The sequence below is a fragment of the Strix uralensis genome, unplaced genomic scaffold (assembly GCF_047716275.1).
Source record: "Strix uralensis isolate ZFMK-TIS-50842 unplaced genomic scaffold, bStrUra1 scaffold_45, whole genome shotgun sequence".
NCBI classification, from domain to species: Eukaryota; Metazoa; Chordata; class Aves; order Strigiformes; family Strigidae; genus Strix; species Strix uralensis.
Window position 1 is genome coordinate 1,231,608 of NW_027436714.1, and position 72,089 is coordinate 1,303,696.

The following is a 72,089-nucleotide window of genomic DNA, read 5'->3' on the forward strand; positions in this document are numbered from 1 at the left end:
TAACATGCTGCCCTCTGCGACATGGCCCCGATAGTGACCTGGCCACCACTGACATGCTGCCCTCTGTGACATGGCCCCCATAGTGACATGGCCACCACTGACCTGCTGCCCACTGTGACATGACCTCACAGTGACATGGCCACCACTGACCTGCTGCCCACTGTGACATGGCCCCCATAGTGACATGGCCACCACTGACCTGCTGCACACTGTGACATGACCTCACAGTGACATGGCCACCACTGACCTGCTGCCCACTGTGACATAGCCCCCACAGTGACATGGCAACCAGTGGCCTGTTGCTCACTGTGACATGGCCATCACTGACCTGCTGCTCACTGTGACATGGCCCCCATAGTGACATGGCCACCACTGACCTGCTGCCCACTGTGACATGGCCCCAACAGTGACATGGCCACCACTGACCCGCTGACCACTGTGACATGGCCCCCATAGTGACATGGCCACCACTGACCTGCTCCCCACTGTGACATAGCCCCCACAGTGACATGGCAACCAGTGGCCTGTTGCTCACTGTGACATGGCCATCACTTACCTGCTGCACACTGTGACATGGCCCCACAGTGACGTGGCCACTACTGACCTGCTGCCCACTGTGACATGGCCCCCATAGTGACATGGCCACCACTGACCTGCTCCCCACTGTGACATGGCCCCCATAGTGACATGGCCACCACTGTCCTGCTGCACACTGTGACATGACCTCACAGTGACATGGCCACCACTGACCTGCTGCCCACTGTGACATGGCCGCCATAGTGACATGGCCACCACTGACCGGCTGCCCACTGTGTCATGGGCCCCATAGTGACATTGCCACCACTGACCTGTTGCCCACTGTGACATAGACCCCACAGTGACATGGCAACCACTGGCCTGTTGCTCACTGTGACATGGCCACCACGGAGCTGCTGCACACTGTGACATGGTACCCACAGTGAAATGGCCACCACTGACCTGCTGCCCACTGTGACGTAGCCCCACAGGGACATGGCCACCACTGACCTGCTACCCACTGTGACATGGCCCCCATAGTGACATGGCCACTACTGACCTGCTGCCCACTGTGACATGGCCCCCACAGCGACATGGCCATCACTGACCTGCTGCCCACTGTGACATAGCCCCCACAGTGACATGGCAACAAGTGGCCTGTTGCTCACTGTGACATGGCCATCACTGACCTGCTGCACAATGTGACATGGCCCCACAGTGACGTGGCCACAACTGATCTGCTGCCCACTGTGACATGACCTCACAGTGACATGGCCACCACTGACCCGCTGACCACTGTGACATGGCCGCCACAGTGACATGGCCACCACTGACCTGCTCCCCAATGTGACATGGCCCATACAGTAACATTATCACTACTGACCTGCTGCCCACTGTCACATGGCCCCACAGTTACGTGGCCACCACTGACCTGCTGCCCACTGTGACTGGCCACCACAGTGACATGGCCACCAGTGGACTGTTGCTCATTGTGACATGGCCACAACTGATCCGCTGCCCACTGTGACATGACCTCACAGTGACATGGCCACCACTGACCGGCTGACCACTGTGACATGGTCCCCACAGTGACATGGCCACCACTGACCCGCTGACCACTGTGACATGGACCCCACAGTGACATGGCCACCACTGACATGCTGCTCACTGTGACATGGTCCCCATAGTGACATGGCCACCACTGACCTGCTGCCCACTGTGACATGGTCACCATAGTGACACGGCCAGCACTGACCTGCTGCCCACTGTGACATAGCCCCCACAGTGACATGGCAACCAGTGGCCTGTTGCTCACTGTGACATGGCCATCACTGACCTGCTGCACACTGTGACATGGCCCCACAGTGACGTGGCCACTACTGACCTGCTGCCCACTGTGACATGGCCCCCATAGTGACATGGCCACCACTGATCTGCTGCACACTGTGACATGGCCCACATAGTGACATGGCCACCACTGACCTGCTGCCCACTGTGACATAGCCCCCACAGTGACATGGCAATAAGTGGCCTGTTGCTCACTGTGACATGGCCACCACTGACCTGCTGCACACTGTGACATGACCTCACAGTGACATGGCCACCACTGACCTGCTGCCCAATGTGACATAGACCCCATATTGACATGGCCACCACTGACCTGCTGCCCACTGTGACATGGCCACCATAGTGACACGGCCAGCACTGACCTGCTGCCCACTGTGACATAGCCCCCACAGTGACATGGCAACCAGTGGCCTGTTACTCACTGTGACATGGCCACCACTGACCTGCTGCACACTGTGACATGACCTCACAGTGACATGGCCACCACTGACCTGCTGCCCAATGTGACATAGCCCCCATAGTGACATGGCCACCACTGACCTGCTGCCCACTGTAACATGGCCACCATAGTGACACGGCCAGCACTGACCTGCTGCACACTGTGACATGGCCCCACAGTGACGTGGCCACTACTGACATCCTGCCCACTGTGACATGGCCCCCATAGTGACATTGCCACCACTGACCTGCTGCACACTGTGACATGACCTCACAGTGACATGGCCACCACTGACCTGCTGCACACTGTGACATGGCCCCCATAGTGACATGGCCATCACTGACCTGCTGCACACTGTGACATGGCCCCCATAGTGACATGGCCACCACTGACCTGCTGCACACTGTGATATGGCCTCCATAGTGACATGGACATTACTGACCTGCTGCCCACTGTGACATGGCCCCCATAGTGACATGGCCACCACTGACCTGCTGCAAACTGTGACATAGCCCCCACAGTGAAATGGCAACCTGTGGCCTGTTGCTCACTGTGACATGGCCATCACTGACCTGCTGCCCACTGTGACATGGCCCCCATAGTGACATGGCCACCACTGACCTGCTGCCTACTGTGACATGGCCCCCATAGTGACATGGCCACCACTGACCTGCTGCCCACTGTGACATAGACACCACATTGACATGGCAACCAGTGGCCTATTGCTCACTGTGACATGGCCACCACTGACCTGCTGCCCAATGTCACATAGCCCCCACAGTGAAATGGCCACCACTGACGTCCTGCCCACTGTGACATGGCCCCCATTGTGACATGGCCAGCACTGACCTGCTTCCCACTGTGACATAGCCCCCACAGTGACATGGCAACGAGTGGCCTATTGCTCACTGTGACATGGCCACCACTGACCTGCTGCCCACTGTGACATGGCCCCCATAGTGACATGGCAACCGGTGGCCTGTTGCTCATTGTGACATGGCCATCACTGGCCTGTTGCACACTGTGACATGGCCCCACAGTGACGTGACCACTACTGACCTGCTGCCCACTGTGATATGGCCCACATAGTGACATGGCCACCACTGACCTGCTGCCCACTCTGACATAGACCCCACAGTGACATGGCAACCAGTGGCCTGCTGCACACTGTGACATGACCTCACAGTGACATGGCCACTACTGACCTGCTGCCCACTGTGACATGACCTCACAGTGACATGGCCACCACTGACCTGCTGCCAAATGTGACATAGCCCCCAGAGTGACATGGCCACCCTGACCTGCTGCCCACTGTGTCATGGACTCATAGTGACATGGCCACAACTGACCTGCTGCCCACTGTGACATAGCCCCCACAGTGACATGGCCACCAGTGGACTGTTACTCAGTGTGACATGGCCATCACTGACCTGCTGCACGCTGTGACATGGCCCCACAGTGACGTGGCCACTACTGACCTGCTGCCCACTGTGACATGTCCCCCACAGTGATATGGCCATCACTGACCTGCTGCACACTGTGACATGACCTCACAGTGACATGGCCACCACTGACCTACTCCCCACTGTGACATGTCCCATACAGTAAAATGATCACTACTGACATGCTGCCCACTGTCACATGGCCCCACAGTGACGTGGCCACCACTGACCTGCTGCCCACTGTGACTGGCCACCACAGTGACATGGCCACCTATGGACTGTTGCTCATTGTGACATGGCCACAACTGATCTGCTGCCCAATGTGACATAGCCCCCATTGTGACATGGCCACCATTGAACTGCTGCCCACTGTGACATGGCCCCCATAGTGACACGGCCAGCACTGACCTGCTGCCCACTGTGACATAGCCCCCACAGTGACATGGCAACCAGTGGCCTGTTGCTCACTGTGACATGGCCACCACTGACCTGCTGCACACTGTGACATGACCTCACAGTGACATGGCCACCACTGACCTGCTGCCCAATGTGACATAGCCCCCATAGTGACATGGCCACCACTGACCTGCTGCCCACTGTGACATGGCCCCCATAGTGACATGGCCACCACTGACCTGCTGCTCACTGTGACATGGCCGCCATAGTGACATGGCCACCACTGACCTGCTGCCCACTGTGACATGGCCCCCATAGTGACATGGCCACCACAGACCTGCTGCCCACTGTGACATGGCCCCAACAGTGACATGGCAACCAGTGGCCTGTTGCTCATTGTGACATGGCCATCACTGACCTGCTGCCCACTGTGACATGGCCCCCATAGTGACATGGCCACCACTGACCTGCTGCCCTCTGGGACATGGCACCCATAGTGACATGGCCACCACTGACCTGCTGCACACTGTGACATGACCTCACAGTGACATGGCCACCACTGACCTGCTGCCCAATGTGACATAGCCCCCATAGTGACATGGCCACCACTGACCTGCTGCCCAATGTGACATAGCCCCCACAGTGACATGGCAACCAGTGGCCTGTTACTCACTGTGACATGGCCACAACTGATCTGCTGCCCACTGTGACATGACCTCACAGTGACATGGCCACCACTGACCCGCTTACACCTGTGACATGGCCGCACAGTGACATGGCCACCACTGACCCGCTGACCACTGTGACATGGCCCCCACAGTGACATGGCCCACCACTGACCTACTGCCCACTGTGACATGGCCCACATAGTGACATGGCCCCCACAGTGACATGGCCACCACTGACCCGCTGACCACTGTGACATGGCCCCCACATTGACATGGCCACCACTGACCTGCTGCCCACTGTGACATAGCCCCCACAGTGACATGGCAACCAGTGGCCTCTTGCCCACTGTGACATGGCGACAACTGACCTGCTGCCCACTGTGACATGGCCCCCATAGTGACATGGCCACCACAGACCTGCTGCCCACTGTGACATGGCCCCAACACTGACATGGCAACCAGTGGCCTGTTGCTCATTGTGACATGGCCATCACTGACCTGCTGCCCACTGTGACATGGCCCCCATAGTGACATGGCCACCACTGACCTGCTGCCCTCTGGGACATGGCCCCCATAGTGACATGGCCAGCACTGACCTGCTGCACACTGTAACATAGCCCCCACAGTGACATGGCAACCAGTGGCCTGATGCTCACTGTGACATGGCCATCACTGACCTGCTGCCCACTGTGACATGGCCCCACAGTGACGTGGCCACTACTGACCTGCTGCCCAATGTGACATAGCCCCCATAGTGACAAGGCCACCACTGACCTGCTTCCCACTGTGAAATAGCCGCCACAGTGACATGGCAACCAGTGGCCTGTTGCTCATTGTGACATGGCCATCACTGACCTGCTGCACACTGTGACATGGCCCCACAGTGACGTGACCACTACTGACCTGCTGCCCACTGTGATATGGCCCACATAGTGACATGGCCACCACTGACCTGCTGCCCACTCTGACATAGACCCCACAGTGACATGGCAACCAGTGGCCTGCTGCACACTGTGACATGACCTCACAGTGACATGGCCACTACTGACCTGCTGCCCATTGTGACATTGCCCCCACAGTGACATGGCAACCAGTGGCCTGTTGCTCACTGTGACATGGCCACCACTGACCTGCTGCCCACCCTGACATAGCCCCCACAGTGACATGGCCACCTGTTGCCTGTTGCTTACTGTGACATGCCCATCACTGACCTGCTGCACACTGTGACATGGCCCCACAGTGACGTGACCACTACTGACCTGCTGCACATTGTGACATGGCCCCCATAGTGACATGGCCACTACTGATCTGCTGCCCACTGTGATATGGCCCCCATAGTGACATGGACACCACTGACCTGCTGCCCTCTGCGACATGGCCCCGATAGTGACCTGGCCACCACTGACATGCTGCCCACTCTGACATGGTCCCCACAGTGACATGGCTACCACTGATCCGCTGACCACTGTGACATAGCCCCACAGTGACCTGGCCACCACTGACATGCTGCCCTCTGTGACATGGCCCCCATAGTGACCTGGCCACCACTAACATGCTGCCCTCTGCGACATGGCCCCGATAGTGACCTGGCCACCACTGACATGCTGCCCTCTGTGACATGGCCCCCATAGTGACATGGCCACCACTGACCTGCTGCCCACTGTGACATGACCTCACAGTGACATGGCCACCACTGACCTGCTGCCCACTGTGACATGGCCCCCATAGTGACATGGCCACCACTGACCTGCTGCACACTGTGACATGACCTCACAGTGACATGGCCACCACTGACCTGCTGCCCACTGTGACATAGCCCCCACAGTGACATGGCAACCAGTGGCCTGTTGCTCACTGTGACATGGCCATCACTGACCTGCTGCTCACTGTGACATGGCCCCCATAGTGACATGGCCACCACTGACCTGCTGCCCACTGTGACATGGCCCCAACAGTGACATGGCCACCACTGACCCGCTGACCACTGTGACATGGCCCCCATAGTGACATGGCCACCACTGACCTGCTCCCCACTGTGACATAGCCCCCACAGTGACATGGCAACCAGTGGCCTGTTGCTCACTGTGACATGGCCATCACTTACCTGCTGCACACTGTGACATGGCCCCACAGTGACGTGGCCACTACTGACCTGCTGCCCACTGTGACATGGCCCCCATAGTGACATGGCCACCACTGACCTGCTCCCCACTGTGACATGGCCCCCATAGTGACATGGCCACCACTGTCCTGCTGCACACTGTGACATGACCTCACAGTGACATGGCCACCACTGACCTGCTGCCCACTGTGACACGGCCGCCATAGTGACATGGCCACCACTGACCGGCTGCCCACTGTGTCATGGGCCCCATAGTGACATGGCCATCACTGACCTGCTGCCCACTGTGACATAGCCCCCACAGTGACATGGCAACAAGTGGCCTGTTGCTCACTGTGACATGGCCATCACTGACCTGCTGCACAATGTGACATGGCCCCACAGTGACGTGGCCACAACTGATCTGCTGCCCACTGTGACATGACCTCACAGTGACATGGCCACCACTGACCCGCTGACCACTGTGACATGGCCGCCACAGTGAAATGGCCACCACTGACCTGCTCCCCAATGTGACATGGCCCATACAGTAACATTATCACTACTGACCTGCTGCCCACTGTCACATGGCCCCACAGTTACGTGGCCACCACTGACCTGCTGCCCACTGTGATTGGCCACCACAGTGACATGGCCACCAGTGGACTATTGCTCATTGTGACATGGCCCCAACTGATCTGCTGCCCACTGTGACATGACCTCACAGTGACATGGCCACCACTGACTCGCTGACCACTGTGACATGGTCCCCACAGTGACACGGCCACCACTGACGCACTGACCACTGTGACATGGCCCCCACAGTGACATGGCCACCACTGACATGCTGCCCACTGTGACATGGTCCCCATAGTGACATGGCCACCACTGACCTGCTGCCCACTGTGACATGACCCCATACTGACATGGCCACAAATGACCTGCTGCCCACTGTGACATAGCCCCACAGTGACATGGCAACCAGGGGCCTGTTTCTCACTGTAACATGGCCACCACTGACCTGCTGCCCACTGTCACATGGCCCCACAGTGACGTGGCCACCACTGACCTGCTGCCCACTGTGACTGGCCACCACAGTGACATGGCCACCAGTGGACTGTTGCTCATTGTGACATGGCCACAACTGATCCGCTGCCCACTGTGACATGACCTCACAGTGACATGGCCACCACTGACCCGCTGACCACTGTGACATGGTCCCCACAGTGACATGGCCACCACTGACCCGCTGACCACTGTGACATGGACCCCACAGTGACATGGCCACCACTGACATGCTGCTCACTGTGACATGGTCCCCATAGTGACATGGCCACCACTGACCTGCTGCCCACTGTGACATAGCCCCACAGTGACATGGCAACCAGGGGCCTGTTTCTCACTGTTACATGGCCACCACTGACCTGCTGCTCACTGTGACATGGCCCCCATAGTGACATGGCCACCACTGACCTGCTGCCCACTGTGACATGGTCCCCATAGTGACATGGCCACCACTGACCTGCTTCCCACTGTGACATGGCCCCCATAGTGACATGGCCACAACTGACCTGCTGCCCACTGTGACCTAGCCCCTACAGTGACATGGCAACCAGTGGCCTGTTGCTCACTGTGACATGGCCACCACTGACCTGCTGCACACTGTGACATGTCCCATACAGTAACATGATCACTACTGACATGCTGCCCACTGTCACATGGCCCAATAGTGATGTGGCCACCAGTGACCTGCTGCCCACTGTGACTGGCCAACACAGTGACATGGCCACCAGTGGACTCTTGCTCATTGTGACATGGCCACAACTGATCTGCTGCCCAATGTGACATGACCTCACAGTGACATGGCCACCACTGACCCGCTGACCACTGTGACATGGCCCCCACAGTGACATGGCCACCACTGACTTGCTGCCCACTGTGACATAGCCCCCATAGTGACATGGCCACCACTGACCTGCTCCCCATTGTGACATGGCCCCCATAGTGACATGGCCACCACTGACCTGCTGCCCACTCTGACATGGCCCCCATAGTGACATGGCTTCAACTGACCTGCTGCCCACTGTGACATAGCCCCACAGTGACATGGCAACCAGGGGCCGCTTTCTCACTGTAACATGGCCACCACTGACCTGCTGACCACTGTGACATGACCTCACAGTGACATGGCCAGCACTGACCCGCTGACCACTGTTACATGGCCCCCACAGTGACATGGCCACCACTGACTTGCTGCCCACTGTGACATAGCCCCCATAGTGACATGGCCACCACTGACCTGCTCCCCATTGTGACATGGCCCCCATAGTGACATGGCCACCACTGACCTGCTGCCCACTCTGACATGGCCCCCATAGTGACATGGCTTCAACTGACCTGCTGCCCACTGTGACATAGCCCCACAGTGACATGGCAACCAGGGGCCGCTTTCTCACTGTAACATGGCCACCACTGACCTGCTGACCACTGTGACATGACCTCACAGTGACATGGCCACCACTGACCTGCTCCACACTGTGACATGTCCCATACAGTAACATGATCACTACTGACATGCTGCCCACTGTCACATGGCCCCACTGTCACATGGCCCCACAGTGACGTGGCCACCACTGACCTGCTGCCCACTGTGACTGGCCACCACAGTGACATGGCCACCAGTGGACTGTTGCTCATTGTGACATGGTCACAACTAATCTGCTGCCCACTGTGACATGACCTCACAGTGACATGGCCACCACTGACCCGCTGACCACTGTGACATGGCCGCCACAGTGACATGGCCACCACTGACCTGCTGCCCACTGTGACATGGCCCCCATAGTGACATGGCCACAACTGACCTGCTGCCCACTGTGAGATGACCTCACAGTGACATGGCCAACACTGACCCTCTGACCACTGTGACATGGCCGCCACAGTGACATGGCCCCCATAGTGACATGGCCACCACTGACCTGCTGCCCACTGTGACATGGCCCCCATAGTGACATGGCCACCACTGACATGCTCCCCACTGTGACATGGCCCCCACAATGACATGGCCACCACTGACCTGCTGCCCACTGTGACATGGCCCCCATAGTGACATGGCCACCACTGACCTGCTGTCCACTGTGACATGGCCCCCATAGTGACATGGCCACCACTGACCTGCTGCCCACTGTGACATGACCCCATAGTGACATGGCCACAAATGACCTGCTGCCCACTGTGACATAGCCCCACAGTGACATGGCAACCAGGGGCCTGTGTCTCACTGTAACATGGCCACCACTGACCTGCTGCACACTGTGACAGGACCTCACAGTGACATGGCCACCACTGACCTGCTGCCCACTGTGACTGGCCACCACAGTGACATGGCCACCAGTGGACTGTTGCTCATTGTGACATGGTCACAACTGATCTGCTGCCCACTGTGACATGACCTCACAGTGACATGGCCACCACTGACCTGCTGCCCACTGTGACATAGCCCCCACAGTGACATGGCCACCAGTGGACTGTTGCTCATTGTGACATGGCCACCACTGACCTGCTGCACACTGTGACATGACCTCACAGTGACATGGCCACCACTGACCTTCTGCCCACTGTGACATGGCCCCCATAGTGACATGGCCAGCACTGACCTGCTGCCCACTGTGACATAGCCCCCACAGTGACATGGCAACCAGTGGCCTGTTTCTCACTGTGACATGGCAACCACTGACCTGCTGCCCACTGTGACATGGACTCATAGTGACATGGCCACAACTGACCTTCTGCCCACTGTGACATGGTCCCCACAGTGACATGGCCACCACTGATCCGCTGACCACTGTGACATAGCCCCACATTGACCTGGCCACCACTGACCTGCTACCCACTGTGACATGGCCCCCATAGTGACATGGCCACCACTGACCTGCTGCCCACTGTGACATGGCCCCCATAGTGACATGGCCACCACTGACCTGCGACCCACTGTGACATAGACCCCACAGTGACATGGCAACCAGTGGCCTGTTGCTCACTGTGACATGGCCACCACTGACCTGCTGCACACTGTGACATGACCTCAGAGTGACATGGCCACCACTGACCAGCTGCCCACTGTGACATAGCCCCCATAGTGACATGGCCACCACTGACCTGCTGCACACTGTGACATGGACCCATAGTGACATGGCCACCACTGACCTGCTGCCCACTGTGACATAGCCCCACAGTGATGTGGCCACTACTGACATGCTGCACACTGTGACATTGCCCCCATAGTGACATGGCCACAACCGACCTGCTGCCCACTGTGACATGGCCCCCATAGTGACATGGCCAGCAGTGACCTGCTGCACACTGTGACATAGCTCCCACAGTGACATGGCAACCAGTGGCCTGTTGCTCACTGTGACATGGCCACCACTGACCTGCTGCCCACTGTGACATGACCTCACAGTGACATGGCCACTACTGACCTGCTGCACACTGTGACATGTCCCCCACAGTGACATGGCCAGCACTGACCTGCTGCCCACTGTGACGTAGCCCCCACAGTGACATGGCAACCAGTGGCCTGCTGCTCACTGTGACATTGCCATCACTGACCTGCTGCACACTGTGACATGGCCCCACAGTGACTTGGCCACTACTGACCTGCTGCACATTGTGACATGGCCCCCATAGTGACATGGCCACCACTGACCTGCTGCCCACTGTGATATGGCCCCCATAGTGACATGGCCACCACTGACCTGCTGTCCACTGTGACATGGCCCCCATAGTGACATGGCCACCACTGACCTGCTGCCCACTGTGACATGACCCCATAGTGACATGGCCACAAATGACCTGCTGCCCACTGTGACATAGCCCCACAGTGACATGGCAACCAGGGGCCTGTTTCTCACTGTAACATGGCCACCACTGACCTGCTGCACACTGTGACAGGACCTCACAGTGACATGGCCACCACTGACCTGCTGCCCACTGTGACTGGCCACCACAGTGACATGGCCACCAGTGGACTGTTGCTCATTGTGACATGGTCACAACTGATCTGCTGCCCACTGTGACATGACCTCACAGTGACATGGCCACCACTGACCTGCTGCCCACTGTGACATAGCCCCCACAGTGACATGGCCACCAGTGGACTGTTGCTCATTGTGACATGGCCACCACTGACCTGCTGCACACTGTGACATGACCTCACAGTGACATGGCCACCACTGACCTTCTGCCCACTGTGACATGGCCCCCATAGTGACATGGCCAGCACTGACCTGCTGCCCACTGTGACATAGCCCCCACAGTGACATGGCAACCAGTGGCCTGTTGCTCACTGTGACATGGCAACCACTGACCTGCTGCCCACTGTGACATGGACTCATAGTGACATGGCCACAACTGACCTTCTGCCCACTGTGACATGGTCCCCACAGTGACATGGCCACCACTGATCCGCTGACCACTGTGACATAGCCCCACATTGACCTGGCCACCACTGACCTGCTACCCACTGTGACATGGCCCCCATAGTGACATGGCCACCACTGACCTGCTGCCCACTGTGACATGGCCCCCATAGTGACATGGCCACCACTGACCTGCGACCCACTGTGACATAGACCCCACAGTGACATGGCAACCAGTGGCCTGTTGCTCACTGTGACATGGCCACCACTGACCTGCTGCACACTGTGACATGACCTCAGAGTGACATGGCCACCACTGACCAGCTGCCCACTGTGACATAGCCCCCATAGTGACATGGCCACCACTGACCTGCTGCCCACTGTGACATGGACCCATAGTGACATGGCCACCACTGACCTGCTACCCACTGTGACATAGACCCCACAGTGACATGGCAACCAGTGTCCTGTTACTCACTGTGACATGGCCATCACTGACCTGCTGCACACTGTGACATGGCCCCACAGTGATGTGGCCACTACTGACCTGCTGCCCACTGTGACATTGCCCCCATAGTGACATGGCCACAACCGACCTGCTGCCCACTGTGACATGGCCCCCATAGTGACATGGCCAGCAGTGACCTGCTGCACACTGTGACATAGCTCCCACAGTGACATGGCAACCAGTGGCCTGTTGCTCACTGTGACATGGCCACCACTGACCTGCTGCCCACTGTGACATGACCTCACAGTGACATGGCCACCACTGACCTGCTGCACACTGTGACATGTCCCCCACAGTGACATGGCCAGCACTGACCTGCTGCCCACTGTGACATAGCCCCCACAGTGACATGGCAACCAGTGGCCTGCTGCTCACTGTGACATTGCCATCACTGACCTGCTGCACACTGTGACATGGCCCCACAGTGACTTGGCCACTACTGACCTGCTGCACATTGTGACATGGCCCCCATAGTGACATGGCCACCACTGACCTGCTGCCCACTGTGATATGGCCCCCATAGTGACATGGCCACCACTGACCTGCTGCCCACTGTGACATAGCCCCCACAGTGACATGGCAACCAGTGGCCTGTTGCTCACTGTGACATGGCCACCACTGACCTGCTGCAAACTGTGACATGACCCCACAGTGACATGGCCACCACTGACATGCTGCCCACTGTGACATGGACCCATAGTGACATGGCCACCACTGACCTGCTGCAAACTGTGACATGACCCCACAGTGACATGGCCACCACTGACATGCTGCCCACTGTGACATGGACCCATAGTGACATGGCCACAACTGACCTGCTGCCCACTCTGACATGGTCCCCACAGTGACATGGCCACCACTGATCCGCTGACCACTGTGACATAGCCCCACAGTGACCTGGCCACCACTGACATGCTACCCACTGTGACATGGCCCCCATAGTGACCTGGCCACCACTGACCTGCTGCACACTGTGACATGACCTCACAGTGACAGGGCCACCACTGACCTGCTGCCCACTGTGACATGGCCCCCATAGTGGCCATGACGTTTTGCAATTGTCCAGAAAATGGAGGAGCTACTTGTATTACTGACAAAAGCTCGGATTTTTCCTTATCTGGGTTTACCTCATCTTGTATATTTAGCACTTTCGGGGCTCCTTCGGTTACAGAAAAGATTTCACAGTAGTGCTCTATTTGTGCATACCATTTTCGCACAGAGACTCTCTGAGCCACCCCGTCAGGGGGTGGAGTTCCTGCCAAAACAGCTTTGATCACTTTAAATGGGCCTCTGAGAACTAAAGGTTGTTGCCGAATGGTACGTTCGGCTTCTCTCAGAGCTAGGCTAACCACAAATAAACCTTTTTCCCAAGTTGTATATCTTTTCTCAGCATCTTTAAAGCTACGAGAATAAAACCCAATGGGCCTAACTGGACCTTCTGGACCCTTTTGCCACAAATGGATGGACAATCCGGTCTTGGCTAACCCCCATTCAATCTGGACCGGGTCTGTTGGGTGAATTGGACCCAGGGCCTGGTAGGCAGTCGCTTCAAACACCAACAACTGTAAAGCCTCATCGTGGACCTGAGTCCACTCCCACTGGGCTCTTTTTCTCAGTAAATCATACAAGGGCCTGGCAATAATTGAAAAATCAGGTATGTGTTTCCTCCAAAACACAAGCAACCCCAGTGCATGCTGTAAGTCTTTCTTTGACTCTGGTATCTTGATCTGATCGAGAGAGGAGAGAGTCTCCGGTGGGATGCACGTCATGCCTCCCTTCCACCAGATTCCTAAAAATTTTACCTCACTGGAGGGGGTCTGTATTTTCTCAGGTGGGATTGTCAATCCTATGTTTTCTAAATGGGCAATAATATCCTTTTGAGTTTCTTCAACTTCTTCTACTTGACTCCCTCCTATGAGTACATCATCTATGTACTGATAAATCTTTACCTCTGCTTTTCTGGGAATTGTTTCTAACTCTTGCGCTAGAGCATGGTGAGCCAGCGTGGGGGAGTGCTTGTATGCTTGAGGGAGTCGCGTAAAAGTATATTGTTGTCCCTCCCAGGTAAAGGCAAAGCGCTCCTGGTCCTCAGGTTGTAAGGGGACCATAAAAAACATATCTTTAACATCAATTGTTGCCATGACAGGGTGGGATTGTTCCTGAATGGTTGCTATCAATTCAGCAATGTTTGGTACAGCAGATGTGAGTGGACCTGTATTGGCATTCAGTCTCCTGTAATCTATTGTCAATCTCCATTTGCCGTTTGGCTTTTGGACCGGCCATGCTGGTGAATTGAAGGGAGAGTGAGTGGGGACCACAATACCTTGCTTTTTCAAATCCTCCAGAACTGGTGTGATTCCCTCCCTTGCTCCTAGAGGTAGTGGGTAGGGTTTCACATTTGTCAATTTGGAGGGTGGCAGGGTAGGTGCCGCTTGCAATAAACGCACTTCTGTGTCTGGTATTCCGGCCAACTGCCTGATCTGGGAGACACCAAATGACCATGAGTTTCCCTGGGTGTCTCGCCACTGCCTACCTTTCAAAACATCTATACCTAGAAGATTCATCTGGAAAGCTCCTATGGCTACCATGGTGTTGACAGGGCTTTCTTCTCCTGGTAACCACAGCGTCACCGGAGTCATAGGTACTGACTGTGTTTTTCCCAGGGCATTTAGGACAATTAAATTTTTCGAGGGAATCGGAATTCCACATTGTTCTGCTTCGGTCCGCGTTAGCGCGGTAATTTGTGCCCCAGTATCAATCAAAAAGGTTACTAGTCTTTTCCTTGGTCCTACAGCAACAGTTATGAGTAAGTCCCCTTTCGGGTTGCAGGTGAGTTGTCTAATAAACATCCATCCTCCGCCTCCCCCCTCACCTTGAGGGGGCGGAGGGTCTAGTTTCCCGCCACCTTCTTTTCTCCAGTCGGTTCCTCCCCAAGGTCTATCAGGGGTGGATCGCTCACTATTGGTGGGGCACTTGGGGTTGGTCTGGAAGGGACCTTTTGTCCTGACCAGTTGTACACAAGTTGCTCTAATTTTTTCGTGGTAAGCCCATCCATCAAGTCACGGGGAACACCTTTCTGAAGCCCTAGTTGCCACAGTCCCTGTCGAGTTAGGGGTCTCTCTCTCCCAGAGTTCTGAAATCGGGGTGATCCCAGGCCTTGGCCCTTCTTCATAGATGATTGTCGACCGATAATTTTCTCTGCAGCCCGTAAAATCCTGGTTTCTATCCTTTGCGACGACCCGCTGACGGGGCCATACTTTCTCCCAAAATTAATTAGTTCTTGGGCCACCTCTCCCCATGTCCATACTTTCCTCCCTGGCTGTCGGTGGTCAGGAGTCACTATCCCCTCAAGACTGGCCGTCATTCTCTCTACATTGGAACTATTTTGAATTTTTCCTTGTAACTGAATGCCAATGGGTTTTAGGGAGTCAGGAAGTCCTCGTATCAGGGGAGTCATCCTCTCTGGGTCCACAGGCATCATCATCGGGGAGCCCTGATTAGGCTTGAGCTCCTGATCATACATCATCTGCAGACAGGCTGCCTTCTGCACACTTTCTACTAGCTGATCCACTGTACCTGTTATGGCAAGGGGATCCCGCCTCTCCAAGGGGTTCAGCCCTCCAGCCCAATACGCGACTCTCTGAGTTAATGACCATGGGGCTCGGTGGTCACCGGTAGTCAAAAACACACCCGGACCCCAATATCCCTCTGCTTCCTTCTCTGACAATAAGATTCCATCCCCTCCTGACAAAGACACTCTCCACACATATTCCGTCTCTGATTCCTTTGCAGTCCTTGCAAAATCTTTTTTCAACTTTGCCAATTCGGTTGATGTAAATGGGACTTCTTTGGTAATTACTTGAGGACGATTATCACTATCGTCCTCATATATATATTCTGTTTTGACCAAAGGATACATATGGGGAAGACTTTCTACGGTTTCCTTTGCCTTCTGCAGATCCCCTTGTGGGTAAATTTGACGTATTCCTTTCTCTAAAAGCTTCACTTGTGCCTCCGCCAGTGTGTCTGTCTCTGCCAAAAGTTGTTCCCTCAACTCACTCTTCAGTATCATGATTTGCTCCTTTTGCTCCTCTATTACTTCTTTGGCTTCTCTCAATTGATTCTGCAGGCTTTGTATGGCCGACTGCAGGGAGTCTATGACAATGTCATCTTGGCGAGACTTCTCTTTTTTCTCTTCCATCGCAGCTACTAGACTCGCTCCTAGTACTGCACAAATTATAGATTTTCCTTTTCCCTTCTTAACTTTAGCTTCCTTTTGTAACACCCTGATTCTATCCACCAGACTCTGCACCTGGAACCAATGTTTTCTCGCCCAATCAAGTCCCTGGACCGAGGGACGAGACCGGTGCGCCTCCAAAAGATCATATAACTTATCTATTCCTTCGCCCCGCAAGAGCACCTCATCACAAACATCGACTGCCGGCAAGGTTCCCATCAATTTTCTCTTTCCAACTAAAAAGGGGATATGCGTCCTGAGAGGGTCACACTTTGACATAGAGACTTCCCCTGTCCAGTCTCAGGAGGTCGCACCTAATCCTAATCCAAATACAGCCTCTCTGTCCACAATTTCCCCTATTCAGCCTCAGGAGGTCACAACTTATTGTAACACAAAGTGGGTAAAGTCGTCCTGAGACGCTTAAATCCAACACAGTAAGAAAGTACAACACTCTCGCCTCAAGGGATCCTGTCCGTGACGCCAATTTAAAACGTCCCGATCCAATATCGGGGTGGGTTCTTAAACGATCCCAAGAGCGAGACTAAGACACAAATGAGGTCAGATGCTGTACAATCTTGTGAACTTTATTTTCTGTAACAACTGATAACAGCGATAGGACAGAAGGGAAAGGAAAGAGAAAGTCAGAATCCCTAAGCCAGAAAAACGGTAGAGGTGCAACTAGTTACCGCCACCACCAGGGATCCAGCGATGTTCCGTCGGCTCAGCCGTGATGTAGGTGGAGGAGCTTCAATCGCCGCCGGGGTCTCAGGTCCAAGTAACAGGTGCCGAAGGTGTCAAGGCGGGAAGTGGTGGTCTCGGAGCAGCAATGTAGAGACAAACAATGTCTAATACAGTTCCTTACAACCCCTAACCCCTAAACCCTAACCCCCTAACCCTAACCCCTAAAGCCTAACTCTAACCCCAAGCCCTAACAATAACCCTAACACTACGTCCTAACCCTAACCCTAAACCCTAACCAAAAGAGATAACCCCTAACCCTAAGCGATAACCGATCACTAACCCAAACCCCTAACCCTAAGACCTAGCCCCTAACACTAACCTCTAAGCCCTAACCCTAAGCGATACCCCATAAACCCTAACCATAACCCCAACCCAAACCCCTATCCCGAACCCTTAACCCTAAGCCCTAACCCTAAAACCCAACCCCCTAATCCCTAACCCTACCCCTAACCCTAAGGTCTAATCATAAACCCTAACCATAAGACCTCACCCCTAACCACTACCCCCTAAGACCTGTGTGAGAGACAAGAAACCAGGCCTGTGAGAAACTAAGAAAAACAGCCTGAGAAAGCAAGAGTTGAGGCTGATCAAATAAATGCCTCAAACACTCGCAAGACAAAACTATGAGTCACAGGGTGCATTCTGTGGAGGTCGAAGCTGATAAGGCTGCCCGAATAACACAAGATGGGACTGGAGGAGGGAGCCCTGTGAAGACAGGACGGCTCTGCTCTGGTGCACCTGGCCAAAACTTCAAGGGCCATCTGTCCGGTGAATGACCTTTGCTTCATTATCCACGAAATGCATATTAAAGTTAACACCCCTCAATATGCTAACGAGGGCTAACATGATCATGCTAATTACATCATCCCATGAAACACCTCACCCCTCCCCGTACATGGGATACGTAGGTATGGGGGTCGACCTAGGGGATGGACCCAAGGAAAGTGGGTATAAATCAAGAAGGGAAGGGGGGGGGGGGGGCGCGCCCCGAGGAGAGAGAGTGCAGTGAAGCGAAGAAGACGGATGTCAGCGAAAAAGACGGATGTCTCCTGTGCCTCCCGGAACCCTCGGCAGCGGGATCAGCGCAGAAACCCAGACCGGTGATCTGTGTTTCCCCATTCCCTCTATCTCCCTCTTTTCCCTTTCCTATTAAGCAATGCAAGGCATATTATATTGCTTGCCACAACTTGCTATATACTTAGCCAACTATCGTGTGTTCAATTAGTACATTGTGAGTAGTTAATAAATGTTTAGACTTGGAGACTTGTTGTCGCTCCGTTGGGGATTTGCGAATCTGAGTCACTTGTCCCCCTCGTCTGAGCGGGACGTGACATTAAAATTGGCGTAGTCGGCAGGATCCCCTTCGGTGTCGGAAAGTCTTATGAGATACTGGTTCTCTATCCGACCAACTCGGACAGGGAGAACTGGGAATTGGCCCCTCAGCTATACGCTGGGAAAGGGTCGGAGGGATACCGATTCTCTATCCGATAAGGACAGGGAGAATCGGGAAGTGACCTCTGAGCTCTAAGCCAGGAGAGGTTCGAGCAGTGGCAAGCCATGACTGGCCAGGAAATGTCGGTGCTTGACTGCTCCCCTATTTTTGAGAAATTGAAGGAGTATAAGGCTTGTCCTCCTCATTTAGTAGAGGTTTGGGCCCACGATAATTGGCATAATCCAGAAGCAGTGGCAAGCTATATCAGTGCACTTGCGGGGGTGCAAGGGTCGCGACCAGGCAAAGGAAAAGCTGTAGTGTGCGCTGTATTAGGGGCAGCACTGACTGCAGCCCAAAAAGATAAACATGTTAAGAAACAATTAGAAGGGGAAATGATCAAATCCTTACAAGATCTGGTAAAAGCTCTCCAGGATCAATTGGTTGAGGAACGTAAAGTTACTGAACAAAAAGCTAAACTCTGGCAAGAGCAAACTGAAGTTCTGAAAAGCCAATTAGCTGATGAGCGTAACACCTCTCAGCGATTTCACATGGCTCTGTTAGATGCCTTGGACCGAGAAAAAATCTCACGGTCCGAAAAAGAGGGGAATGAACAAGAAACCTGCAACCGGACAGATCTCGGCTCTGTTCCGGATAGTGAACAGGGAGTTATGAGTCTGGCAAAAGCAGCAGCCAGACCCTTGTATCCAACAAAGGATTTAGAGATAAGCCGAGAAATTTTTTACCCCGAAAATGAGGGGGCAAATTTAAGACCATTAATTAAAACGGAGACCACCGAGGGTCAGGGTGGAAGAGCTCCACAGGTCACCATTCGAACTACACCATATCCAGCGACTGAGCTTGCAAAAATTCAGGAGAAATATACCAGACTAGCTCAGGAAACTGAGACTGAATACGTGTGGAGGGTGTCTTTGACTGGTGGCGACCGAATTTTGTTATCAGAAGATGAGGCCCAGGGATACTGGGGGCCAGGGGTTTTCTTAGTTACTGATGACCAGAGAGAGCCATGGTTGTTAACTCAACGAGCTGCTTATTGGGCTGGGGGTCTGGACCCCTTGGAAAGGGGGGATCCAGTATGTATTGAGACCCCAACCGTAAATCATTTGACTGAAAGTCTGCAGAAGGCTGCTTGTCTCCAATTAATGCATGACAGGCGTTTGGTTCCGCAGCAGCCTTCCCCAATGCTATTAATTGCTAACCCTGATCAAATGACTCCCCTGATTCGGGGTTTGCCGGACTCTTTGAAATCACATGCAGTACAATTACAAGATCGTTTGCGGAATGCATTAGCCCCGCGAGGGGGGAGACGGGTGGGGGGAGAAGCCATGACCTGGGGAGAGATAGCTCAGGACTTAATAAATTATGGCCGGAGAATGGGCCTTACCAGGGGAACGGGTAAACCTAAGCCCTCGGTACGCAGAGTGGAACAGCAGGAAAATCCGCCTCCTTCCCCTCCGCAAGTTTTAAGAGCAAAGAGAAACCTCTTGTGGACTGAGGGAATTAGACAGGGGATTCCCCGAGAGTTAATGGATGGTATGCGTACTACAGTTTTAGAAAAGCTCATTCGAGCCTGGAAAGACAAAAGAAAGCTGCCCCCCCCAACCGAGCGGACCTTTCGAGAAAAGGGAGGGACAGAGCTGGAAACTAACGAGATGGTGGTAATTGCTTCTCAAACACCGACTGCCCCTGAAGAAGACTTGATTGATTTAGGGTCGGGAAACTGGATGCGCCATCCCCAGTAAGTGAGCCGGGGGATGGCGGGTGGGTCCACTTAAGGAGGCTCACAGAGAATACTAAGGGGGACTTGTTGATTACCTTTCCGCTCGGTCCCTTTAAAACTCCAGTTACGTTTCTAGTAGATACGGGTGCTCAGATTTCAGCACTCCAAACTGAGGTTGCCAAGCGGAATGGCATAATTGCTGACAAAAAGCAGATCTGGGTTACAGATGTTTTCGGGGACTCTAAGCCACAGCCGACTGCTTGGGTGAAATGCTGGTTACCTGGGAATGAAACTGCAACAGAGGCTATGATGATCCTGGGAAATTTCCCCACAAATATCCTGGGACTTGACCTATTGAAGGGACAAGCCTGGGTGGATTCAAAAGGAAGGGAATGGAAATTTGGGTCCCCAACTGCCTCTATAAGACTTCTACAGCAAGCGCCTGCGCTTCCTCCTTCTAAAACTGTTAATGTGAAACCTTACGCCTTACCGTTAGGTGCAAGGGAGGGGATCACTCCGGTAATAGCAGAGCTGCGGGAGCAAGGGATAATCGTTCCAACTCACTCACCCTATAATTCCCCAGTGTGGCCAGTCCGTAAACCTAACGGAAAGTGGCGTCTGACAATTGACTATCGGCGATTAAATGCCAATACAGGTCCTCTAACAGCTGCAGTATCTAACATAGCTGAACTGATTGCAACCATACAGGAACAAGCCCACCAGATCTTAGCAACTATTGATGTGAAAGATATGTTCTTTATGGTCCCCATACAGGAGGCAGACAGAGATCGCTTTGCCTTTACATGGGAAGGCGTGCAATTTACTTTTACACGTCTCCCCCAGGGATACTGCCATTCGCCGACCATCGCTCATTATGCACTAGCACAGGAGCTTGCTCAAATCCCTCCAAGGGAAGGGGTCAGGATATATCAATATATTGACGATGTTCTGATTGGTGGCTCTGATGCTGCTGCAGTGGGACAGACCCAGACAGAGATAATCACCCACCTAGAAAATTTAGGGCTCCAAATTCCAGCTGAAAAGGTACAACTCCCATCCTCTGAGGTAAAGTTTCTGGGTATTTGGTGGCGGGGAGGAACAGTGTGTATTCCCCCAGAAACTTTAACTACCCTGGAAGAAGTAAAGAGCCCTGAAAATAAGAAGGAGCTGCAACATGCCTTAGGCTTGCTGGTATTTTGGAGGAAACATATTCCCGATTTTTCCATCATAGCTCGTCCTTTATATGATTTAACACGCAAAAGGGCTACTTGGGACTGGACTCCTGTCCATGAAGAAGCCTTAAAGCTGTTAATCTTTGAGGCTGGAGTATATCAGGCTTTAGGGCCGATACATCCAACAGATCCATTCCAAATTGAGTGGGGTTTTGCAATTCATGGACTATCCATACATATGTGGCAACGTGGGCCGGAGGGTACCACTCGCCCTATAGGGTTTCATTCGCGCAGTTTCAAAGATGCAGAAAAGCGTTACTCGATCTGGGAGAAGGGTCTTTTTGTGGTTACCCTAGCTTTGCAGGAAGCTGAAAAAATCATAAGGCAGCAACTAATCATTCTACGAGGACCCTTTAAGGTCCTGAAACCAGTACTGGCTGGAACCCCCCCTCCTGTGGGGGTTGCGCAGCGAGACACAGTGAGGAAGTGGTATGCACAATTAGATCATTACTGCCACACATATCAGATAGAGGAGGGGGCACCTAAAGTGCTCAAAATACAAGATCCACCTTCTGACCACCCTGAACCTCCTCCCTCATACATAAAACCTGCTCCCCCATTTGAAACCCATCTAAAGAATGTATGGTTCACCGATGCATCTTCTAGAAGAGAGGGAAAGGTATGGAAATACCGAGCAGTAGCACTGCATGTTGACTCGGGGGACCAAATCATAACAGAGGGTGAGGGAAGTGCTCAGGTGGGAGAGTTAACAGCGGTATGGAGCGTGATTGTTAAAGAAGCTGAGACTACAGAACCAGTATTTATTTACACAGACTCCTATGCCGTATTCAAGGGATGTACCGAATGGCTTACATTTTGGGAACAAAACCACTGGGAAGTAAATCGGGTACCAGTGTGGCAGCGTGAAAAGTGGGAGGAAATCTTAAACATTGCAAAACGGAAGTCCTTTTTAGTAGGATGGGTTGCTGCACACCAGTCAGGAAATCACCCTGCCCACCTGCTAAACAACCAGGTGGATTCAATGACTCGTTTGATGAGAACTGCTACAGAAGGTGAGGAGGAGAAATGGGAACACTTACTGGAATGGCTGCATGTAAAGCGGGGTCATTCAGGAAGCAAAGATTTGTTTAAAGAAGCGATAAGCAGGGGATGGTCCGTAACCAGGGAATTGTGCAATACCATTATTTCAGCATGTAGTCTATGTCGTACTCGGCTGGGAGAGCACAACCCTCTTAAGGACCAACCCCTACACCTAAGGGACAACAAGGGACTATGGGACACCTGGCAGGTGGATTATATTGGCCCTTTCCGGCTCTCTGAGGGAAAACGTTATGTATTGGTGGGGGTGGAAATAGTATCAGGCCTAACTCAAGCAGAAGCTGTATCTCGAGCAACTACAGAAAATACGGTGAAGGGGTTAAAACGTTGGTTTAGCTACTTGCCTAAGCCCAAATCGATCCAATCAGACAACGGTAGTCACTTTACTGCCGGGGTGGTTCAGGAGTGGGCTCAAGATGAAGGAATTCAGTGGATTTTCCATACTCCATACTATCCCCAAGCAAATGGAATTGTGGAACGCACCAATGGACTGTTAAAGCAGGCCCTAAAACCCCTCGAACCAGGATGGCCACAACGGGTGTCAGACACAGTAATGAAGATAAACAGCCGGTGGGGAATTAATGGGTGCCCACGACTTACCGCATTCTGTCCTAAGCCTCTCTCCATACTCGCCAGGAAAAAAGAGACTAAAGACCCTGCAAACCCGCTCCATTATCCTGGACAACCTGTTCTAGTAGACTTGCCCACTGTGGGGCAAGTACCCCTAACCCTAAAAACTCCCATCAATATTTGTTCATGGGTGGCTACTGATGCCCATGGGAAAGAATACCGCATCAATACCAGGTGGATTGTCCCTTCTTTCTAACCATCATTGTTTTGTCATGTATATATGTGTTTTACAGAGCATTGATCCTGGACAACAGGAGACCTATGTTACTTTTAGCACTTTCAATGGTTGTAGGCATTGTTGGCTAGTTATTATTTGTAATCTGCTTACATTATTATATAATTTGTGGAATCATACCTGCTGAGTGTGGAATAAATCATTGCCAATCAATTACAATCAACAATCCAGGAAATTTTACAGGTACATTTAATGAGTTCACTTATTAGAAGGTTAACCTGGAGTTGTGCCTTAAGTTACCTTATTGGGAATCACCTCCAAAATAAAGGAAGCCTGTGAGCCACCTGTGACTGCAAACTGGTGCTTGCAAATACCAAACAGATCACAGTGCTAGCTCATATAACTGTATGTGGTCCTTACAACACCACATCCATCAACAGCAAGATGCAGTCATCAAAGACTAGTTGAAGGGGTCTGATCCCACAAATTAAGCATTAATGAATTGTACCTGAATATTAAATTGTATTCCCATTTAAATCCTTATAGACCTGATAATGTCATTGTGTAACCTCAAATAGTTTTAGAAAATTTAACTTAGCAATTATATGTACTAACAAGATATGCCTTTAAGGAATTAAAGGTGCAGACCCAACAAGCATCTAAGATGACGTTGCAGAATCTGGCTAGCATTGCTGAAGGAACATGGACTGTGCAGTGTGCTGAATCTAACTGAGGGAGAATACTATATCATCATCCACAATGCCACCACCTCTATAGAGGAGACCGTGCCATGATGAAGATGATCAACAACAGGAAGTGAGAACCTTTTTATTGACTGATGGACTAGTTTGATGGATGGAACCCTGGGTCATGGATCACATCACTGGGATCCTCAGGACTCACGGGGTGGGGAGGATGGCTTGTAAATATTAGTATTGTGATATTATGCAAATTTTTGCTTTTAATAGTATGCCTTGCAGCAATTAGCTATATGCTCTCTCACCTTCTGTCTTCCTTTTCCCTATACCTTTTGGGATCACAATGGTCAAAGAAGAACTTGGAGTGTTTGAGTCACGGGGTGGGATGTGAGAGACGAGAAACCAGGCCTGTGAGAAACTAAGAAAAACAGCCTGAGAAAGCAAGAGTTGAGGCTGATCAAAGAAATGCCTCAAACACTCGCAAGACAAAACTATGAGTCACAGGGTGCATTCTGTGGAGGTCGAAGCTGATAAGGCTGCCCGAATAACACAAGATGGGACTGGAGGAGGGAGCCCTGTGAAGACAGGACGGCTCTGCTCTGGTGCACCTGGCCAAAACTTCAAGGGCCATCTGTCCGGTGAATGACCTTTGCTTCATTATCCACGAAATGCATATTAAAGTTAACACCCCTCAATATGCTAACGAGGGCTAACATGATCATGCTAATTACATCATCCCATGAAACACCTCACCCCTCCCCGTACATGGGATACGTAGGTATGGGGGTCGACCTAGGGGATGGACCCAAGGAAAGTGGGTATAAATCAAGAAGGGAAGGGGGGGGGGGGGGCGCGCCCCGAGGAGAGAGAGTGCAGTGAAGCGAAGAAGACGGATGTCAGCGAAAAAGACGGATGTCTCCTGTGCCTCCCGGAACCCTCGGCAGCGGGATCAGCGCAGAAACCCAGACCGGTGATCTGTGTTTCCCCATTCCCTCTATCTCCCTCTTTTCCCTTTCCTATTAAGCAATGCAAGGCATATTATATTGCTTGCCACAACTTGCTATATACTTAGCCAACTATCGTGTGTTCAATTAGTACATTGTGAGTAGTTAATAAATGTTTAGACTTGGAGACTTGTTGTCCGCTCCATTGGGGATTTGCGAATCTGAGTCACTTGTCCCCCTCGTCTGAGCGGGACGTGACAACCTGTCTCTAGGTTCAGGACATAACGCCAAGCCCTAACCTTAAACCCTAACACAAGCCCTATCCCTAAGCCCTAACCCTAATCCTTAACCCAAACCCCTAACCCCAACCCCCTAACCCTAACCCCTAACTTTAACACATAAATCCTAACCCCAACCCCTATCCCTAACCCGTAACCCCATGTCCTAACTACTAACCCTAACCCCTAACACATACACCTAACTACTAACCTTAACCCTAACCCCTAAACCTAACCCTAACCCCTAACACTTAACCCTAAAATCCAAGCATAACACATAACCCAAGACCTAACCTCTCAACCTAACCCTAACCCCTAACGCTAACCCTAAACATAACCCCTAAGCCCTAAATCAGCCCCTAACACTAACCCCTACCCCAAATCCCTAATCATAACCCTAACCCGTAACCCTAAGTCCCAACCCCTAAGACCCAACACATAACCCTAACCCACAACACTAACCCCTAACCCTACCCCCAACCCATAACATGCAACACTAACACCTAAGCCTAACCCCTAACACAAGTCCTAACACCTAACATTAGCCATAACACTAGCCCCTAACCCTAACGCCTAACCCTAACCACTAACCCCAAGCCCTAACACTAAAACCTAACCATAACCCCTAACCCTAACCCCTAAGCCTAACCCATAACCCCTAACCCCAACACTAAACCTAACCCTAACCCTAAATTCTAAACTCTAACCACTTACACTAACCCATAACCCTAACCCTAAGCCCTAACCATAACCCACAACCCCTAACCCCAATCCCTAACACCAACAGCTAACCCTAACCCCTAACCATAGCCACTAACCTAAACCCCTAACCCTAATCCCTAACACCAACAGCTAACCCTAACCCCTAACCATAGCCACTAACCTAAACCCCTAACCCTAATCCCTAACACCAACAGCTAACCCTAACCCCTAACCATAGCCACTAACCTAAACCCCTAACCCTAACCCCTTACCCTAACTGTAAGGAACTGTGTTAGACATTGTTTGTCTCAACATTGCTGCTCCGCGACCACCACTTCCCACCCCCAGCATCCTGTTGTTCTGAAGGAGTACGCTACAGAGTCCCCGAAAAAACCACGACATCCGCTCAAAGTGAGAACAATGACAGCCTTGGCAGTGCCTGCCAAGCTGTACCTGCGCGCGAGCTGGGTGCGGGACGAGGAAGACGTGCAAAGGCTGAAGGCACTGCAGGTCGACCCCCCCCGCCAGAACACCTGGGCATGCGCGTATGGAGGACCACGGGGCGGCACATATTACAATGAGCTCCGTGGAAATGGGCGGACTCTTCGGGGAAATCGTGGGGACTAAAGGACTGCGTACGCCTCTCTTGGTGCCACCGTCTTTGCAACCTGCTTCGACACCTGTTACCTGGAGCTGGGACCTCGGCGGAGCTTGGAGCACCACCACCTGCACCGAGGCCGAGTCTACGCAACATCGTTGGATCCCTGGTGGTGGCGGTAATTAGCTGCATCTCTACCGTTTTCTGGCTTAGGGATTCTGACTTTCTCTTTCCTTTTCTCTCTGTCCTATCGCTATTACTAATTGTTACGGGAAATAAAGCTCACAAGGTTATACAGCATTTGACCTCGTTTGTGTCTTAATCTCGCTCTTGGGATCGTTTAAGAACCCGCCCCGATATTGGATCGGGACATTTTAAATTGGCGTCACGGACAGGATCCCTTGAGACGAGAGTGCTGTACTATCTTGCTGTGTTAGATGCAAACTTCTCAGGATGAAATAACTCCCTTTGTGTTACAGTAAGTTGTGACCTCCTGAGACTGAACAGGGGGTACTTGCATACCCAGGTGTGGCCCTCTCAGGACGATAATCCCCTTTGCATTGCTTTTGTGTTAAATTCAGATTTGGCCTCCTGAGAGTGAACAGGGGAAATTTGACATTGTGTAATATTCTGTAACTGAGGAGTTGTTGTCTTGCTTTGAAGAAAAATGAGTACTGCTTTAGAAAACCCCTCAAAAGAGGAAGTACCCAAAATAGGGAAGGAAACTTTGTTTAAATTGTTAGAGAAACATAAATCAAGACCTTCGGTGCCTGGAATGGATTGGGCCCAAGGGAATTGGTACAACTTACAGGCTGTTACTGATAGGATTGTTGCCCTACAGAAAGATGCAAAAGTCAGGTCTGGCAAGGGCAAAGGTTTTATATGTGCAGTCCTGGGTGCCAGTCTGGCAGCTGCGGTGGAAGAGAAAAAGCAGAAGTCGTATCAAACTGATATGGTAATAGACTCCCTGCAGAGGGTCATACAGACCCTGCAGGAACAATTGAAAGAAACCAAAGAATTTCTAGAGAATGAGAGGAAACAAAATATAATATTAAAGGATGAATTGAGGGAGCAACTTTTGAGGAAGACGGATACACTGGCGAAGGCAGAGGTGAAACTTCTGGAGAAGGGGATACGGCAAATTTGTCCCCAAGGGGATTTGCAAAAGGCAAAAGAAACTGTAAAAAGCCCCCCCCATATGTATCCGCTGGTTAAAACAGAGTATGTGTACGAGGACGATAGAGATAACCGTCCTCAGGTTATCACCAAAGAAGTCCCATTTACATGAACCGAATTGGCAAAGTTGAAAAAAGATTTTGCAAGGACTGCAAAGGAATCAGAGACAGAGTATGTGTGGAGAGTGTCTTTGTCAGGAGGGGATAGAATATTGTTGTCAGAGAAAGAAGCAGAAGGATATTGGGGTCCGGGTGTGTTTTTAAGGACCGGCGACCGCCGAGCCCCATGGTCATTGACTCAGAGTTGCGTACTGGGCTGGAGGGCTGAACCCCTTGGAGAGGGGGGATCCCCTTGCCATAACAGGAACGGTGGATCAGTTAGTGGAAAGTGTGCAGAAGGCCGCCTGTCTGCAGATGATGTATGATCGGGAGCTCAAGCCTAACCAAGGCTCCCCGATGATGATGCCTGTGGACCCAGAGAGGATGACTCCCCTGATACGAGGACTTCCTGACTCCCTGAAACCCATTGGCATTCAGTTACAAGGAAAAATTCAAAATAGTTCTAATGTAGAAAGAATGACGGCCAGTCTTGAGGGGATAGTGACTCCTGACCACCGACAGCCAGGGAGGAAAGTATGGACATGGGGAGAGGTAGCCCAGGAATTGATTAATTTTGGGAGAAAATATGGCCCCGTTGGTGGATCGTCCCAAAGAACTGAAACCAGGGTCGTACGGGCTGCAGAGCAAATTAGTGGGTGACAGTCATCCATGAGGAAGGGCCAAGGCTTGGGATCACCTCGATTTCAGAATTTTGGGAGAGAGAGGCCCCTAACTCGACAGGGACTGTGGCAACTAGGGCTTCAGAAAGGTGTTCCCCGTGACTTGATGGATGGACTCACAACCCAAAAATTAGAACAACTTGTGCAGAACTGGCAGGTGTCACTGCACAAGGTCTCCAGGTCCCTAAAGAGGATGGCGAGGTCAGTTGCCTCCTGCCCGGCCTGGAGGACAGCTCGCAGGTGTTACACCTCCACCCCCAGCAATCCATCTCATTTTCCAGGACAACCTATCTTGGTCGCACTTCCTACAGTGGGCACAGTGCCACTGGTGTTGGACACACCCCTTAATAAGTACACCTGGAAGGCCAAAGATGCTTATAGAAAGGAGCACAAAATTAATACAAGGTGGATTATTCCATCTTTCTGATTATAACTCACTTCCGGTTCTCAAAACGAACCGAGAAGATTTTTCTTTTCTTTTCTCTTGCAGGTAAAACCTCCCCTGAAGAATGATATACTGAGTGACGACGGGGGATCCTTATGTGGATTTTGACTTTTTGTATAGTATTGATGTCTATTGCCTTATTAATATTTGTAGGATGTGTTGTGTACCATCGTCAAAACTGCTTTGGGCGACCGTTCTCCTCTCCCTTGGTTCCGGAGGAAGCTCTGGCTCTCTAAGTGCTAACCGAGAATGGTGGGTCAGCAATTTCAATACAGTCCATACTGGACTGAGGATGCTGATCCCTGGCAACTCCACTTTCCTGAAAAAGGTATTTGCTGCCCTAACTGGACAAAAGGGAGAGGAGTACGAGTCGGGGAGAGTGTTTGTGAATGGGCTTTATCCCCAGGCTTTGATTATTATGACCCCTATTGTAGGCCACCACTCCAGCCACGGGGTGGTATAACAACCCACTACCTCAGTTGGGAATAAAATTATATGATAAGTTAGGGAACAAAAGGATTGTCCACAACAAGCGATCTGTTGAGTTTAAAATCGGTGGAACTCAAAAGTGGGGGGAAAATGAGTGGCCCCCTGAAAGAATTATTGAGCATTATGGGCCTGCCACTTGGAATCCCAATGAACCGATATCAGGGGCAAGAGAACCAATTTATAATTTGAACGGTATAATTCGACTACAAGCAATTCTAGAAATTATTACTAATAAAACTGCTAATGCTATAGACCTTTTAACTCAACAATCTCAACAGATGCGCACTGCAATCCTTCAACATCGTATGGTTTTAGACTACCTATTAGCTGAAGAGGGAGGAGTATGTGGAAAACTAAATGTTTCTAATTGTTGTCTGGAAATAGCCGATGTAGGTGAAGCAGTCCTTCAGCTAACCACAGACATTAGGAAACTAGCTCATGTCCCCGTTCAAACATGGAATGGCTGGAGTGGTGATCTATGGTCTTGGCTACCCGGAGCACCATGGGTAAAGCAGCTTCTATTTTATCTCATATGTGCATTTGCCGCCTTGATGTTCTTGCCGTGTATTATTCCTTGCTTTATTCAGTTAATCCAACGTGTTGTTTCTAACATGCAATTTATATCTACTGTCGCACCTGATGGTGTAAAGCAGATTCGTATCGTTCGCCAACCAAAGCCTGTAGCTGTATCAATCATTTAAATTTTAAGCTTAGGATAGACGTTTTTAGGCCTAAACTGCACATGCGTTCTGGGCTGGGGGCGTCCATTTTGGCAGATCCCCGGCTCAGGCAAGTCCGACCACCATTTATTTTCCGGCATTGCAGTTTGTGATAATAATCAGAATGTATGCCCTTTTAATACTTGATTTTCTGGCTCTTACTTTGTTGGCTATTGCTGTATTTACTCTTGCGTTTTGTATGTTTTCGTCCGGTAAGTGTCCATGTAAACTGTCTTGTAGTTGTGCTGTTTCATGTAAACAACCACCTCCTTCCCCTCCCCGCCAAGGACCGAGAGCACATTCCTCGGTCCGCCCTAAGACGGGACCAAGGGCACATTCCTCGGTCCGGTTTGAGACAGAGCCGAGAGCTCATTCCTCGGTCCAGTTTGAAATGGAACCAAGACCGCATTCCTCAGTCCGGGTTGAGATAGAACCGAGAGCACATTTCTCGGCCCTGGCTGAGACACAGCTTTAACTTTGTTTAGTTAAAAACCTGTTAGTCAATAGTGTTACTGTTATCTTTTTATACGTTTATTTAGAATGTTGTTAATGTTGTTATGGATAGTGTTGTTTATTTACCTTTAAGTTTGGAAAAGAAGTTTCTAGACCCTAATGACGCATGCGCATTAGGAAAAGGGGGCGAGGAAAGGGATTTTTTTTTCCTGCTGCGCATGCTGATCCCAACTGCAGCGGACAGCGTGGACGGCCAGAGACTCAAACATTTTGTGGTATTTTGGTTAAAACCACAGGCAAAGATGGAAGATGTGTCAGATTTGATTTTAATTCATGTTGTAGTCTTTGCTTTCTTAATCACTATCCTAATTGTTATGCTAATTCTCCTTTTTTGTCCCTGTAAATGTCAATCATGTAAACTGCCATTACGTTCTTCTGTCAATTCATCGGAGCCTTAAAATTAGTTCATAAGATGCTTTGGCTTTATAAAATTGGTTAGTTGTAAGCATGATATATCTGTTAAAAGATGTTATTGGTTATGTGTTTGTCAGTTAAAAATGTTTATATTTGTTATTGATGATATGTTTGTTAGTTAAAAAATGCTTATACCTGTTAAAGATATTGTTAAAGACATGTTTATGGAAAGAAAATTTGCTGGAAATCTCGTTTGTTATTGTATTTTGCGCTTTTCTGGTCTTTCTCTCTCTCTCTCTGTACTGTTATCTTTATCACCACCACGAAGACAGTAATGTTGAGCCACGGGGTGGTGTAAGGAACTGTGTTAGACATTGTTTGTCTCAACATTGCTGCTCCGCGACCACCACTTCCCACCCCCAGCATCCTGTTGTTCTGAAGGAGTACGCTACAGAGTCCCCAAAAAAACCACGACATCCGCTCAAAGTGAGAACAATGACAGCCTTGGCAGTGCCTGCCAAGCTGTACCTGCGCGCGAGCTGGGTGCGGGACGAGGAAGACGTGCAAAGGCTGAAGGCACTGCAGGTCGACCCCCCCCGCCAGAACACCTGGGCATGCGCGTATGGAGGACCACGGGGCGGCACATATTACAATGAGCTCCGTGGAAATGGGCGGACTCTTCGGGGAAATCGTGGGGACTAAAGGACTGCGTACGCCTCTCTTGGTGCCACCGTCTTTGCAACCTGCTTCGACACCTGTTACCTGGAGCTGGGACCTCGGCGGAGCTTGGAGCACCACCACCTGCACCGAGGCCGAGTCTACGCAACATCGTTGGATCCCTGGTGGTGGCGGTAATTAGCTGCATCTCTACCGTTTTCTGGCTTAGGGATTCTGACTTTCTCTTTCCTTTTCTCTCTGTCCTATCGCTATTACTAATTGTTACGGGAAATAAAGCTCACAAGGTTATACAGCATTTGACCTCGTTTGTGTCTTAATCTCGCTCTTGGGATCGTTTAAGAACCCGCCCCGATATTGGATCGGGACACTAACCCATGTTATAGACTATCTTGCCAAAATGATGCAAGTTAGGACAAATTAGATTTCAATTATTTATTTTAGCAAGCGGCAATAAGCAAAACAGCGCTGGGCGGCCGGGGAGTCCCTGCTCCACCAACGGCGCGCGCTCACTTCCCGAGGGTCCGTCTTTTTTATATCCTCCGCCTTCCGGTATCGGGTCTCTCTGAGAGGTGTATCCTGCGTCTGCGCACTTTGCAGCTAGGGGGTCGCTCCATCCGGGTCTTCCTCACGTCACCAGCTTTACTTTCCTGAGAGTGGCTCACAAAGTCTTTGTTTATATCTTACAGAATATAGACACTACCCCCTTTTTTTTTCTTCTTCTCCCCTTTGTCTTTCTCCCCTTTGTCCTTCTTCCCTTTCTCCCTCTTTTCAGTCTTTTGCCTAGTAGAAGTCCTTGCTTCAGCATTTCAACTTAGATAAGCACTTACAGTCAGTTAGTCGTTACACAGTGTAATAGTTAAGATTAAGCTTAGGCCAACATAGTTTATGGAATAACATGTCACGAGCTCCCAGTATCTTCAGTGGAATTTGATGAACAAACAGTTTACTGTCTATCACAACCCATAAGCCTAACTCCTAACTCTAACCCCTAACACCTAACCCTAATCCCTAACCACTAACCCTTACCCCGAACCTTAATCCATAACCCTGAATCCTAAACCTAAACCCTAACATTTAGTGCCAAACCCTAACCCTAAAGCTAACCCATAACACAAGCCCTAAGCCTAACCCCTAAACCTAAGAACTAACCCTAAGCCCTAAACCCTAACACTACCCCCTAAACTTTAACACCTACCCCTAACCCCGAGCTCTAACCCCTACACTAACCCTAACCATAACCCCTAACCCTAATCCCTAACCCCAAACCCTAAACCCTAACCCTAACACTAACCCTTAATCCCAAACCCTAACCACTAACCCCTACCCATAACCCCTAACCCTAAGCCCTAAACCTAACCCTAAATCCTAACTGCTAACCCCTAAACACTAACCCATAACCCTAACTTCTAACCTCTAACACTAACCCCTAACCCTACCCCCGAAACCTAACCCTTTACCCCAAGCCCTAACCCTAAATCTAACACTAACCTATAACCCAAACCCCTAAGCCTAACACCTATCCCTAACCATATCCCTAAAGCTAACCACTAACCATAACCCTAACCCCTAACCCTAACCCCTAAACCTAACCCTTAAACCTAAACCCTAACCCTAAGCGCTAACCCATAACAATAACCCTAATCCTTAACCCCTAAAACTAAGCCCTAACCCTCAATCTAGTCCCTAACCACAAGCCCTAACCCTAAATCTAGTCCCTAACCACAAGTCCTAACCATAAGAACTAGCCCTAACCCCAAACCCTAACCCCCAACCCCCAAGCCCTAACCACTAAACCCCAAGCCCTAACCCCTAACCTCTAAACCCTAACACTAAGCCCTAAACCTAAATCTAGTCCCTAACCATATGACCAAGCCCTAAACCCAAGCCCTAATCCCAAACCCTAACCCCCTAACCCCTCACTCCTAAGCCCTAGCACCTCACTCCTAAACCCTAGCCCTAAGCCCTAACCCTAAACCCTAACCCCAAGTCCTAAACCTAACCGTTAACCCCAAACCCTAACCCCTAACCCTTAAACCATAACAGTAAATCCTAACCCTAAACCATAACCCTAACCTCTAAACCCTAACCCCTAACATTAACCTCTAACGCCTAACCCTAACCGCTAAATCTGACCCCTAAGCCCTAAACCTAAGACCTAATCCTTACGCCTAACCCCAAATCCCTAACCCTAACCCCAGGTCGTAAACCTAAGACCTAACCCTAAACTCTAAACCCAAAGCCCTAACAATTAAGCCCTAACCAATAACCACTAACCATAACCCCTAACTCCAACCCCTAACCCCTAAACCTAACCCATAACCTGCAACAGTAACCCCTAACCCTTACCCCTAACTCAAATCCTACCCCCTAACACTAACCATAACACTAACCCTTAACCATAATGCCTAACCCTAACCACTAACCCCAAGCCCTAACACTAAACCCTAACCCCAACACTAAACCTAACCCTAACCCAAAGACCTAACCACTAATCCTTAACCCTAACACCTAACTCCTAACCACTAAACACTAACTCATAACCCTAACCCCTAACCATAACCCATAACCCTAACCCCAATCCCTAACACCAACAACTAACCCCAACCCCTAAGCCCTAACCTCTAATCACTAATCCTAACCCCAACCCCTAATCACTAACCCTAATCCCAACCCCCAACCCCTAAACCCCAACCTCTAAGCCCCAACGTCCCAACCCTAACCCCCAACCCTAACCCCAAACCTTAACCCCAACCCCCAAGCCCTGCCCCTACTAACCCCAACCCAAACCCCTAAGCCCTACCCCTAATCACTAACCCTAACCCCTAATCACTAACCCTACCCCCCGCCCCTAAGCCCTACCCCTAATCACTAACCCCAACCCCTAAGCCCTACCCCTAATCACTAACCCTAACCCCAACCTCTAATCACTAATCCTAACCCCAACCCCTAAATCCTAATGCCAACCCCTAAGCCCTACCCCTAATCACTAACCCTAACCCCAGCCCCTAAACCCTACCCCCAACCCCAACCCCTAAGACCTACCCCCAATCACTAACCCCAACCCCTAAGACCTACCCCTAATCACTAACCCCAACCCCTAAAGCCTAACACTAACCCCTGAACCCAACCCCTAATCACTAACCCTAAACCCAACCGCTAATCACTAACCCTAAGCCCAAGCCCTAAGCCCAACCCCCAACCGCTAACCCTAACCCCCAAGCCCTACAACCTTACCCTAACCTCTAACCCCTTACCCTAACCCCAAACCCCTAATCGCTAACCCTAAACCCTAACCCCTCCCCTTAAACCCTAATCCTAAACTCTAAACCCAAAACCCTAACTCCTACCCCTAACCCGCTACCCCTAACCCCTAATGCGTACCCCTAAACCCTAACCCCTAACACTAACTCCTAACCCTACCCCCTAAACCTAATCCCTTACCCCCAGCCCTAACCCCTATCCCCAACCCCTAATCCCAATACCTAACCCCTAACAATAACCCTAACCCTAATGCATAACCCTAACCCCTAAACCTAACCTCTAAGCCCAAACCCTAACCCTAACCCCTAACTCTAATCCCTAACCCTTAACCCCCAGCCCTAACCCTAACACCCCTAACCCCTAACACCAACCCTTAACCCCTAAAACCTAACCCTAACCCCTAACCCTAACCTCTAACCCCTAACCCTATCCCTAACCTCCAACACCTAGACCTAACCCCTAACCCCGTCCATAACACTGTCCCCTAACTCCTAACCCTAACCCCAAGACCTAACCCTAAACTCTAAACCCAAAGCCCCAACACCTAAACCCTAACCCTAACCACTAACCCTAACCTTAACTCTCACCCTAATCCCTAACCCTAACTCCTTCCCCTACCCTAACCCTAATCCTAATCCCTAACCTTCCCTTGACCCTAACCCTAACATGTAAATCCAACCCTAACCCCTAAACCTATCCCTAACTCACCCTCACCCTCAATCGTAACCCAACCCCCAACCCCTAACACCTAAGACCTACCCCTAAACACTAACCCAAACCCATAACCTTAACCCTAACCCCAACCCTTAACCCCCAACATTAAAACCTAACCCTAACCATAACCCCTAACCCTCACCCTAATCTTAACCACTAACCCTAACCCCTTCCCCTACCCTAACCCTAATCCTAACCCTAACCCTCCCCTAACCCTAACATGTAAATCTAACCCCAACCCTAACCCTCACCCTAACCCCTAACCTGACACCCTAGCCCTCATCCGACACACTAACCCTAACCCTAACTCAAACCCCTAACCCCAACCCTAATCACCATAATGCCTAACCCTTATTGCCCTAACCCTAACTGCCCTACCCCCAACTCGTAACCCCTAACCCCAACCCCTAATCCTGCCGCTGAGTCCACCCTCTAACCGTAACCACACCCCTCGCCCTGCCTAGTAACCCTAACCCCACCCCCAGCCCCACCTAGTAACCCTTCACCCAGCCCCCAGCCCCACCTAGTAACCCTTGACCCAGCCCCCAGCCACATCTAGTGACTGTAGCCCCATCTCCAGATCTGCCTAGTAACCCTAGTCCCACCCCTGGCCCTAACCCCAGTAATCCTAACCCTACCCCCAGCCCCACCTACTAACCATAGCCACACCTACTTGTTGTTATTGGTATAGGTTGTGATGGAGTGAGTGTAGGTGGAGGATGTTATGTTGTTGTGTGGTGGTGGGTGTTATGGGGGGGTAGGGGTTTATTCATTGGTGTCAGGTGTGTGGTGTATTAATATTATACAGTAAAAGAATAAAAATAGTAAGTGTGGTGCAGCAGTAGAACATGGCCAAATTACCAGGGAGTAATGTAGTTTAAATTTTTTTTTAATGATTACTCCCTGGCAACAGCCATGTTCTAGTACTGCTAATTACCAATTAACTAACAGAGACAAAGAGAGAAATACAGACACAAAGTCCAAGTCCGAGAGAGACACAGAGAGACAAAATCAGAGAGACAAAGTCAGACACATGGCGAGAGAGACAAACGGCAAACACATAGAGACAAACTTACACATCCAGAGAAACCACACAAGAGCCAACCCCAACAAATACACCTTTGTTAGAACTGCATTACAGAACAGCTTTTACTTATTTAATAAAGTTAGAACCAAGAGCAAATACAGCTTCATTGAGCCTACCTTGCACAAAGCTTTTATTTACTTTGGAAACCTTACAAGCACTGCAAGTAGACCTTCACTAAATCCACATTACAAACCACCTTTTACATCCTTATTAAACCTTGGAACCAACAGCAAATACACCTTTATTGAACCTACACTACACAAAAACTTATGGAATTCAAAAACCCCAAAACCATTACAAGTGCTTTACCTACCACTATTACCCCTCTCAGCATTTATGGTCATTTCACACATGCCCATTAGGATCATGTCTGTACGTAGGGCATACTAACTACATTCATAACTGTTTAGAGACTACTATGACATACGTGAGTCCAGGAACACCATTCCCAAGGACCTCAAAAATCACCCTGCCTGCCAAAAACTCCATCCCTAGACTGCTCCGCATCCAAACACTGGTAACAATCATCACCTTGCAGAGTGGCCAGGACCAGGGTGAAAAATAAATCCCCCAGCTGGGTTGTTTTTTTGGTTTTTTTCTGACTACTCAAAACACTCCACCTGCAACAACAGAAAAACCCCTACATTACATTAAACAGCCATGCACAGGCAAACACGTTTTAAACACACCACACATTCAGCTACCCCACTAACCACCCCCTGCTCTCAAAGCCATCCCAGTACAGGACCACCACAACATGTCCCTCACCCCATGGCTGCATGGCTCCTTGGGAACACTGTTCCTGGAGGCCTCCAAAATCGCCCTGCCTGCAAAAACCCCGGCCCTAGACCTCTCCGTGTCCAAACATTGGCGATGATTGTCGCCTCGCAGAGTGGCCAGGACCAGGGAAAAAAACCCAGCTGGGGGAAAAAAAAAAAAGAATTCCCCAGCTGTTTTTGTTTCGGTTTTTGTTTTTTGTTTTTTTTTTTCCCCCTAACTACTCAAAAAATTCAACTCCACCTGCAAGAAAAAAAAAAAAATTAAACACTCATGCACAGGCAGACACATACTAAACACACCACTCATTCAGCTACCCCACTAACCACCCCCTGCTCTCAGGAAACCCACCCGGCCACCTGACCCCCACAACACTTCCTTGACCCACTGCTGTGGCACTCCTCGGAACGTGGTTCCTGAAGGCCTCTAAAAATCACCCTGCCTGCAAACGCCACGGCCTGAGCCTAACCTCCACCCAAACGCTGGCCATGAACATCACCTGACAGAGCGGCCAGGACTAAGCGACAATAAACCAGGTCAGGGAGATAAAGAAATCCCCCTGCTCAAGAGTTTCTTTATTTTTAAAAGACACATTAACTTTCTCTAAATTCAATATACCCTGAAATGAAAAACATCCTCACATACAAGGATAGATGCCTTCCAAAACTAACACTCATTCAATATCTACTCTATCTAACCATCACCTCCCGGAGTGGCAGATCACCCCAACTGCATCATCATGCACCTCAAGCCATCACAACCACTTCATATGATTCCACACAAGAGGCCCTCATAGTTGGAAGAAGAGGAATATGTTCCCCTCTGTGCACTGCTCCCGGTCCTTCTTTGCTTCATTTTGTACACTCTGGAAAACTTCATGGAAGCATTTGCTTCTGGATTCCCGGTGGCCCTATTGTACCTGCAAAAGACAAAAGAAGGAACTCTAGAGCCTGCTTACCGATAACTACTGCCTATCCCCAAAACCAACCTACACAATCTCCACCCGAACAGGCCATGCTCACCGACAAATCATCATCCCCTTCTGGGACCATTCCACCCCATCCAGAATGGCTACAAACACACAAAGCAGCTCCACCTCAAACACACACGTCTACATGCTCACAAACATGACCTAAGGATGCAAGAGTACCACACAGGGTAGAGTTAATGCCAGACCAAGAGACACAGCCTGACAGTACACACAACGATGCTGAGGTGATGTGACGTAGATGCCCAGGTGTGGCCTGCCATGTGAGAATGCCAGAACGGTGGATGATATATGGGCGATAACACCTCAGTGAGTAATGGAGACAAAACACTGTGAAAGACTAAAGACTACAATGACACAGGTGTGGGAGATACGGACATGCCGACAATCAACATGATTAAGCAATGTCAATTTTATTGCGGTGAAGCAAGCCTTTTATAATGCTAGTGAGAATCACATGATATAATCACATGGTATAATTCTTTCTGACTGGACAGTTATCTTTGCACAAGCTCCTTAAGCTCTTTCTTCTGATTGGATGAAAACTGCCACATTGACATTGTACAAACTTCCTTCTCTGCCCAAACCCACACCCTGAAGTTGTTTGACTTCCTGTGTTCTTCTTCATTCTTTCCGGGTTATGTCCTTGCCGACGCTGAGGCTTTACCAGTCTTGCTCATATGCAGGATTGCTCACAGGTCCATTTTCTCGCAGGGACTCCTTTAGAATCCCCACATATCCCTCTTTTTGTTTTTAAGCAATCTAAACTCCTTGTAAGCCTTTTTGCAACGATTGTCCAATACAGGTAATTTAGCATGGCAAAATAATAGCAAACACAATAATCACAATAATTACAATGATTCCTCCTTTTAACAATTCTTTTAACCATCCTGTAATTCCCAGGGAGTCAAACCATTCAGATAAGGCATTCCTTCAAGATCTTCACATCCATGCCCTTGTGCTAAAAGCAAAAATCAATGGCAGCTCTATTTTGTAACATAGCATGTCTAACACTATCGGCATCAGTTAAAAGACCACTTAAAGCTAAAGAAGTAGCATTAGTTTGTTTGCTAAGCCAAAACTGCAGTGGATTCGGCCATGTATCCACAGGTATTTCTACCAAGCACGTAGAGAACGGATTTTCAGGGCTTCCGGTGGCGTTTGATTGTGAGACCACCCATCCTTCACCCTGAGACAGGTTCCAACACAGGCCAAACACCGAGCAGGAACCCAGCGAGAGCTGGCATCTGCGAAAACACAAACATAACCCTCGCTCCAAGTTAATATCTCATTCGGTTTCTGTTTCATCTTTCTTAACTTCCTTTTTCCAGTATCAAAGATTGGGTAAAGACCAAGATCAAAGTGAGAGGAAGACTGAGAAGAAGGATACTTTCATATTGCCTTCTGAAGAAACCAACCTCACACCCAGCTGTTACCTAGATGTGATTTCTATCTTTGTCTCAGGCATTTTCCCCTTTTCGCATTTACCTGACCTTTGGTCATTCTCAGAACATCATCGGTTTGCGAGGAGAGCCCTTCAAACTTCTTTCTGTAGCTCTGGGATCCAGCACTTATCTGGGTGGCACCTGTAACTGTGAATGTAAAAGTGTTTTTCTTCCTTGGAGCTTTTTCTTCATTGTGACTGTCTAGAACACGGGGATGGATCAGACACCTTCCAGGGTGCCTTTGAGCTGAAATGATTCTATCGTTCTAGGAGAAATACAGTCATACAGCTCTCTACCCTACTTTATGGAGAGTATCTTGCATAAACCTCAGGTGGTCATGATGTAATTTTTTTTCTATTTGGAAACCTAATTTTTAATCATTTGAATGGGGACTCTTTAGTCCGAGGAGGAGAAGGCTAAGGGGACACCTCATCACTCTCTACAACTACGTCTTGTAGAGAGGTTGGTGCTGGTCTCTTCTCACAGGTCATTAGCGATAGAACAAGAGGGAATGGCTTTCAAGTGCAACAGGGGAGGTTCAGACTGGACATTAGGACAAAATTTTTCACAGAAAGAGTGGTCAGACGGTGGAATAGGCTGCCCAGGGAGGTGGTGGAGTCACCATCCCTGGATGTGTTTAAGGGTCGTTTGGATGCGATGTTGCGGGATGTGGTGTAGGGGAGAACTTTGCAGAGTAGGCTGAGGGTTGGACTCGATGATCCCAAGGGGTTTTTTCAACCTGAACGATTCTGGGATTCTGTGAAATTTATAGAGGCTATAGTGATTGTAAACATGCATGAAGTTAGGCCTCACTTTCCTTAACTGAGAGAAGAATAGAAAAATCTAGAGTATCTGGTTTAGCTGAGAGTTAGAAAATGTAAAAAAACAGACAAGAAACACCTTTTTGAAATCAAGGACTAAGCGTCTCGCCTCCCCTCTAACTAGACATCGCAGTTTCAAATTGTAGTACCCGATGCCTTGCGGCAACACGGTCTACGTTGTCTGCCTGAGGCAATTTAAAATCGTACTCAGAGGGATACTGTGTCCAGTTAGATAAGGCCTGGCCTAGCCGCTACCTAAGAGCGCAGCGACAGGTTCTCAGGTGAACGTCCTTTTTGTCTGACAGTGGAAATGAGGAATAGAGTTGGCTTCTTTGGGAAAGTCCTGTAAGAGCTCCAATGACCAAAACGGGGTGACTTTTCCATGGACGGGAGGTGCAGGGTGTGCTTGGGCCATAGTCGCAGGCCCATTCAGTGCTGCACAACTTGGGGCTCCCAGCATCTGAATGGTTGTAGGATTATCTACACTGTCCTCCTTTCCTTTTAAATGCGATCTCAGAAAACCAGCACCTGAAGAGATGCTTTACACAATCCGAGTGCCTTTCCAAACTGGGATCATAAAGAACTAGCACCTCCCGATGCAATTTCACCCACGTCCCCACCCCAAAAAGCCACCCCAACAAGCCAAAGCTGAAAGAAAATAATCTTCTAGCATCTTGACATGCCGATATGCCCAGCACAGGATCGGGCTGAGTGAGAGGCCCAGCTCAAGGGAAAGACAGACAAAAGCAGGAGGAGAAGGACACGGCCATGGGGGCAACACTTGGCTGGTCCTGGATTGTTGTGGAACCACAACCTCAGTGCATTATCTCCTCCCTCTTCACTGGAGCTTCCTGCAGAGAAATTACAAATCCTGTTCTCTTGAGTCATCAATTGCTCAGTCCAGAAAGTCATAGTTAGTAAGAAATACCTCATCACTGTACAATAAATACATGGGTCAATGAGATATTAGCAGTTCCTGTGAGGTGTGAACTGCTCTTGACTGAAATCAGAGGAACACACAGGGATTGGTGCTTTGTGTAATCAAATCCTTATCTAACATTTCCTTTTCACAGCCTCAACAGCACTAAGATCCATAAAAATATTAAAAACATACGTGTGCTTTATAGATCATGGGTGCATCCCCTACTATGTTTCTTAATCATCTTCTGTCTGGTTGTCTCTGTCATTAGGGCCCCAAAGGGGAGTCAAAGAAAATTGAGGATATTCTACATTCATGCAGCGGGGCCCTAAAGACTGTATTTCTGTGTTTTCACATACTCCCTGCATGACAAATCCCCCACACTGGTTGAAACTAACACTACTTGAAAATAAGTCCTGAGATAACGAGCCAAAGATCCAAGGCGGAGGGCTACTGAAGGAGAGCTGAACTTGCCTTGGTATTACGTGTGCACATACATCGTCTGCTGCTGAATTGAAAGGCCCAAGGGAAAGAAAGGATTTGTTGCTTTCACCTTACACCTGTTAAAACATACTAATGTTTTTCCAGATGGTACTTCTCAAGATCATCAGACATCTCCTGTAGGTGCATCATATCAGATCTCGAACAGATTAACAGTGGTACCACCTGTATTGTATTAAAAGTTTGCAAAGCTTCCAGCCTGAGATCCAGCATTCCTGAACAAATTTATATGGCTAAATTTAAACCATCAACTCCCAACATCTTAGCAGCACTGATATTTTAATGAAGCTATTTACTAATTAAGGTAGCAAAATCCATCTCAAGTCAACACTCAAATGAGAAAGAAATTGGTTGTTGTAAAATAAAAACTGAGCAAAACTTCTCTGGGAACTTAGAGATTGCTTAAAATAGAAGGATGTTGACAATTTCCTCCTAATGAAGACACTTGCTGATAAAAGCTCCCTTGTAAAGCAAGACGTTATGTAAAGATATATATTTTTTTAAAACAATTGAATCTGTTAATTATTTAACTGTTTCTGCAGTCACTAGGGGTCAGGGCAGTCACAGGAACGGGCTTGAACAAGGCCCTAGAGCAAACCTTCGCTAGCATGTGCTTTATTCCAGCTCTCCAGAGCCAAAGCCTCTCTGCAGTGCTCTGCAACGGCTTTAAATTAAGAAAAAAGGGTGCAGTAGGCTTGTTATGCTTCCTCATGGCCAACTCAGGGGAGAGGAACAACAACTTCTATTCAAAATCGCTAAATAGCTATTTTTTGTCTCTTAAAACACAGTGATGACACAACCCTACTTCTCCATCATCCTACACGGTTTCCAAAAGGCATTTCTGTTCCCTCCTGAACTGCAGAGCCCTCACCACACCTTCTCCTCAGGGAAACAGTCTTTGAAAAGAGGTGTTCCCAGGCAGGGAGTCTCATTTTACCTTTCCAGTCTGGAAATATTTTAGATCATTTTAACTGCCTTTGCTTTTCCCATTCTGTTTTTCTTACAGGTGAAAATAATGATAGAAACATGCTACTGTTGAATGTAGTATTTGAGGCACCTGAGAGTACAACTACTATGCTGCAGAGTAACAGTTCCAGATCTGTGTCTACGTTATCACTTTAGACCCAGCCTTTCTGAGGAACCTTCACTCAGAAGCGACATTCTACCTCAGACCATTACATGACAACAAGATTTGCACAGCACAGTTATGAACCAAGTATTTGGCCAGTAGGTTCTTCCTGCAGGCTTGACTAACTAGGGGTACAGATCACACACCACAGAAACATCTAAATGCCTAATCACATTATTTATGTTTCAAAAAATTAATTTTACTTCCTGTTTTTTTGCCTCAAGAAATTATGAGCAGTGAAAGAAACCCTAAAGCAAAAGCAGACAATTCATAGATACTGCTGCACACGTGGATGCCGCATCGAGGACAATTCTCACAGCAGCAAGATCACTGTAGTTTTGCTGCTAGAAAATCACAGCCCTGAGCTTCAGAACTGAGCTCTTCTCTTACTATGCTCCTCAGGCAGGTGACCTTGAAATACCATAGCCAGGAGGACACATGCAAAAGAAAGGTTAGAGAACGTAGAGCGACACAGCAGAGTCCACTTCATACAGTATGGCACATGTGGAAAGATCTCATGCCTGCTAGAAAGCCCTGCATAAGCCTCAAGTTTATACAAGAATCTGCATTTCAGCAGCATCACACTGAAGTGACAGTTACAGTATACCAACCACCAAAACCTAACTCAAGCTGATGATGATGATTCATGAACAAAAAGTTCTGCTCAACAATACCCACTGCTTTCTAGGATCATTGCAACAAATTGTATTTACCCAGACTGTAGAGCGCATTCAGTGTCATTATCCATATACTTTACGCAACAGTCCCCAGAAACATTAAGAACCTGCTGGTCATCCATCAAGGGAAGGAACCAGGAGTTTAACAAAAAGCATACTTGCACTTATGGGGCTACCTGGCAAATTTACAGGCACACGAAGACCACCATTCTTCCCTCCACTTCCCCCCAACAGTTGTAACTGAACATTTTTTTTTTCCCCACCCAGTTTTCTGTTATCTCAGTTATCTTAAAATGGCACACTATTTTCACAGCCATGTTGAAATGACCAGACTTCTTTTATTTCTCAAGATGTGCATGATTTTAGCTGTGTAACTCTTTCATCTCTTTAAGTGCTGGTCATTTGCTCAGGTGATACAGCAAATCATGTAACACTAAGCATTAAAGAATGACTTTTTGGGCTCACGCTTGTCCCTGGTTTCACACTAGGATTAAATATTCCTGAAGTTTGGCAGATGAGAGCATAATTAAAAGCAACCTTGCAGAAAGTAGTATTATTTCCTAAATACCTGAAATAATTAAATATTCCTGCACAAAATAGCAAAGAACACCGCCTAGAAACTTCTCTTTGAAGAGTAGACTGAGCCATCCCAGAAAGGGGTTACCATATCTAGTTATCATTGATTAAACAAGAGCTCCTCAGGGAAAAGAGTGTGCTTCAAAGATGGAAAACTTACCTGGCAACAAATTCCTACTGCATCAATTTTCAATCATCTCAGAAGACAGTAACACAGTACACATGTCAAATCTTCACAGCCATCTTCCCTCTGAGCACCTCCCTTTCATTACATTGCTGCAGACAGCAAGCAAAAGAAAGATCTTTCAGACTAAAATGAAATTTATTAATAGAAAAAGACTAAATATACATTATCTAAGAAGAACCTGGTAGGTGAAAGTACAATAAAGACATAAATGTGACTGCTAGATATACAGTAAGAATTGTGAGCTCCCACAGACTGTGGGCTTATTTGCACAATTGCCATTTTCTTCTTTTCTCACAGCATAAAGAAAACATAAAGAAAAAAAAAAAAGAGTAAATTACATTTATACCACCTGGAAACCGTTTGTATTTTAGTAGACGATGTACCTGAGAATAAACCCTGTATTCAGCCGCTCAAAACCTGTCAGTGTTTCCCCACACCCTGGAACACCCATCCCAGGCCATATATTCCTGCAGGCAGCCCCTGAACTGCCTTATTTACAAGCAGTTGCATGAACACCACGCTCATCTTTCCCACTGTTCATTTTTGTTCCTCTCTCGCTCTTGCTTTCTATTCTCTCACTCAAGTTTTACCTGTAGCTGAGAGAATACGTAATAGGTGTGTTAGAACAATTTTAATGTCATTGGAAGCACTTTCATATTTGTATGGGATGTTGATTCTGTCCCATACATTTGTTTACCAGTCATCAAGGCAAAAATGACTGACTATGCATAATCACATGTACAAACACTGATATGCGAGAAATCCTAAAGGATACTCACATAAACTACAGAATTGTAATAACTTTGTTCTGTAACGCTCCTCATCTTTTCCAAACTTCTCAGCCCATTACTTGTCATTCTCCTATGCTTCATCTTTTCTTTTTCAGGTTGTTATGATAAAGTCAGCATTACTTCCTTGCTTACCTTGCACATGCCAATTCCCTGACTGGGCAACTGTTCAAACAGAAAAGAACAATTATTTATAGTCTACTTTATCAACTACAACAAAGAAGCCCCATGAACAATGCACCAGGCTGAGTACAGGTGCCAAAAATCACAAAGCTCTCTAAAAGAAGATGAGATCTAGCTATGACTGTAGTCTTCTTTTACAGCTCCTTTCCAACTACTCTAAATTACATTTTTGCTTCAGAATATGGTGGTAGGCTTTAGTTAATTTTAAGTATTTTTTTCCTCTAAATTTGAAGATATAAATACAGTGGAAAAGCCAAAACAGTGTTTATGTCACGCTATATTTTTCAAAGCTCTCATCCCCTTCTCCATTCTGTAACAGAGTTCATGTATCCCCTGTGAGTTGCCCCTTCATAATTACCCAGGAAGAACAGCACAAATATACAAATATCAGAAGGGAAGCCCAGAATGGAAGCAAGCATAGAGAGAACATCAGGAGAGTTTCTTTAGCTTTCAATTTTTCTCTCCCCATTTCAGTGTAAGGACTATGGGAACACACAGACTATGGGAAAATAGCGACTGTGAACAAACAGCAGCAGAACAAACAGCCTTGTCCTTGCTCAGCTCCCGGAGACAGCGGGTCTCCACAAGAGCACAGCTCCACCCAGACAGCTGTTATCCATGTCTGGATGCACTGCCTAGCCATGCTGCCATCAAAGGAGCAATTATTAAAAGGATCAATGTAATTTACTTGTGTTTTATGTTAGAGCAGAATTATTTATTTTTTATTTCCCTTCAAACAATGGGCCCTATCAAGAACGGGTTAAAAACAAGCACACCTACACACCCTCCCTAGAGCCCTGCCAGCTAAAGGGGTGAGCCTCTGCCTCCTCAAGCACAGGAGACCAGCTAGATGAAGCTGGCCAGCTGAGGGTTCCCTGCCATGGGCTCAAGTTTACAATTCAAATTGACTATTTTCTGATGGATGTTAAGTTTCCGCATGAAGCTGAACATCATGCTATTGTGTAAAAAGGCGAGAAAAAACTTCAGCAAGGTCTTACTACAAAGCCAATGGATATGAACATTTCTCCCAGCTCTCACACAGAATTGAGGTGTTTCAGCAATTATCAGTATCCATTCCTCTCTTTCGAGTTTCCCTGCAAGCAATAGAACTAGATGCGATCTCTGCAAGAAATGAATGAATTAATGGCAAAGACTCCTCAGCATGATAAGAGATAGTGCATTGAGGGTATTAGGATCAGGCTTTAATGCCCAAAACCAGTCTCACAGCCATGTTCGAGCCATAATGGAACTAGAACAAATAACAGTGCTACACAACATCAACTGTCCAAGGAGTTGGGTCCCCACCCCCACCCAAAATAAAACTTAAGAACAATGCAAAGATTAAACAGGTTAATTCTCTTTCTCTATCAAGAGAAAAGTGTTTATGCTCTCTGTTTAAAGCTATTCATAACAAAGATACAACACATTCATCTGTAGAAGCTTCTATTCAGGTCAGAGAAAACCCTTTTTAAACATCAACAAGTTACACCTCTTCAGCACTTCCTATAAAATAAATATTACCTATAAAATGAAGGTAGTATTGTAAAGAAAAAAAAAAAAAAAAAAGAACTACAGGAGGCATATCCCACTGAATCTGGGTAATACCTTCCTGGCAACTATTTCTGACCCAAGAGACTTCTGAACCAACACCTACCACAAAAGGTTTTTTCCTTCTTCAGGTGTTAGCTAGCAGAGATCACTGTTCTTTTAATTTAAGATTGTTTCTCTAGAACAAGTGCACTTTCCACTCAACTTTCTTCCCCAAAAGGAAACACCTTAATGGTAAACTGCTGTGCAAAGAATATTATGTGTGTAATACCTCTAGAGGGACCAGAGTTCAAATCAGATCTTTACAGAACCAAAATATCTAGGCTGTCTATAGGAGATCAACACTTCAGAGGGACACTCAAACTCACCACCTTAGCTTTCCCCTTGAAGAAACCTGCGATCCATACGCCAGCTGCTTATCCAAACACCAGCACACACAGACCTTGCTAAGCAGACCCTTTGCTTGTGCTTCGCTATCAAGCATCTAAGGTCCTGTCTGCACTTCCACATCAGTGACTATCCCCAACATACTGTCGCTGTGTCTGATGGCTGCTGGTGGAATCAAAGGAGGCTCCTCTTCTGGGGTCAGGGAAGATTGTGGTATGGGCAAAAATGAGTGAAGAGGAAAGGCCACTGGTGGATTTGGACATGGTTGCAACAAATACACAGCACAGTACTTACACAGTTGGAAAAGTAAAAAAGGTTTCAACACCCTCTGCTATCACCTCACTAGTTCCTAGACATTGAAGGCTGCACCCCACTCCCACATGGCAGAATAGCAGAGTCCTTCAGCTGATGGGCTCAGGTAAGCCAAGCAGAGAACAGCTAGAAATAACACTGCCAAGTGATGAGGACTGGTTGTAAATTCAAACACCATTTTGATTCATTAATCTCCAACAGCTAAAGACAAACCTAAAGCAAAATCAACATGACTGTAGACTAAGCACTCATACTGGGGCTATTTTTCAGCCTGCTGAGAGAAAATGAGCTGATCAGAGACACACTTCATTGAGAGCAGCCACATTAGTGCTGCTTCAGCAAGCCTGCAGTTAGTTCCCATTAACTGACCTGTTTCAGAAGCTGGTAACACCATAATTAACCTTAGCTTCAATTTGAGGTGAAACCTGTCCACCTCCTGATGATACCGCACCTGCCCTACAAGCCAGTGCAAGTTTATCTCTAGTCTTTTGGTGGCAGTGTCCTGGTGATGAGCTGTGACTCATTTCCCATTAAGGGGCACAAACATTCAAGACTTCCCTGGGAAAGCAGCAGAGCAGAAGTACTGTTTTGCTGGCTCAACGGACAGTGGCCAGTTGAAATCCTACCAGGTGATTGCAGGGAAGCCAGGAGCCCACTACAACTGGCAGCACCAGGAGCTAAGAGCCATCAGCAGTGAGCCAGCCGAGAAAGACACAGAGCAACACCACAGTGCCAGAGTCATGCCCGCCAAGGCAAGCTTAGTGCTTCAGCAGCAACAGTCTGGACCAACTGAAAATATGAATGGTTTATGCATTCACATTTCAGAGTAGCTTGTTAGGGTACAAATACCAACATTCTATAGAATTATGTCCCTTAAGTAAATCGATGAGATTCAGAGATAAAGGAAAAACACAAAACCACAAACAACCAACTAAAAAAAACCCTTCAACCACTATTTGTTTAAATCCATCCATCTGAAATCTGTCTTCAGCAGCCCCACCTTCTACTGGTCACTGTTATCTCTTACCATATACCTGCCCACATAATGCGATGTATCAGTAAATCTTGAGAACATTTACTACAAAATGCAGCTTTCCAGTATTGAATTTCATGTTATTGTTAGCTGATATTCTTCAGGGCCTACATGCATATATACAACTTATTGCTGACAAAAATCTCTCTCTAGTGAAATAGTGTACATTACACAGATAAGATCCTCCACATTTGTAAGAAAAATCCAAAGTTTGATGAAAATAATTTTGATAAGTTTTTCTCTGTTCTGGGGATAATATTTGAGTATCACACCTATATTTTCTCTGTAGCAGTTTCACCTTTCAGTAGATTTTGTATGTTGACGCAGAAAGGTTCAGGTACAATAGTTGGTACATAACTTTTCATGCATATACAAAAAGTTCCTCAAAACTGCCTTCAAAAATCTGTTTAAAGTTTCACTCTCCTTTAATCATTACATTTTAATATTCTAACATTCTAACAAGAGTCATGAAGCACTTTGCCAAATAAAATACAATAAAAATCCTTCTGGATGAAGTTTTTAATAGCTTGCAAGACATAATTCATCTGAGAAAAAGCTACACGGTAAGAAAACGACAGACTAAAATATCACACTTTTTCCATTCACATAGGCACATTGCTTATTGTTAGCATTGTTGTATGACTCCAGCAACACACTTCCTCATAAATATCAGCCCCTCAGAGACACCCACTTAGTAAAAGAACTCTCTCAAACAAACACAGACAGACAACCAACAGTGCCAGAAGGTCAGCCGACAGATGGGACAGGTGTTAAAGCCCAGATCTGAACGTATAATCTTCCCCATACCCCTAAGATACAGAGTTCAGCCTGTGACACAGATCATGAAAATATTTAACTGTGGTAATATTAATGTGCATCCCTCTATGGATAAGAGCTGATCCTATAAAGCTGATAGTTGTATTCTCCCCATCAGAAAACCTCCAAGCTATCTCGCCAATATAGAAACTCGAAGTACTTCACTAGAATCCGCATTCATCTACGCGGTTACGGGTATGCCTGTGTACAACTCTGACAGGCAGACATGCACACCCAGCTGTACACATTTCACAATGCACAGAATTGCAGAAGGAGAATAAAAGCAGAGAAACTGTAGACAGATTGTAAACTTTCTTAAACCAACTGATATACTGGAAAAGGATGCAAGTTCTTGGGTACATTGTAAACCAATCTAAATCCAGACTGCTGTCTGTCATCCCACCTCTCCCCTCCACAGCTGTGGCTCTGCTTCTCCCCTGCACCCCCAGCAGTGTTCAGGAGCCTGCACATATTCCAACAGTCAGGAAACCCATCTAGCTCAACACCAATTCAGCACAGACTCTGAGCGAAAGGAGAAAGTCACCTCAGCCTGGGTTAGACCGGTTTAATTGCCACAGAACTACTCTATGAAAATACAGTTTAAGTAAGCGAGAAGGATCTGATCTGTATAAGGTACAGGATTTACCTTGGGGATATTGAAAGAAACCATCTCATCCTCTTCTCTCCTCACAACATGTTCTTTCTTCTTCCCTTGGGTCAGTATTTCTGACCACAGCTACATGATCAGACACTTGAACTGACTTATGGAGCCAAAACTTGACACAGCAAAGAAATTTAAAAGATTAGCCTAAACAACTTACAGGAATTGTGCACTGAGCAGAAAGTTAGCCCACTTTGAATTGGCAAGAAGAGTTTCTAAGGGGTGAAAAATAAGACAAGATTGTCACCTTCTACTGAAAAGGGACAGGCATTTACAAGCAAATATCCCCTGTGGAATACAGGGGCAGCAGCTGAAAAGGGGTAAAAAATGACAGCAAAGCCTACAGCGAGTACAAAAACAACTTTTTAGCCAAGAATAAGCATTCAGACTGTTGAATTTTGTAAGTTTATCAAACACAAGCTCTCCCAGAAGTGTTTTCTAAAACACATCACCCTACCATTAACTCTACAGACAAGATTAAAATACAAGATGCACAGACTATAACACAAGAAAACACACAGCCTATGTATTTATAAAGCCCATCTCCATAAAATCAGTGATACCCTCTAACAGACTAGAAGTACTCAGGTATCACCTCATTTATATTACAGAGAATATTTATTCCTTTAGAACATACCAGCAATTTATAAAGCTAAGCAAACAAACCCAAAACACCCCCCCACCCTATAGGACTCTAAGAACACAGATTTCACTTTTTCAATATGCTATCCGGATAACACATATGCACATCAAAAAAAGAGCCCCAACTAACAGTATTTAATTGGTTATTGGGCTTTTCTATAACCCAGGCACTACACAGAACTGTTTTAAAGTTAACAGAATACACACAGCAAAGGAAAGCATTACCTTGAAACAAACTCTTCTCACATTCTACACATTCTGAAACATAATCGGCTTTAATCACTGCTACACATAATACTATGGAAATGATGTAGGTGAAATGCAAGTCACATCTTAGAAAGAATTTTATGTAAATAGCTAGCAAAAACCAAAAGAACCTTGTTTTCTAGGAAAACATATTACTCACAGAGTAGCCATCCCAATCTGTCTTCTCAGTTCTCTCCTTCAAGAAACACTCTCAAATAAAGAAGATAATGTGAAGAATATGGTGGTGATTCGTGTTAAAAATATGGTGACTTTGTTGGTGTTTGCCATGTACATAAGTTAAAGGAGATTTATCATGGCTTTATGGTTAAAAGGGGTTTGGAGGTTTTTTTTCCTCAGTGACTGTTGTTAAGCAGGTGGAAAATTACTGGCAGGACCCCGGTCAGAAGACCCCAGCAACACCGGACTGCGCAGGTGAAAAATGATTGGAGGAACCCCTGCCAGGAACCCCAGCAACATCAGAAAGCCCGGGAAATCTGCTGATTGGAGGAATCCCTGCCAGGAGCCCCAGCAACACCAGAAAGCCCGGGAAAGTTTAAGGGACCCCGCTGCGCATGTGAAGATGGGACTATGAAAGGGAGTGACGCAGCACTACCTGGTGCTCGTCGGTGGGGAGCAGAAAGCCCCCCCTGCCCCCCGGCGTGCCACACTTTTTTTTACTTGTTCGTATTGCAAATAAATTTATAAAAGATATTTGCAGCTCTGCCTCTGCATTTATAACAATAATATCGGAAACTAGAATTCATAAACTCGAGCAAAAGTTCAACAGTGTTTCTGCTGAACTACTGCTCTCATAGCACTTCAGAACTGTCTCTTCTCCAGACAAAAAATACTCTTTTTTCTCTATTTGAGCTCTAGTCACTATAAGAACTCACGACCTGACCATCTCGCTTCAACCATCAGTAACAGCCCTTGTTTCTCAGGCACCCCCACCCTTTTCAATAGTTTAGGTGATTGAAGCAATCAAGATAAGCTTGATTACTCTTCATTTCCATTTAACATTAGAATTGCACGTGAGGAAAACCTTCCTGCTTGAAGAGCTGTTTTCTCCTGAAAGTTGTAGGTGATTTAAAGAAAGGTATCACCTCTCCATGAAAAAACTTTCATCCCATCTGTAGGCAAATACAGCTAGCCTTGCAATACCAAAGCATGCAGCAGAAACAGATTTTTAAAAAAATTGGCTAATTAGCCATCTAAACTTGGAAAAAAATAAAGGCCGGTATTTTCCTCACATCAAATAGATGGTTATCAACCTGAGAGAAAAGCACAGAAGCAGCATACAAACAACAGTTTTCCTGATTCTAGGATCACAGCAGTGCTGTGAGGATCATAAAGTGTTAAAAGCCACATGAACTTCTGCAAATAACAAGAGCATGACCAGAGGTTTAAAAAAAACTCTCAACAAATCTGCTTGAAAACTTTTTTTCTTCTTTTTTGGCTTTACCACCACAACCTCCTAGAGAAGCATCTGATTTTCAGACTTTGAAATGTTAGCACAAGTACTGTCACGCATATTCAACAAATAAATAAAGTCACTTTTAAACTTCCATAGTATGAAGGTATTTGATTAGGTTAGATAAGACTGTCCTGCTAAAAGTACCTTTGTGTCTGAACAGCAAACGTTGGTTTTCTGAGTTTGTTGAAGCTTCAGGACAAAAGTTCAGTTTGTGTTCCTTCAAAGTATCTTGCAAGAGAAAAATCTATTTTCCTTCAACAAAGGCAATACAGACAGACAACCCAGAAAAGTACAGAAATGATGTACATGCTAATCTCAGAGAAAGGCTCTGATATTACAAGACATCAAGACAGTTGGGAAGCAAGCTTTTTTCCAAAGATGTATTCAACTTTACAAAAGCATTATGGTTTTACCTTAAACTTTCTGCATCTGGGATGTTAGCGGGGCACTGCCATCTAAACGCCACGGTGCAGAGTAGCCTCAGGGTCTTTCGGTAGCTTTAGGACCTGGCTTGTGATAGACTCTGTTGGCCCAAAATCCACATGGCAGTGAGCTGTGGTGAGTGCTCGAATCCATCTGCCGCCATTAACCGCGTGTGCGAAGGGCTCCCAGTACCAGCTGAAGTCACAGAATCGTCCAGGTTGGAAAAAACCTTGAAGATCACCCAGTCCCACCATTAGTCAAGCGACACTTGGCCGGCTCCTCAGCACTACCTGGGTGAGAACGAGCTGACGGGAGGGTGATGGGCTCTTCTCCTCGCCCTGTGCCCGGGAACGTCCCCCGGCTGGAGCAGGGACAGGGCTGCCGGTGGGGCCACCTTTGGCGGGCCCTGCCCACGGGCAGCTCGGCCCGGCCCCGCTGCAAGGGCTCCCTCAGCGCCGGGCTCCCCGCGCCGAGGGCCCGGCGGGGCAGCGGCCGCCCGAGGAGCGTTTCCCACAGCTCCCGAGCTGGCCCTGGGGGGAACCCGCCCCCCGCCGGGGAAAGCTCCTCTCCAGAACTGCCCGGCCTCTGCCAGGGGCAGGCAGGGAGCGGACGCGGCTGGAGGCTCTGGGGCTCAGCCCCGGGGGTCGCAGCCCCTGGTTTTGGGGTGGTTCTGGGGGCGGCTCTGTGCTGGGCTCTGCGCTGGGGTGTCCCGGCACCCTCCCAGCGGCCTGGCTGGCTGCAGGCTGCCGCCGGCTGAGGCTCTACGCTGGGATGAGGGTGGGTATCCAGCTTAAATGGGGGGGAGGGGGAAATGTGGCTTTCTCTGAATGTTCCTGATCAGGTTACTGTGCGAGGGATAATTTTGTAAGGTCTCTCTCAAAACCCCCAGTTTTTTTCCTGAGAAGTGAAGATTGGCAGTTGGAAATAGATGCTGAAAGACTTCTAAAAGTGGCTGAACTGCTGGGCCAGTTTTGCTGGGCTGTCTAAGCAAAGTGAAGTTCACGTCCTTTCCCCCTTCCAGCCGGTGTATCCTGACCCTGCGGCAGTAAATCGATGGGCAGTCACACAAATGTTCTTCCCCAGTACCTGCTCTGCCCGTGCGGTGACACCGATGGGCAATCTTTAGTTTGCAGGTCAGGCGGCATTTGATTCCGTGTGCTTGTTTATCACTGCCCTGGAGTCGTTCAGGGGAGAGCTGGTGACTGAGTGTGAAGTGCTAGTTCGTACTTATTGTGGACCTTGAAATGTTTTTTCAGTAGCAGTCTAGCTGCTGTCTAGCAGTTCCTGTCTCCTTGGTGAATTCTGTTCCAGGTTCCTTGTTTTCATGATGCCTGGGTCAATCCCAGTGTTTCTCTATCCTGCTGCATTGAGACAGGGAATGCAAACAAATTGTAGTTAGACGGCACAAGACAGAGGGACTCGTGCAGAGGCAGGGAGGGCTACGTGCAGAGACATACCAGGTGCTGATAGTGTTGCTAGGCTACTATCTCCTGGTCCGGGCAGAAGCCTTGAAGATGTGTGGGTCAGCAGCAAGATTACCCCGGATTCCGGTGCAAACTGGCCTAGCAGTTTGGCCAGGGAACAGGGAATGACTGAGGCTGCGCAGAACGACTGGGTGAAAAGTTCACCAGCGAGGAAGAGGAGATACTTCATCTATACGACCCCCGCCCAGGAATTTACGACCACTGCCCAGGACTTGAGGAGCTCAATGCGCAGGCGCAAGGGGAGGAGACCTAATTACCATGAGAAGCAAGGGGAAGCGGTGATAGGCTATGAATATGTATAGGCGTCTTATGAATATACAATACTTTGTACCATAAAAGCAAGGGAATAACTACAGAAAGGCGCGCATGCTTGTGGAGGAGCGATCCCCCATGCGCCCAGCGCTGAATAAACATACCTGCTTTACAACCCCAAAGTTGTAAAGTTCTTTTTTCTGCAAGTCAGCATTAACTTCTATAGTCACTTTCTTTGGGTGGAAGAGTCAGGACGATTCCACTGTAAAAATATGCAGATGGGGTCAGAGTTGGGCTTTGCTAAGGTTTGCACAGAAAATGGGTTGTATTGCCCATTCCTCTTAGTTCATTTGTATGGTTGAAGCATAATTCTTCATCGAAGCCAAAGCAGGAGATTGCTTTGAAATGTTTCTTATGCCAGCAGATCTTTGACCAACAAACCAAGAATCAACAGCTTGTATCGATATTAAAACCCTTCACAGCTGTATGGGGGGGGGGGGGGGGGGGTAGCAGGGGAGGGGCTCCTGTGAGTGACTCTTTATCAGGGAGTGTAGTGATAGGATGAGGGGTGAGAGTTTTAAACTGAAAGAGGGCAGATTTAGGTTAGATGTAAGAAAGAAATTCTTCCCTGTGAGGGTGGTGAGACACTGGCACAGGTTGCCCAGAGAAGCTGTGGCTGCCCCCTCCCTGGAAGGGTTCAAGGCCAGGTTGGACGGGGCTTTGGGCAACCTGGGCTAGTGCAAGGTGTCCGTGCCCATGGCAGGGGGTTGGAACTAGATGATCTTTAAGGTCCATTCCAGCCCAAACCATTCTATGATTCTGTGACTAACCCATCTAATATTTGAGGCTGGCTGACTGTGAAGTAGAAAAAGAGCCAGTTTGAATAATGGCATCATTAATCCCTTTAGCCTTAGGGTCTGACAAGTGTGATGAGTTGTACAGACCTTTTAATGCGTCTTCCCCCTTTTGCTACTGGTGTTTCTGTAGAGACCCTTGATCGTTAAGTACAGTGCTTCCCTCCTGTCCCGCTCCTTTCTCTCTCCTGGTTTCAGCTGGTAATGCAAAGTAGGGTTTCTTCTCCATTTTTCCCTTTCTAAAGCAAGGGTTCTGTGGCGTAAAGAAAATGTGAATGCTGCCTTTAATTTAATGTTGTCCTGCCATGTCAGCCCTGTGCTGCTTCTGATTGCAAATAAGTCTAAACACGCAGGGCAAGCAGAGAGTTGCAGGCACAAATTATGCCTTGCTATAATTGGAGTTACGGGGGCTCCAAACCCAGGTGCCTGGTGTCCTGCTCAGCCTAACTGGGCAGTGAGCTGGCTAAGCCAGGTTTGAGCACCCTCTGCATACGAAGCTTAACTTCTGCTGCTTTATATGCTGATGTACATCTCTTGGGTTTAGACCAAACAGATGTATGTACAGCTAAGCCTCTGAACTCTAAAAATTGAACACTGTGTTAAGTGCATGAGGCTCTCCTAGCAAAATTAGGTGCAGATTGGTTGATATTTTCATTCATACTCTCTTCCATAAACAAAAACAAGGCAATGCTGGATTTACTGCATCAGCTCTTTAACAGATCACTTTGTTATATGTCCTTCCTCTACAACCAACTGCAATGCCCTTCCAGAATCAGAAGCACAGCAAATACATTTAACTAAAAGAAGCCAGCGTTAAATGGTCTTATTTAATGTTAGCAGGAAGCTGATGGGAATATCCTTAAATCAAAACTGATATGAAACCAAAATGTGTCCAAAACTTCTGCTGTGTGTAGCGTCACCCTTAGTGGATTTCAAACCTTTTCATTTCCTGGTGATCGGTTCTAACTGTCTAGAGCAATGCAAGTAAGTTGGTAGCAACTTAGATGTTTTCTTACATCCACAGATATTTTTGAAAAAGTAGTTGTGACTTCTAAGTTAGGTCAAGTTATCTAAAAATCATAAGCAGGACAATTTTTTTCTCATTTATATTAATGCTGGGTAAAAGAACAGACATTGATTTGGAAACCTGTAAACTGAAGGATGTTTTCCAGTAAGGTTGTGGGTTTTTTTCTTCTGTGAAGTCTTCAGTATTTTATTTTCTCCCACAGTAATTCTAAGCTGCAGAACCAGCCTCAAAGGCATTATGGAATTACTTCTCCGATTAGCTTGGCTCCTCCTAAGGCTATAGACTGCATCCATACTCAGAAGCTGGTTGAAGCGATGAAGCCATCTGGGGTATTGAAAGATGGGGAAGAACTGAATCACAGGTATAACAAGGCTGTCACATTTGTTAACCTCTTGGGTTTTTAGGGCAAGCTTAATATGAGTTTTCTTTACAAGCTGGTTGTTCTTGGTAAACTGAATAATTTAGTCAATGAATAGATTTCAGAACTTGGTGAGAGCAAGGTAAGGATTTTTTTCATATGTTCTTATCAAAACAGCTGAACCCTTTTTATTTCTTTCAAAGGCCATACTACTAGGATTGATGAAGTTCAACTTTTAACTTCTTAAGTATTGAGTAGAGCTGTAGTAACTGCCATTGCAATAAGGTATAAAAGATACTTCAGTTCAAGATCTTGAAGTCTTTGGGGCACTGAATAGATGTGTGAAGTGGCTCTCTCAGTTGACTTGTAGCAGTTAACAAAGCTGAAACAACTTATTGTGGGGTGAGATAGATGGTCAGTGGCACTAATCTTGCCCCAAACAGCCTGCAGCCCCCAGTCTAGTTAGAAATGATTACACTAGATTTGCCCTTTGTATAGCTCTTAGATTGTGTTAATTTATGTATGTCTGCTGTGGGGGAGACTAATAATGCGTCTTAATTTCTGTAAATTAATGAAAGGAGTGCTACATTACTCATCTCTTTTTTTTTTTTTTTTTTTTTTTCCGAGTTGCAAGCACTCCAGAAAAACAGTAGCAGTCTATTAGACTAACAATTCAGTAGGGAGTGAGAATACATTTTTTATGGAGGCTCTTGTAGTCTTTCTAAAAAACTTGTACGCTGCCTGAACTTGCACATAGATCAATGTGTATCTTATCTTCTAAAGTAAACTCTTCTACCCACAGAGTCTTCCCCCTTCAGCAGTAGCAAACGTTGGTGGCAAAATATTTACATTTGGATCTTACTGACTCAGAGTACACAGTAAAGGTGGAACTTTCATTGTCTGGTGATAGTTCTAATGTTTGAAAGTGACTTCCAGCAATAACAGAAGAAATGGAATCTCTTTGCAGGTGCTGACAGAGATGCTGTTTCTGTTGCTCCTAGACATGTAGAAAGATCAGATACTTTTCAGTCATTCTTTGAAAAACTAAAACATCAGGAGGAAATAAAAAATCTTAAGAGTGACTGAGCTCTCTCCTTGATAATTGTGCAACTTTTACAAAAAGAATATTCATGTTAAAGACTCATATTGGTAGTGGATGTCTTACAAGCCAAAATTTAAGAAGGAATTGTTTCTGAGCACCTTCTAAAATACTGTTTCCTGCAGCATGAGAAGTCAGGCTTTTGGTTCCTTTCTGCAGTGACTGTACATCACATAAGAATCTTTGTGGTACACTTCTCCCCTGCCCGTGGTTTGAGAATGAGTCAGCTGTATCAGAAAGCAAGGTTGTCCCTAGGAGCCTTGCCTTAATCTTAGGTCTAGTAAGGGGCAGGAAGAGGAAGGGGCAGCCTGAAAGCTAAGGCAGTTGAAGGGGATGTGGAAAGGCTTCTGTCAGCGCCTTTGCCGTGGTGTCCCTCTGGATGTGCTTTAGAACCTCTAGTTCATTCTGCCCTGGTCCTGTTCCTCTCTGGCCACTCAGCCCCAGACGTTGCGGAAGGGACGCACGCTGTCAGCTTGACATCAAGTGAGTAGGGGCTGCGCTGTGAACGTACAAAACTACTTTGTAAAATCACCCCCAGGTGCATCTATTGTGCACCTCGTGTGTGAAACTAAGCTCCTGAGAAGTGTTCCTCTTAGCCTGGTCTTCCTCGTGCAGACATTTGGACAGACTTCATGTGCACAGCGAATGAGCCTTTGCTGAAATGACTGTCACCTGAGACCAGACTCTCAGTGGGCTGCGGCACCGTTCTGACAAGGGGTCTGCAGCACTGAAAACTGTCCCATAAGGTATCTGACAGCCCCTCAGGCACGGTAGAAAATCAAAATAAGGAAGACTAGTGCCCGCTGTCAGATGTGGACAGAACTTTTTCGATTTCTCTGGATGTTAACCAGTGGTAAGATAGCTACAGAAATCTCTTACTTTTCTTCCTCACGGCCAAGGGAAGTGCCTTACCAGCACTGATGGCTCGTTGTGCACCGCTGGTTCATTACAGCACAGGATCAGCCTCTGAATCTCTTGGCTAAGGAACTCTTTAAAGCCAGTGTTAGCACCGTATTAGTGCCATACTGCTTGCAGCTTACTAACAATTTGTTTTGGTTCAGAAGCAACTCAGTGTTTATACTAAGTAGTTTAGCAGTGTAAAATCTGTAGTTTATCACAGTTTAGGAAGAACATGAAAGTAGCAAAAAACATTTTCTTACACAGTTATCTGTTCCTTTACAGCCAGTTGAAGATGCGTACGTACCAGTTGACAAGTTTGATGGCGTTGAGGTAAGCGTTTTACATTTTTTCTTTTAAGTGAGAAATATTTTTTTCTTCCTTTGGAATAGGATAACTTCTCCAGGGACCTGTGACCATGCTATTTCACAAGGTTATTTGTACCTTATAGTGTATTTAGGAAGCTCTAATTAAACGGCCTGACCACAGCCTATCCCAGGAGAAGACGCTGCAGTAAAATGGGAGCTTACAGGAAAATAAGCCCCCAGGCAGCCTGGCAGGCATGGGAACATCAGGGACACCCCTTTCTAAACCTGTGCTGTGGAGCAGGGTAGCCTGCTGGAACAGCACTTATCTCACAAGGACTGTGCAGAGGGGCAGTAAAGGCAGTGCCCTTGCTGACTCCTCCCAGCTCTGACCAGCTGGCTTTCTACAGAGGGATGGGTATGGGGTAGTTCACGGTGTGAATCATGTCAGCAGACTAAATGCCTTGTTGCAAACCAAAAATTAAGTGGGCATGAGACAAGCAATCTGGAAAATGAGAAGGAAAATACTCATGTGAGTCCTGCCTGGGTTTGTCAGCTGCAGGAATCCTTGTATCTGAACACATCTTGTACAGTGACTGCAGACCTGCGTGCTGTAGTACCTAAGCAAGTCACTGCTTGGTACCGCTCTCATGAAGTCACTTGTTCCGTGACCGTCTTGTGGCCTTTGTCTGGTGCAGACATTCACAGAATAACTTTCTGCCCTCAGCCGAAGTCATCGTCTGTCTGGGGGGGGGGGGGGCAAGGTCGTCGCCTGTCTTGTGGGGGGGGGGGGCGATGTGGTTGCCTCTCTTGGGGGGGGTGGGCGAGGTCGTCACCTGTCTTGGGGGGGGGTGTCCGAGGTCGTCACCTGTCTTGGGGGGGGGGGGACGAGGTCGTCGCTTGTCTTGGGGGTGGGGGGGGGGGCGAGGTCGTCGTGTATCCTGGAGTGTGGGGGGGGCTGAAATCGTCGCCTGTCTTGGGGGGGTGGGGGCGAATTCGTCGCCTGTCTTGGGGGGGGGCGGCGCGAGGTCGTCGCCTGTCTTGGGGTGGGGGGGCGATGTCATCGTCTGTCTAGGGGTGGGCGGGGGGCGCCGATGTCGTCATCTGTCTTGGGGGGGGCGAGCTCGTCGCCTGTCTTGGGGCGGGGGCACGAGGTCGTCGCCTGTCTTGGGGGGGGGCGATGTCGTCGTCTGTCTTGGGTGGGGGGGTCGAGGTCGTCGTCTGTCCTTGGGGGGAGGGGGGCTGAAATCGTTGCCTATCCTGCGGGGGGGGGCTGAAATCGTCGCCTGTCTTGGGGTGGGGGGGGTGAAGTCGTTGCCTGTCTTGGGGGGGGGGGGGGGGCGATGTCATCGTCTGTCTTGTGGGGGAGGGCGCCGATGTCTTTTATCTTTGGGGGGGGCGGGGGCGATGTCGTTGCATGTCTTGAGGGGGGGGGCGAGGTCGTCGCCTGTCTTGAGGGGGGGGGCGAGGTCATCGTCTGTCTTGGGGGGGGGGTCGAGGTCGTCGGCTGTCTTGGGGGGGGGCGAGGTCGTCGTGTATCCTGGCGTGGGGGGGGGGCTGAAATCGTCGCCTGTCTTGGGGGGGGTGGGGGGGCGAAGTCGTCGCCTGTCTTGGGGGGGGGGGGGGGCGAGGTCATCGTCTGTCTTGGGGGGGGGGCGAGCTCCTCGCCTGTCTTGGGGGGGGGGGCGATATCGTCACCTGTCTTGGGGGGGGGTGGGGGGGCGAGGTCGTCGCCTGTCTTGGGGCGGGGGCGCGAGGTCGTCGCCTGTCTTCGGGGGGGCGCCGATGTCGTCGTCTGTCTGGGGGGGGGGGGGGGGCGATGTCGTTGCCTGTCTTGGGGGGGTGGGAGGGAAATGTCGCCTGTCTTGGGGGGCCGGCGAGGTCATCGCCTTTCGGGGGTGGGCGGGGGGAGCGTGACGTCGTCGCCTGTCTTGGGGGGGGGGGTCGAGGTCGTCGTCTGTCGGGGGGGGGGGGGGGGCTGAAATCGTCGCCTGTCTTGGGGGGGGCGGGGCGATGTCGTCGCCTGTGTTGGGGGGGGGGGGCAATGTCGTCGTCTGTCTTCTGGGGGGGGCAAGTTCGTCGCTTGTCTTTGGGGGGGGGCGAGGTCGTCGCCTGTCTTGGGGGGAGGGGTGGGGTGCGAGATCGTCGCTTGTCTTGGGGAGGGGGGGCGATGTCGTCGTCTGTCTGGGGTGGGGGGGGGCGATGTCGTTGCATGTCTTGGGGGGGGAGGGGCGAGGTCGTCTTCTGTCTTGGGGGGGGTCGAGGTCGTCGTCTGTCGGGGGGGGGGGGGGGTCGAGGTCGTCGCCTGTCTTGGGGGGCAGGGGCGAGGTCATCGTCTATCCTTGGGGGGTGGGGGCTGAAATCGTCGCCTATCCTGGGGGGGGGGGCTGAAATTGTCGCCTGTCTTGGGGTGGGGGGGGTGAAGTCGTCGCCTGTGGTGGGGGGGGGGGGCGAGGTCGTCGTCTATCCTGGGAGGGGAAGCGGGGGCTGAAGTCGTCGCCTGTCTTGGGGGGGGGGGGGGGGCGACGTCGCCTGTCTTGGAGGGGGGGTGGTGCCGAGGTCCTCGCTTGTCTTGGGTGGGGGGGGGCGAGGTTGTCGTCTATCCTGGGGGGGGGGTGGGGGGTTGAAATCGTCGCCTGTCTTGGGGTGGGGGGGGCGAAGTCGTCGCCTGTCTTGTGTGGGGGGGGGGTCGAGGTCGTCGCCTGTCTTGGGGGGGGCGAGCTCCTCGCCTGTCTTGGAGGGGGGTCGATGTCGTCGTCTGTCTTGGGTTGGGGGGGGCGAAGTCGTCGCCTGTCTTGGGGGGGGGGGGGGCGATATCGTCACCTGTCTTGGGGGGGGTGCAGGGGCGAGGTCGTCGCCTGTCTTGGGGGGGGGCGCCGATGTCGTCGTCTGTCTGGGTCTGGGGTTGGGGGGGGGGGCGATGTCATCGCCTGTCTTGGGGGGGGGGGGCAAGGTCGCCTGTCTTCGGCGGGGGGGGGAGGGCGATGTCGCCTGTCTTGGGGGGCGGGCGATGTCGTATTCTGTCTTTGGGGAGGGGCAAGGTCGTCGCCTGTCTTGGGTGGGGGCGAGGTCATCGCCTTTCGGGGGTGGGCGGGGGGAGCGCGACCTCGTCGCCTGTCTTGGGGGGGGTGTCGAGGTCGTCGTCTGTCGTGGGGGGGCGGATCGAAGTCATCGCCTGTCTTGGGGTGGGGGGGATGTCGTCGCCTGTCTTGGGGGGCAGGGGCGAGGTCATCGTCTATCCTGGGGTGGGAGTGGGGGGTTGAAATCGTCGCCTGTCTTGGGGGGGGTGGGGGCCGAATTCCTCGCCTGTCTTGGGGGGGCGTGGGTGCCGATGTCGCCTGTCTTGGAGGGTGGGGGGCGATGTCGTCACCTGTCTTGGGGGGGGGGGGGGGCAAGGTCGCCTGTCGTGGGGGGGGGTGGGGGGTGAGGTTGTCGCCTTTCTTGGGGGAGGAGGGGGGGCGAGATCGTCGCTTGTCTTGGGGGGGGGGCGAGGTCGTCGTCTGTCTTGGGGGGGGGCGAGGTCATCGTCTGTCTTTGGGGGGGGGGCGAGGTCGTCGCCTGTCTTGGGGGGCGGGGGCGAGGTCGTCGTCTATCCTTGGCGTGAGGGGGCTGAAATCGTTGCCTATCCTGGGGGGGGGGGCTGAAATTGTCACCTGTCTTGGGGTGGGGGGGGTGAAGTCGTCGCCTGTGTTGGGGGTGGGGGGCGAGGTCGTCGTCTATCCTGGGGGTGGGGCGGGGGCTGAAGTCGTCGCCTGTCTTGGGGGGGGGGGTGGTGCCGAGGTCGTCGCTTGTCTTGGGTGGGGGGGGGGCGAGGTCGTTGCCTGTCTTGGGGGGGGGCGCCGATGTCGTCGTCTGTCTGGGGTGGGGGGGGGGGGGCGATGTCGTTGCCTGTCTTGGTGGGGGGGAGGGCGATGTCGCCTGTCTTGGGGGGCGGGCGATGTCGTATTCTGTCTTTGGGGAGGGACAAGGTCGTCGCCTGTCTTGGGGGGGGGGCGAGGTCATCGCCTTTCGGGGGTGGGCGGGGGGAGCGCGACGTCGTCGCCTGTCTTGGGGGGGGGCGTCGAGGTCGTCGTCTGTCGTGGGGGGGCGGATCGAAGTCATCGCCTGTCTTGGGGTGGGGGGGATGTCGTCGTCTGTCTTGTGGGGGGGGCAAGTTCGTCGCTTGTCTTTGGGGGGGGGCGAGGTCGTCGCCTGTCTTGGGGGGAGGGGTGGGGTGCGAGATCGTCGCTTGCCTTGGGGAGGGGGGGCGATGTCGTCGTCTGTCTGTGGTGGGGGGGGGCGATGTCGTTGCATTTCTTGGGGGGGAGGGGCGAGGTCGTCTTCTGTCTCGGGGGGGGACGAGGTCGTCGTCTGTCTTGGGGGGGGGTCGAGGTCGTCGTCTGTCGTGGGGGGGGGGGTCGAGGTCGTCGCCTGTCTTGGGGGGCAGGGGTGAGGTCATCGTCTATCCTTGGGGGGGGGGGGCGCCGAAATTGTCGCCTGTCTTGGGGTGGGGGCGTGAAGTCGTCGCCTGTGTTGGGGGGGGGGGCGAGGTCGTCGTCTATCCTTGGCGTGAGGGGGCTGAAATCGTTGCCTATCCTGGGGGGGGGGGCTGAAATTGTCACCTGTCTTGGGGTGGGGGGGGTGAAGTCGTCGCCTGTGTTGGGGGTGGGGGGCGAGGTCGTCGTCTATCCTGGGGGGGGGGGCGGGGGCTGAAGTCGTCGCCTGTCTTGGGGGGGGTGGGGGGGCGAAGTCCTCGCCTGTCTTAGAGGGGGGGGGCGACGTTGCTTGTCTTGGGTGGGGGGGGGCGAGGTTGTTGTCTATCCTGGGGGGGGGGGTGGGGGGTTGAAATCGTCACCTGTCTTGGGGTGGGGGGGGCGAAGTCGTCGCCTGTCTTGGGGGGGGGGTGGGGGTCGAGGTCGTCGCCTGTCTTGGGAGGGGGCGAGCTCCTCGCCTGTCTTGGAGGGGGGTCGATGTCGTCGCCTGTCTTGGGGGGCGGGGGCGAGGTCATCGTCTGTCTTGGGGGGGGCGAGGTCGTCGCCTGTCTTGGGGGGGGGGCGCCGATGTCGTCGTCTGTCTTGGGGGGGGGCGAGGTCGTCGCCTGTCTTGGGGGGGGGCGAGGTCGTCGTCTGGCTTGGGGGGGGGGGGGGGATGTCGTCGCCTGTCTAGGGGGAGGGGGGCGAGGTCATCGCCTTTCGGGGGTGGGCGGGGGGAGCGTGACGTCGTCGCCTGTCTTGGGGGGGGGCGTCGAGGTCGTCGTCTGTCGGGGGGGGGGGGGGGGCTGAAATCGTCGCCTGTCTTGGGGGGGGCGGGGCGATGTCGTCGCCTGTGTTGGGGGGGGGGGGCAATGTCGTCGTCTGTCTTCTGGGGGGGGCAAGTTCGTCGCTTGTCTTTGGGGGGGGGCGAGGTCGTCGCCTGTCTTGGGGGGAGGGGTGGGGTGCGAGATCGTCGCTTGTCTTGGGGACGGGGGGCGATGTCGTCGTCTGTCTGGGGTGGGGGGGGGCGATGTCGTCGCCTGTCTTGGGGGGAGGGGTGGGGTGCGAGATCGTCGCTTGCCTTGGGGAGGGGGGGCGATGTCGTCGTCTGTCTGTGGTGGGGGGGGGCGATGTCGTTGCATGTCTTGGGGGGGGAGGGGCGAGGTCGTCTTCTGTCTCGGCGGGGGACGAGGTCGTCGTCTGTCTTGGGGGGGGGTCGAGGTCGTCGTCTGTCGTGGGGGGGGGGGGTCGAGGTCGTCGCCTGTCTTGGGGGGCAGGGGTGAGGTCATCGTCTATCCTTGGGGGGGAGGGGCCGAAATTGTCGCCTGTCTTGGGGTGGGGGCGTGAAGTCGTCGCCTGTGTTGGGGGGTGGGGCGAGGTCGTCGTCTATCCTGGGGGGGGGGGCGGGGGCTGAAGTCGTCGCCTGTCTTGGGGGGGGTGGGGGGGCGAAGTCCTCGCCTGTCTTAGAGGGGGGGGGCGACGTTGCTTGTCTTGGGTGGGGGGGGGCGAGGTTGTTGTCTATCCTGGGGGGGGGGTGGGGGGTTGAAATCGTCGCCTGTCTTGGGGTGGGGGGGGCGAAGTCGTCGCCTGTCTTGGGGGGAGGGTGGGGGTCGATGTCGTCGCCTGTCTTGGGGGGCGGGGGCGAGGTCATCGTCTGTCTTGGGGGGGGCGAGCTCGTCGCCTGTCTTGGGGGGGGGGGCGCCAATGTCGTCGTCTGTCTTGGGGGGGGGCGAGGTCGTCGCCTGTCTTGGGGGGGGGCGAGGTCGTCGTCTGTCTTGGGGGGGGGATGTCGTCGCCTGTCTAGGGGGAGGGGGGCGAGGTCATCGCCTTTCGGGGGTGGGCGGGGGGAGCGTGACGTCGTCGCCTGTCTTGGGGGGGGCGTCGAGGTCGTCGTCTGTCGGGGGGGGGGGGGGGGCTGAAATCGTCGCCTGTCTTGGGGGGGGCGGGGCGATGTCGTCGCCTGTGTTGGGGGGGGGGGGCAATGTCGTCGTCTGTCTTCTGGGGGGGGCAAGTTCGTCGCTTGTCTTTGGGGGGGGCGAGGTCGTCGCCTGTCTTGGGGGGAGGGGTGGGGTGCGAGATCGTCGCTTGTCTTGGGGAGGGGGGGCGATGTCGTCGTCTGTCTGGGGTGGGGGGGGGCGATGTCGTCGCCTGTCTTGGGGGGGGGGAGGCAAGGTCGCCTGTCGTGGGGGGGGGTGGGGGGTGAGGTTGTCGCCTTTCTTGGGGGAGGAGGGGGGGCGAGATCGTCGCTTGTCTTGGGGGGGGGGCGAGGTCGTCGCCTGTCTTGGGGGGAGGGGTGGGGTGCGAGATCGTCACTTGTCTTGGGGAGGGGGGGCGATGTCGTCGTCTGTCTGGGGTGGGGGGGGCGATGTCGTCGCCTGTCTTGGGGGGAGGGGTGGGGTGCGAGATCGTCGCTTGCCTTGGGGAGGGGGGGCGATGTCGTCGTCTGTCTGTGGTGGGGGGGGGGCGATGTCGTTGCATGTCTTGGGGGGGGAGGGGCGAGGTCGTCTTCTGTCTCGGGGGGGGACGAGGTCGTCGTCTGTCTTGGGGGGGGGTCGAGGTCGTCGTCTGTCGTGGGGGGGGGGGTCGAGGTCGTCGCCTGTCTTGGGGGGGGGGCGAGGTCGTCGTCTATCCTGGGGGGGGGGGCGGGGGCTGAAGTCGTCGCCCGTCTTGGGGGGGGTGGGGGGGCGAAGTCCTCGCCTGTCTTAGAGGGGGGGGGCGACGTTGCTTGTCTTGGGTGGGGGGGGGCGAGGTTGTTGTCTATCCTGGGGGGGGGGGGTGGGGGGTTGAAATCGTCGCCTGTCTTGGGGTGGGGGGGGCGAAGTCGTCGCCTGTCTTGGGGGGGGGGTGGGGGTCGATGTCGTCGCCTGTCTTGGGGGGCGGGGGCGAGGTCATCGTCTGTCTTGGGGGGGGCGAGCTCGTCGCCTGTCTTGGGGGGGGGGCGCCAATGTCGTCGTCTGTCTTGGGGGGGGGCGAGGTCGTCGCCTGTCTTGGGGGGGGGCGAGGTCGTCGCCTTTCGGGGGTGGGCGGGGGGAGCGTGACGTCGTCGCCTGTCTTGGGGGGGGGGGGGGGGATGTCGTCGTCTGTCGGGGGGGGGGGGGGGCTGAAATCGTCGCCTGTCTTGGGGGGGGCGGGGCGATGTCGTCGCCTGTGTTGGGGGGGGGGGGGCAATGTCGTCGTCTGTCTTCTGGGGGGGGCAAGTTCGTCGCTTGTCTTTGGGGGGGGGCGAGGTCGTCGCCTGTCTTGGGGGGAGGGGTGGGGTGCGAGATCGTCGCTTGTCTTGGGGAGGGGGGGCGATGTCGTCGTCTGTCTGGGGTGGGGGGGGGGCGATGTCGTCGCCTGTCTTGGGGGGGGGGGGCAAGGTCGCCTGTCGTGGGGGGGGGTGGGGGGTGAGGTTGTCGCCTTTCTTGGGGGAGGAGGGGGGGCGAGATCGTCGCTTGTCTCGGGGGGGGGGCGAGGTCGTCGTCTGTCTTGGGTGGGGGTCGAGGTCGTCGTCTGTCATGGGGGGGGTGTCGAGGTCATCGTCTGTCTTGGGGGGGGGTCGAGGTCGTCGTCTGTCTTTGGGGGGGGGGCGAGGTCGTCGCCTGTCTTGGGGGGCGGGGGCGAGGTCGTCGTCTATCCTTGGCGTGAGGGGGCTGAAATCGTTGCCTATCCTGGGGGGGGGGGCTGAAATTGTCACCTGTCTTGGGGTGGGGGGGGGTGAAGTCGTCGCCTGTGTTGGGGGTGGGGGGCGAGGTCGTCGTCTATCCTGGGGGTGGGGCGGGGGCTGAAGTCGTCGCCTGTCTTGGGGGGGGCGAGGTCGTCGTCTGTCTTGGGGGGGGGGGGGGGGATGTCGTCGCCTGTCTAGGGGGAGGGGTGCGAGGTCGTCCTCTATCCTTGGGGGGGCGGGGGCTGAAATCGTCGCCTGTCTTGGGCGGGGGTGGGGGGGCGAAGTCGTCGCCTGTCTTGGGGGGGGGGGGGGGGGCGAGGTCGTCGCCTGTCTTGGGGGGGTGGGGCGATGTAGTCGTCTGTCTTGGGGGTGGGGCGATGTCGCCTGTCTTGGGGGGGGGGGGGGTTGCCGAGGTCATCGCTTGTCTTGGGGGGGGTGGGGGGGGGGCGAGGTCGTCGTGTATCCTGGCGTGGGGGGGGGGGCTGAAATCGTCGCCTGTCTTGGGGGGGGTGGGGGGGCGATGTCGTCGCCTGTCGTGGGGGGGGGCGATGTCGTCATCTGTCTTGGGGGGGGGTGCGAGGTCGTCGCCTGTCTGGGCTGGGAGCGCCGAGGTCGTCGTCTGTTGTGGGGGGGCGGATCGAAGTCGTCGCCTGTCTTGTGGGGGGGGGCGCGAAGTCGTCGCCTGTCTTGGGGGCGGGGGGCGAGGTCGTCGTGTATCCTGGGGGGGGGGCGGGGCCTGAAGTCGTCGCCTGTCTTGGGGGGGGCGATGTCGTCGTCTGTCTTGGGGGGGGGGGGCGAGGTCGTCTTCTGTCTTGGGGGGGGACGAGGTCGTCGTCTGTCTTGGGGGGGGGCAAGGTCATCGTCTGTCTTGGGGGGGGGGTCGAGGTCGTCATCTGTCATGGGGGTGGGGGTCGAGGTCGTCGCCTGTCTTGGGGGGGGGGGGGGCGAGGTCGTCATGTATCCTGGCGTGGGGGGGGGGGGCTGAAATCGTCGCCTGTCTTGGGGGGGGGTGGGGGGGCAAAGTCGTCGCCTGTCTTGGGGGGGGGGGGTGCGAGGTCGTCGTCTGTCTTGGGGGGGGGCGAGGTCATCGTCAGTCTTGGCGGGGGGCGAGTTCGTCGCTTGTCGTTGGGGGGGCCGCGAGGTCATCGTCTGTCTTGGGGTGGGGGGCGAGGTCATCGTCTGTCTTGTGCGGGGGGGGGGGATGTCGTTGCCTGTCGTGGGGGGGGTGGGGGGCGAGGTCGTCGCCTGTCTTGGGTGTGGGGGGGGTCCGAGGTCGTCGCCTGTCTTGGGGGGGGGCGAGGTCGTCGTCTGTCTTGGGGGGGGTCGAGGTCTTCGTCTGTCTTGGGAGGGGGGGGGCGATGTCGCCTGTCTTGGTGGGGGGGGGGTGGGGGGCGAGCTCGACGCCTGTCTTGGGGGGGGTGGGGGCGAGGTCGTCGTCTGTCTTGGGCGGGGGCGCCGATGTCGTTTGTCTTTTGGGGGGGCGGGGGCGATGTCGTCACCTGTCTTGGGGGGGGGAAGGCGATGTCGTCGCTTGTCTTTGGGGGGGGGGCAAAGTCGCCTCTCTTCCAGGGGGGTCAAGGTCACCTGTCTTCGGGGGGGGGTGGGCGAGGTCGTCGCATTTCTTGGCGGGGGGGGGGGCGCTGTCCTCTGTCTTGGGGGGGGGGGGTTGATGTCGCCTCTCTTGGGGGGGGGGGTCGAGGTCGTCGCTTGTCTTGGGGGGGGGCGAGTTCGTCGCTTGTCGTTGGGGGGGGCGCGAGGTCGTCGTCTGTCTTGGGGCGGGGGCGAGGTCATCGTCTGTCTTGTGCGGGGGGGGGATGTCGTCGCCTGTCTTGGGGGGCGGGGGCGAGGTCGTCGTCTATCATTGGGGGGGGGCTGAAATCGTCGCCTATCCTGCGGGGGGGGGGGCTGAAATCGTCGCCTGTCTTGGGGTGGGGGGGTGCGAAGTCGTTGCCTGTCTTGGGGCGGGGGGGGCGATGTCGTCGTCTGTCTTGGGGAGGGGGCGTTGAGGTCGTCACCTGTCTTGAGGGGGGGGGCGAGGTCATCGTCTGTCTTAGGGGGGGGGTCGAGGTCGTCGGCTGTCTTGGGGGGGCGGGGGGCGAGGTCGTCGTGTATCCTGGCGTGGGGGGGGGCTGAATCGTTGCGTGTCTTGGGGGGGGTGGGGGGGCGCAGTCGTCGCCTGTCTTGGGGGGGGGGGCGAGCTCCTCGCCTGTCTTGGGGGGGGGGGGGGCGCCGATGTCGTCGTCTGTCTGGGGTGGGGGGGGGGCGATGTTGTAGTCTGTCTTGGGGTGGGGGCGCCGATGTCGTCACCTGTCTTGGGGGGGGGGGGCGCGAGGTCGTCGCCTGTCTTGGGTGGGGGCGTCGAGGTTGTCGTCTGTTGTGGGGGGGCGGATCGATGTCATCGCCTGTCTTGGGGTGGGGGGGATGTCGTCGCCTGTCTTGGGGGGCGGGGGCGAGGTCATCGTCTATCCTGGGTGGGGGGCTGAAGTCGTCGCCTGTCTTGGGGGGGGTGGGGGGGCGAAGTCCTCGCCTGTCTTAGGGGGGGGGGCGACGTTGCTTGTCTTGGGTGGGGGGGGGCGAGGTTGTTGTCTATCCTGGGGGGGGGTGGGGGGTTGAAATCGTCGCCTGTCTTGGGGTGGGGGGGGCGAAGTCGTCGCCTGTCTTGGGGGGGGGGTGGGGGTCGAGGTCGTCGCCTGTCTTGGGGGGCGGGGGCGAGGTCATCGTCTGTCTTGGGGGGGGCGAGCTCGTCGCCTGTCTTGGGGGGGGGGCGCCGATGTCGTCGTCTGTCTTGGGGGGGGGCGAGGTCGTCGCCTGTCTTGGGGGGGGGCGAGGTCGTCGTCTGTCTTGGGGGGGGGGGGGGGGGATGTCGTCGCCTGTCTAGGGGGAGGGGGGCGAGGTCATCGCCTTTCGGGGGTGGGCGGGGGGAGCGTGACGTCGTCGCCTGTCTTGTGGGGGGGCGTCGAGGTCGTCGTCTGTCGGGGGGGGGGGGGGCTGAAATCGTCGCCTGTCTTGGGGGGGGCGGGGCGATGTCGTCGCCTGTGTTGGGGGGGGGGGGCAATGTCGTCGTCTGTCTTCTGGGGGGGGCAAGTTCGTCGCTTGTCTTTGGGGGGGGGCGAGGTCGTCGCCTGTCTTGGGGGGAGGGGTGGGGTGCGAGATCGTCGCTTGTCTTGGGGAGGGGGGGCGATGTCGTCGTCTGTCTGGGGTGGGGGGGGGCGATGTCGTCGCCTGTCTTGGGGGGGGGGGGCAAGGTCGCCTGTCGTGGGGGGGGGTGGGGGGTGAGGTTGTCGCCTTTCTTGGGGGAGGAGGGGGGGCGAGATCGTCGTCTGTCTTGGGGGGGGGGCGAGGTCATCGTCTATCATTGGGGGGGGGGCTGAAATCGTCGCCTGTCTTGGGGTGGGGGGGGCGAAGTCGTTGCCTGTCTTGGGGGGGGGGGGGGGGGGCGATTTCGTTGCCTGTCTTGGGGGGGGGCAAGGTGGTCGCCTGTCTTCCGGGGGGGGGAGGTGCGACGTCGCCTGTCTTGGGGGGTGGGAGGTGCCGAGGTCGTCGTCTGTCTTGGGGGGGGGGGCGAGGTCTTCGTCTGTCTTGGGGGGGGTGGGGGCGAGGTCGTCGTCTGTCTTGGGGGGGGGCGCCGATGTCGTTTGTCTTTTGGGGGGGCGGGGGCGATGTCGTCA